General features: G+C 44.9%; 1 protein-coding gene and 1 pseudogene across 30 annotated transcripts; one reads left to right on the plus strand and one right to left on the minus strand.

Moving 5' to 3' along the window:
- Positions 1-32,380: 32,380 nt before the first annotated feature.
- Positions 32,381-36,723, plus strand: LOC123053505 (replication factor A protein 1-like; annotated as a pseudogene).
- A 538-nt stretch (positions 36,724-37,261) lies between these two features.
- Positions 37,262-43,928, minus strand: LOC123053506 (uncharacterized). Of its 30 annotated transcripts, XR_006425632.1 has the most exons (6): positions 43,556-43,928; positions 42,454-42,484; positions 42,272-42,347; positions 41,865-41,944; positions 40,599-41,151; positions 37,262-37,782 (listed from the first exon to the last, which is right to left on the minus strand). XR_006425632.1 is itself a non-coding variant. In XM_044476975.1 (5 exons), exons 1-5 carry the CDS (start codon positions 43,650-43,652, stop codon positions 41,103-41,105), a joined length of 333 nt encoding a protein of 110 aa, XP_044332910.1. In that variant the 5' UTR covers positions 43,653-43,928; the 3' UTR covers positions 37,818-41,102. The 30 variants fall into 30 exon arrangements, 2 of the variants coding, with proteins under 2 accessions (XP_044332910.1, XP_044332911.1); XR_006425655.1 differs by lacking the exon at positions 37,262-37,782 and having other exon boundaries at positions 37,818-41,151; positions 42,433-42,484; XM_044476975.1 differs by lacking the exon at positions 37,262-37,782 and having other exon boundaries at positions 37,818-41,151.
- Positions 43,929-68,351: the final 24,423 nt, after the last annotated feature.

Raw genomic sequence — 68,351 nt, forward strand, 5'->3', positions numbered from 1 at the left:
CAAGCCAAGATCTTTCCAGGAGGGCGACCTTGTGCTTCGGCTGATCCAGCGAACAGCCGGCCAGCACAAGCTCTCGGCCCCTTGGGAAGGCCCTTTCGTCATCAGCAAGGCACTAGGCAACGACTCCTACTACCTGATCGACGCGCAAAAATGTGACACCCAAGTTTTTATTTGGATTTTTCAAAAGGCTTTTATTTGACTTGAGGGGAGTGATCAAAATTTTTTCTTCAAGAGAACTCTCACTCTCAAATATTTTCTTTAAGGCAAAAGTTTTATTTGGATTCAACCAAGATCTGTCTTTGGTCTTGGAGGTTCTTGCTTTTCACTTGGACTCAAGACAAAATATTTTCACTTGGGAAATGACTTTTGAAAATCTCCTTGAAAATTTGCACTATGGCTTTTGGAAAATCCTTTGCCACTTTCAACAATTCCTTCTTGCCATGGCCCTAGTGCAAATCCTCTCCCCTAAGCCTTCCCTCACCTTTGGATCATGTTTTACACCTAAACCAGCAAGTTGAACCTCCCCATGTGATTATTTCCATTTAAATTCTATTCAAATAATTTTCTGCCTCCTTTTCTAGCACTTGGAGATTTGCAAAGGAACTCCACTTTCTGTCTTGATTTTTGCCCCCAAACCTTTTTTCCCTCCTAGTCCTTTGAACCCTCAACTTAGAACCATGAAGATCCACTGGTCTTCAGTTCAAAATTTTCAAACTACACCTGCTGCAAGTTTGGACCAGATTTGTCAAATTTGGTGAAATTCATTCAAAACCTCCTCCAAAAATTCCAAATAAAATCAGGCAGCCTCTGGGTGCATTGAGTGGTCACCTCACCAAGTTACAACTCCAGAAAAATTCATCTCATAGCCAAAACCTTCTGTCGAACACCTGCAATGCACTGTCTATGTCAAGTTCAGAAAGTTCAGAGAACATTGCAGTGGCCTGCTGTCATTTTCTTCAGAGAAGGACGTCGATCTCGCCAGTGCCACCGCGTCGCCTTGCTCCTCGTCCCCGCCCTCTTGTTCCTGCACCGCACGAACGCCTGGCGCCTTGCAGGCGTCGGCGACGAGCCGCAGAAGGTGCGCCGCCCCGTGACCGACGCCGGCGGCGGCTTTGCGGACGCCAGCGGGAGACACGGCGCCGACGACGCCACCCAGCGCCGCCCAAACCACAGGAGCCCGCCGCGTGGCCTTCCACTCCCCCGAATGCGCTGCCGCACTCGTCGTGAACCGCAGGGCACGGAGCGCGCTCTCTGCCGCCGTTGAGCCCGTGCGGTCACCTCACCGTGGACCGACGCCATTACGCCAAGATCGACCCCGTTTAGCTGTGAAACGACTCCAGTAACCTCCACTGATGTTGCCTGGCCGCTCAAACCTCCTGCCAATCCACTGCTCCGCCGTAATCGCTCGCCGGAGATTCTCCGTTCATGGCCACCCCGTCGATCTGCCTATAAATAGAGGCCCCGAGCTTCAACTCGAGCACCCACCATCCCTGCACTCCCCCTAGAGCAAGCCTAGCCACTGGTAGAGCCCCGAGGAAGTCTCCTTCCTCGACTCCGGCCGCCGCGACCCGCCACGGGATCCAGCCCGATTCACCCCCGTGTGTGCTCCTCCGCCTCCATTCTCTTGCCAGTAGCTTCACCTTGCATCCCTCGTTCTGACCCGCGCCTCAATTGGTAGCTTGCAGCCCTCCACCGGAGTTCCCCATCCTCACCCGAGCTGCCGTCCGCCGGATATAGTGTCGCCATCGACGTGGTGCTCCCCGTTGGACGAGTCCACCACCCACCGACGCGGAAGAAGACGCTGAAGCTCTTGGTACCCTCCGTTTCTGCTAACTCGCCGTGGTTCGACGCCGGCGTCCACCGCAGTCTTCGGGCGCGGGCGAGCTTTTTAAACCTGACAGGTGGACCCCGCCTGTCAGCCTCTATCCTTTTCTCCTTCGAACCATTTTCTATTGGCGCCTTCGGGCAAATACGTTTTCTCCTTTGCGCTTGCGCATTCCCAACCGAAGCGTTTTCTGTTTTCTCAGTTAAAACCCTGGAACTTTTCTGTTTCATTATAGATAAGTCCCTGGACAGAAACCTTTATAACTTTTTAATAAAAAGGTGTTTTTGAGTGATTCTTTTTTGACAATCTTCAAATTTTGTCTAGTTTTTTATGGTATTTATTTGAAAAATATTTGGAAAAGTTTCTGTGCAAGTGTTGGTTTTCACGTTAGTACCCGTTTCGTGATTGCCGTAGGTTCCGGAAGAGGTGAAGGAGCCGCGTACTTCGCCGAGCTAGACTCCGACTTCTCCGAACCAGGCAAGCATGTTTTGAACATTTGATATGACAGGTGTTTTGCATGTTCGCGTGAAAGTTTGTGCGTGGCATATGAGTATTGGTAAATACCTCGTTGCTTGTAAGGCAACAACCCGGTTGTTCCAAAGTCGCGATGATCTCTGATGAGAGATGGCCTAATCATGTGGTGACATGAAGGGCAGCAAGGTGGTACTGTTGTAGCATACCAGCCTTGCGTCATCCGACTTTCTCCGACGTTAACGTGGTTGGAGCCACGTTATCGTTCCTTTCCCGCATGTTCCAAAGTTGCGATGATCTCTGATGAGAGATGGCCTAATCATGTGGTGACATGAAGGGCAGCAAGGTGGTACTGTTGTAGCATACCAGCCTTGCGTCATCCGACTTTCTCCGACGTTAACGTGGTTGGAGCCACGTTACCGTTCTTTCCCCTTTCCGTGCTACCACATGTCTCATTGCCAGGATGCGGTTTAGTAAGTTGGTAACCTCTTTCCGTGTACACACCAAACAGAGAGGCCGGGATGATGGTACCTTGGCCCAGGATTAAAGCCAGTCATCCGGTCAGGGGGCATGGGTGTTTCCGGTTGGGACCGAGAGGGGGGGCACCCCCTTAGAGCGCGCGTATAAAAATTTGATCCCATGCTACGCGAGGTTGTAGCCTCCCCGTCTCAAGGTTTTTCTTGAATGTTGCCGAGGGTGATCCCTGGCTTCGGACGGTTGAATTGGGTGCGTACTGGTTAGACGTGTTTCTTCCAAAACACCGTAGACGGAACTAGTCCCTGTGACTACTGAAATCCGTTGGCTGTGGTTAAGTACAAACTCTGCAGAGTCAAGTCTCTCCAAATCATCGTATCCATGATCAAGTAGTGAAAACATTATATCCATATCTATCCGTGTGAAGAAAAAAAACTTGTCCCCGGTGAACAAGCTCAAGTGGTAAATCAAGTTTTATTGTTATTTCTGTGGATGGACTAACCTTATATTTGTCGCATGCTTGTGATAATTTATGTTCCCGAACGATTGTATTATTGAGCTGTGATATAAGCCCTTTATGTGACGTCGCGCAGACGTCCGACTGTGGCGTGTACTCGTTTCTCACTTTAAATATAAGCCCTTTATGTGATGTCGCTCAGACGTCCGACTGTGGCATGCACTGTCTTTATTTTCTGTTATAAGCCCTTTATGTGGTGTCACCCCGACGCCCGACTGTGGCATTATCATTTCGCATTTTCCGCTCGAGGAGTCTTTCAGACACTCGTTTGGCACCAGTATTATTATTCCGCATTTTCCGCTCGAGGAGTCTTTCAGACACTCGTTTGGCACCAGTATTATTATTCCGCATTTTCCGCTCGAGGAGTCTTTCAGACACTCGTTTGGCACCAGTATTATTATTCTGCATTTTCCGCTCGAGGAGTCTTTCAGACACTCGTTTGGCACCAGTATTATTATTCCGCATTTTCCGCTCGAGGAGTCTTTCAGACACTCGTTTGGCACCAGTATTATTATTCCGCATTTTCCGCTCGAGGAGTCTTTCAGACACTCGTTTGGCACCAGTATTATTATTCCGCATTTTCCGCTCGAGGAGTCTTTCAGACACTTGTTTGGCACCAGTATTACTATTCTACAGTTTCCGCTCGAGGCGTCATTCAGACCCTCGCTTGGCACCCAGTATTTATTATCTCTATGTCTGATCGCACTGGTTAACTTGTTCATGTGCTTCATGTTTACATTTGTTATACCTTATGTCCGAACTGTCTTGCGAGTACTTTCATAGTACTCACCTGGCTTGTTGATTTGGCCAGATGTTGACGAAGGCAATCTCTTGGATGAAGAGTTTGATAGCGCGTCCGATGCCTAGAGGAGTCCCAGTCAGTCCTGCGCGATCCCGGATATTGGTCACTTGTTTTGTATACGCTTCCGCCACCCACAATAAGTCTTCTCGAGCCTCACTCCGACGCTCGAAGAGTTGTAGTCTTCTGGAATCATATCACTCGCTTCGCGATGGTATTTCCACCACCGTTATTATCGTGAGTTAGTAGTTTGCCACCCTACTCGCCGTCTTGTTTTAGCGGCGTGCATGTAATAAATTGTTGGGCAGTCTCTGCTCAACCTTGTATTATATTTAGTACTCCTGGTATTTTTTCTTCTGTGACCAAGATATTGTCTACCAGTGAGAAGGAATTCTTCCTCGCTGGTCCGGAAAAGGGATTGGTCTCTCAATAATTTTTATTGAAAAACTGGTCATGACAAAAAACCAAGAGCATGCAAGAGGGATGATTCTGGCAAGGAGTCGGAGCGACCATGGAACGCGAACCTCCTGAGAAGATTTTACAGTTAAAAGCAGTATGTATCATGCTACCCTTTTGTATTAAGTACGAAAACAACAGGCCCCCCGAGGGGCACTCGGGGACTGCCCTCATTTATCTATGAGTGACGAGTGTCATATCCATGAATGTATTATTACATTTGATTTTCTGCCTGGCACCGGGTTCGACTAGTTGGCCCGGGGACTAGCCGCCTTAAGCTATATTAAAGTTCTACCTGAAGTCAGACAAGTAGTGTGCCGGCTCCCGAGTCCTCTCTTGTTGAAAGTTGCAGCTCGAAGAGCCGACTGTCCGACTAGCAAGAGCCAAAGCAGAAAGGATGCCCACACGGAAAATGGCTAAGGACTAATGAACTTGTATAGCGAAAAGACGGCCTCCAACCACGCTTGACGGCTGTCAGAACAGCCGGCTGGCCGGCTTCCCAAACACTTCGCTATAATCCAACAAAGCTAGAGTACTTGCCCTCCCAACTGGCCAAGCACTTCTCCAGCCACAGATTGCAGAGCAACTGTCCGACTGGGGAGGCGGCAACCAAGGGAGGGCGGCAAAGGAAACAGCAGAAGGATTAGAAGCGAAGAACAAGGAAAAGCCAAACACATGCATAGTCATATCTACATATAAAGCCCCCAACAGGCTGGCAATCAACATAGTTCGAATACACCCCCAGTGGGTGGAATTGTGCAAACTTAACAAAATATTGTTCCAAAAGTGACAAGACAGGAAAATAAAGATGGCAGACTAGACTAAAGGTGCGGTGTGTGAGCCGGGTTGGTCGGTGGAGACAGCGTCACCAGCTGAAGGAGTGGCCGGCTAGCGGGTCTCGGTTGATCATCGCCGGTGGCAGGCGGTGCACCCGCGCGTGCCGTGTTGCTGGAGGCACGGTCAAGCTGAGGCTGGCCGGCCGCTCCACCATCCGGCCTGGCGTCTTCACCCTCCTCCTCCTCCTCGCCCTCGTCGCTGGAATCGATCTCCTCCGCCGAGTCTTCGCCGTCTGCCGGGTTCAGCCCGAACCATTCCTCCGGCTGGGCAACACCGTTGTCGTCCACCTCAGGGGCGAAGGTGCTGGTGTCGGTGTAGTCGGCGATCGCTGAAGCCCGCCGGATGATAGCCGGCCGCGCCGGCTCCAGCTCCGTGTCGGCCTGCTGCCGCCAGGTAGCCAGCTGGTCCAGACTCAGCCCGGGATACCAGGCCTTGACGAACTCCAGCGCCCGCCTGGCGCCGGACCGAGCCGCCGAAGCCTTCCAGGCTTCAAAGCGGCCGACCGCCACCTCCAACCAGTCGGCAGTCCGACTGGGGGTGCGGGGAACTACTTTGCCAGGCCAGAGGGCGGCCAACATCTGCGCCCCGGCATGTTGAAGCCGGCGGAGCAGGCGGTGAGCCGGCTGGAGGCGGGCCTAGATCGCCAAGAGTTGCTCCTCCATCGACCGACGAGCGTTTGGCGCAATCTCGGCGCCAGCCTGCCTCTGGGCCTCGCGGCGGGCCTCGATGATCTGGTTGGCGGCGGTAGAGTAGCCAGAGAAGTACTCTGCGCAAGAAAGAAAGAGAAAGAAGAGAAAACACCAAGTCAGAAAACGAGCCAAAACGGCAAGCGGCAAGAAAGGACGAAGAAGAAGGCAGCTTACCGTCAACCAAATCTTCGATCTGGCCATAGCCATTGATCAGCGTCTGCTTCGCTTCGGCCCAGCTAGCCGCCTCTGTCTCATCCTCGGCCTGGAGGGCGGCCTCGCTGTCCTGCACCTCCTTCAGGGCCGCCTTGTGGCTCTCCTCCTGGTCGGCCAACCTCTTGGCCAGGCGGTCACACTTCTGCTCCAAGGCGGCAAACTCGGCCTCCTTAGCACGAAGGGCGGCCTGAGACCCTCCCAGCTGCTCCCTTAGACTGGCGTTGGCCGCTGCAGGGATGGCGGAGAAAGAAGAAGCAATAAGAAGAAGTCGTCAAGGAAGATCCGACCCGATTGCTCAGCAGTCGGCCCGAATCTCGGGGACTACACAGAGTGGGTGCGCTGACGCGCCCCCACATGAGATAAAGGACAAAGCACTTACCCCGGCTCTCAGATAGGTCAGCAGTCTTCTGGGTCAGTTCCCGAGCCTGGGAGTTGAAGGCAGCCGCGCGGAGGTTGTGGTAGTCATGCAAGTCAGGCAGGAAAGCGAATGAGAACAAGAATAGCAACACAAGGTCTGCTAGGAAGTTCCAAGCCGCCTGCTCAGCAGCCGACTCGGAACTCGGGGACTACACCCAGTGGGTGCGCTGACGCACCCCCACGGAAGAAACCAAGATCAAAAAGCAAGACAAGAAGACTAACCCGGATGGTCGCCCGCGTCGCAAGGAACTCGTCGTTGTACTTCTTCAGCGCCGTAGCCTGGGCTTGAAGCCGCGTCCGGACATCCTGCGTGGCCACATTCATCACGGCCGTCCCTTCGCCTAGCGTCCACCCCGAGCTGGCGCTGGCCGCCTCCATATCCTGGGCTGACGAGCTGGAGCCCGCGGCCAGTTGCGGCTCCGATGCAGCCTTCTGCGGCTCTGATGCGGCCTTCCCCGTGCGCTGGCGCGACGGCGTCCTGACCACCAGATCAGTCCTCGCGGCCGGCTCGCCCCCGGCCGATTGCACAGGCGGCAGGTCAGGCCGGCCGCCTTGAGTCGCCCCAGTCGGCGGGGCCGGTGCCGCCACCCTCTCCAGGATGACGACGTCGTCCTCCCTCTCCAGCCCCAGCTGGTCAGCGCCGGCTTCTTCTGGCGGGGGCTCTGGGGCCCCAGGCGCCGCAACACGCAGTGGGGTGACCAACAAGGCCCCCTCCGCCATCGCCGCAGCCGCAGCCTCTGCTTGGGCCTTGGTCGCGGCGTCAGCGCGCGCCTTCGCCGCCTCCTCCTCCTGCGCCGCCCTCAATGCCTCTGCCTCTGCCTCCCGCGCGTTCCGCTCGGTCGCCGCCTGAAGATCGGCACGGGGGTCCACGCGGCGAGTAGTGCTCCCAGATCCTCCCGGCGACCCAACGACGGAGGCGGCAGCAGCCCGCTCGAGTGACAATGGAGCCCTGGTTTTTTGGAGAAAGGACGAGGATTCAGGAACTACCAGAGAAAAGAAAAGAGAATACACGAAGGAGTATATACTTACGCCGACACCATCTGCGGCTGCTTCACCGCCTTGCAGAAGCGGGCCGCCTTCGCGGCCGCCTCCTCCCTCCTGGTCGCCGCTGCCCCGCCTCTGGGCTTCTTCGGCCGACTGCCGAACAAGCCCGGCGCGACACGACGCTTTTGCCCGCCGCCTCGAGCAGGCGGCGCGGCGGAGCAACCCGCGCCGTGGCCAGGCGCCGGCTGGCGACGTGGGACGACTTCCGCCTCGTCATCGTCCGGCCAGTCGTCGAAGCTGACTCCAAGCCCGGAGCCGCCTGCCTCGCCGCCGGCTTGGCCACCGCCCGCCTCGGTGTTGTCGTCCATGGCGGCCGCCCCCAACTTGGGGTCCTCCAGATCGTGCTCCACCCGGTCGGGGACGAATCGGCGCTCCGCGTCCGACCCTCCTGAAGGCCGAAGAAGAGGGCTCTGTCGAGGCAAGCCGACTAGTCAGAGTCGGCCAAAAGGAACTCGACGACAAAACTGAGAGAGGAGAAAGAGAAAAAGAGAACATACCGTGGGCGGCGGGTGAGCTCGGCAATATGGCTCCTTGCCAAACTGCCACTCTGCGGAGAGCTTGCAGTTCGCAAGGTAGTTCACCATATGGGCCACTTCGTCGTGCGGCATGTCTTTGGTGCACATCCGACTCGGATCGAGCTAGACGCTCATCTGACAGATCAGATGAGGGCGGCTCTGGAGCGGGAGCACCCGGCGCGTGACGAAGGCGGCTAGCAGGTCGGGCCCCGATAAGCCCTCTGACTGGATCATCACCCGCAGTCGGGCGACAGCTGCGGCTCCAGCCGGTGCCAGCGTCACGGCCCAATAGGACCACTGGGGCCGCCTGCCCGCCGGTGGGCCGGCTTCGTAAGCCGGCAAATTGACGTAGTCGCCCTGCGGGGCGACGTTCTTCACATAGAAGTACGACTTCTGCCATAGCTTCACCGACTGGATCAGCGTGATGACGGGGAAGGGGTTGTCGGCAGTCACCCTCCGCATCGCGATGAAGGCGCCACTCTGAGCCGACACGCCATGCATGCGCGTGCCCAGCTTGGACTGGAAGAACTCCCCCCAGAGCTCGAGGGTGGGGAGGACGCCGAGGTAGCCTTCGCACAAGGTGACGAAGGCGGACAGCACCACCACCGTGTTTGGGGTGAGGTGGTGCGGCTGGAGCTGGTAGAACTCGAGAAAGGAGCGGAAGAAGGCGCTCGCGGGCAAGCCGATGCCGCGCAAGAAATGCGAGCGGAAGACCACCCGCTCTCCTTCCTCCGGCTCCGGCGTGATCTCCTTCTCCAGCGCGAGACGGACCCGCACCTTGTCCGCGCCGGGCAGCCGGCGCGTCTTGCGAAGGAACTTAATGTGATCTTCGTGGACGTTGGAGCTGTCCCAATCCCCGCCGTACTGCATCGCGGCGTAGGGCTGGCGAGAATGAGCGCGGCAGCGGAGAATCGAGTGGAAGAACGGTGCGGCGGCAAGGCGCTGTTGCAAGAAAGAGCAGAAGGAAGAAGATGGCGGAGAGGGGCATGCGAGCGCCTGCCGCTTCCCCCCCTCCCCCTACTTATAGCTTCGCACGGTGAAGCCAAGGAGGCGAGGCATGGGGTGAGACGTGGGATTAACTACACCCACTCCCCCCACGCCCCGCGATTATTACGCCCTAAAGGCGTGCCGAAACCGCCGTAGGAAGACGTGCGGGCGGCTTTGGGCCACAGAGAATCCGCGCCTGGGCCCGGGCGTAGAAGTGGTGGGCCCCCGACCTGTGGTGACATCTCGTCGCGCGCGTGGGCTGGCAGGCTTTTCAGCCAAGGGATGCCACGTGTTTCACAGGCGGCAAGTGGCCGGCCCGCGGCCCGGTGCGCGCGCCAGCAGGCTCCCGCCCTCCGACTTCAAAAAAATTCGCCAAGACGGCGCGCTTAGCCGAAGCCGGCTCCCAGCTGCCGGCTTGACAAGATAGGAAGCTGACTGAGCTTCTCGACTCCCACCCCACCTCAAAGCTCAATCAGCTTCGGGGACTACTGTTGGAGTAAATAGCCACGGGTAGCCTAACTGACTCCCCCTGGCTTCTCAAGAAATTATCAGGCCATTTGAGCCTTCAAGCATTCGAAGCACAGGGCCGCCTTCCCCCGGCCGGCTATCCCAGGGGCCGACTCTTAGAAGGCGACCCATTCCCAGAAACCTCCCCCGAGATAGCTACGGGATGGCCGACTCCAGGAAGCCGGCTTCAAAAGGACCGACTGCCAAAAGCCGGCCATGAAGAACACCGACTCCCAAGAGTCGGCCATGAAGAACGCCGACTCCAAGAAGCCGGCCAAGACCGCACCCACCAAAACTATGCCCACATAACGGAGATAAGACGGGGCGTGGCCATACTACAGCCCACTACCCCCGAATCCCGAAGCAGGCATGGCCATAGGACGTCGTACGGGTCAGCCATCTCCCGTCCGGCGCGGCACTGTAGCCATGATGGCCTCGACATCATCCACGATGGACGCCAGTACGGCCCGTAGGCGGCGGGCCCCTTTAGCCAGAGAGACGCTCGAAGGCAGCCCGACCTCCCCTAGTCGGCCCGTGGCGTAGCCGGCCCCCAGAAGCCGGCTACCCCCCTCCCTCGAAACATGTGCCACATTAAGGAGACAAGACGAGGTAAGGCTGCAGTCAGATCCCACAAGGCGGCACACTGTAGCCACGCTTACCTCGACAAAGCCCTCGTCATCAGGGGCGAGGCAACAGTAACCAGCCGCCGACAGGACCCCCAAGCGGTGGGGCCGGCCTGTCGACCAAGAGGCCGGCAGCTGGCGTGACCCACCAGTCGGCGGGCCCCAATGGCCGGCGGAGAAGCCGGCGAACACAGACAGTGACGCCTGGGACCCGCGCCCAGCCGGATTACAATTGTACCCCCGGGAGGTAGGCCTATATAAACCCCCCGGGGCACCCATGCAAAGGGTTGGTCTGATAGAGTTACACACACACCATATAGAGAGGAAAGTGAGAGCTAGCCGTGCTCTTCTTCTCCCTCGAATCCGACAGCTCAAGGAGCACTTGTAGCTACACATTTTGATCTAGTGATCATGCGGAGACCCCGCAGAGTAGGACTAGGGGTGTTATCTCCACGAAGAGCCCCGAACCTGGGTAAGATTCGCCGGCATGCATGTCTTCGCCTCATCCCGTTTCCAGGCACCGGCGACGTTTTACTGGCTCCCACAATGATAAGCCACCCGTTGGCATATGTCGCACCTACCACTCGACATACAGACAGCCTTCGGTTCATTCAGCATCTTCTTCACAGCCTCAGTAACTTCCGCATCTGTAAGCTGAATATCAATGTGTCGTTGAGGATCCTTCAAACTCCCTGTGTATTCACACATCAAACCGGGGCACCGGCTTAAGGGCAGAATACTCCAGCTTATCCAACAACGAGCAAAGTCAACACCAGTTAAACCGTTCACCATGAAGGCTCTAAGCTTTGACAGTTGTGGGGCATAGTTGGACCTTTCCTTTGAAGTTAACCTCTGAGGAAAGGGATGTGTATTGCTAAGACGGTGAGGCCGGTAACCCGGGAAGGGGTTTTCGTCAGTTGGAGACGTGTCTTTTAAGTAAAACCAAGTTTGGTTCCACTCCTTGGGGTGACTGTGAAGCTTGGCGTGAGGGAAGCTGACTTCCTTCCTTTTTTGAACCGCCATTCCGCCAAGTTCAGTATTGGGTCCATCTGTGAACTCTGTGCGACGGTTTAAGTGGAAGAAATCTCTAAACAATTCAACTGTGGGCTCTTCTTGAAGGTAAGTCTCACAAAACACTTGGAAATGGCAGATGTTGGACACAGAGTTTGGACCGATGTCCTGAGGGTGAAGCTGGAAACTAGCAAGTACGTCTCAGAAGAATTTTGAACCGGGAGGGATAAAACCTTGACCCAGATGGTCAACAAAAACCACTACTTCTCTGTCCTTGGGTTCAGGAGGATGTTCTGGACCAGGGGCCCTCCAGTGGATGACCTCTTTCTTGGCTAAGGCACCAGTTGTGACACATCTGCTCAACTGTTCTTCAGTGACTCAAGAAGGAGCCCAGTTGCACTCATAGACTTGTTTGGCCATTTTAATGACAAGCTGAAACATAATTATTGCCGGTTTAAGATTCACAATTGCCAACTATAAAGCGATGCGAGGATGTATGCATATTGTTAAACCGGGGTTTGTTATTGGTAAACCGGAGTCTGACAATGGAGACAGTACAATGATGAATGCATTGGCGGTTCAACAGGGGACTAATGGTATCTACTGGGTCATCATTTTTCTACGGGATTAAACCGCCTAATCTGGTATTGAAGATACAAGTCTAAAGATGCGTAAGTGAAGGGAAAACAAGTTTTACAGCTTGGCATGGTAATTTCAGATCTGCCGTGCGTTGGAAAATCAAAATATATTCTGACCTAATTTCAAGTGCTCGAAGAGTTCAGCAAGTTCAGATGAGTTTTATATAAGGCAGATGCCCTAACAAGGAAAAAGGAGTTTAAACTACAAGGGCACTGGAAAATATCAGATCTAACTAGTCATTGGTATTACTGAAGAGGAACAAGGAAGAACAGCTTGAAGAACTACGAAGAACACTGAACCCTAATGGTGGATCTGGAGTGAGGAGAAGAGGAACTTACTGGTGCTGAGGAAGCAGCGGAGGATCGTCGCATTTCTCTGGTGCGGTCAGGTTCATGCAGCGGCCGTTGTTGAGGCAGAGGCGAAGGTCGACGGCGGTGGCAGAGCTCAAAGGTTGGTTGGCACGAGGAAGAAGAAGATGCGAAGAGGCACGGGGGGAAAAGTGAAAAGGACCCCTCGGCCTTATTTATAAGGTGAATGGATAAGTGGCAGGCACGAGAATCGAGGAGCCCAAAAAATGGGATGTGTGACAGCTCTATTGCCTCGATTGTTGGAGGCCCATTAATGAAGGTGGGTTATGCGCAGTTCTTAATAACAGAAGACGTCATGGCGATTTATCATGGTCCTGGAAAGTGACGTCATGGCGGTTTACAAGATTTCTGTGAAGATGATGATGCGTTGAGGATTGACATGAACCAGTTCAAATCAATCTGGGGCCTAATTTTGGGGATATTACTACTGGGCGTAAACCGGCCAGGAGAGGCCGGGTTTACCCCATAATGGTTTACTGTATCTAAAGCCCATGAAGACAAAGACGGTGACGCTTTATGAAGGCCCAGGGCCCAAAGCCGGTTTAAGGCCTGTAGACATAAACCGGCATTGATATGTAAACTTGTGTTATAAGATAGAAAGAGCAGAGACCGAGCCGGACACGTTTATGAGCCGGCCTCAGGATTCTGTATACTGACGGGCGTCAACCCGTGTATATAAGGGGACGACCCGGCGGCGGTTTAGGACAACAGACAACAACTCGAGACTCAGGCAAAGCGTATTCGCTCCCTGGTCATCAAAACCCTAGCAATTCCACAACAACTGGATTAGGCTTTTACCTTCACTGCAAGGGGCCGAACCAGTATAAACTCTCTGCGTCCCTTGTCTGCTTTAACCCCTTTAAGCTAACCCGTAGCGATGGCTCCATGACTAAGTCATTTTCTTAGGACATCTGTCGTGACAAAACCACGACAATACTTATGACACTTCTATGACGATAATTGTGACAAGACCCGGTATCATCATAGATGTGGTGGGGTCCTACTTCTATGACAGAAAATGCGCTTTTCGTCCTGGGCGGGCCGGAGACGCAGCTGCAGGACATTCTTTGGGTCGTCCATGACGGCAAAAACCATGGTAGAAGCAAGGGCGAGGAAAATATCGGGGTGTTCCCGGTTACGGTGGGTGGTCGGGGCCGAACGTTGCGCGTTTCTCTCGTACACGCATGTGCGTGGGTGCGAGGCGTTGGGCTCTAACTGAACCCGAGTGATTGCACTGCAGGTACGCGTTACTGAACCCGAGGGATCGATCGATGGCTGTTAACTAAACCCGATCGAGTGATTCCTTCGCTACTGCTGCTAACTGAAGCCGATCGATGCTGCCTCTGGATGAACAGTGAGCGTTGCTGGGGGGGTTCGGATGAACAGTTCCCGGTGGGGGTGGATGAACAGGACCCCGTGGTGTTGCCACTGGATGAACAGGACCCCGACCGATCGAGCCGGTTGGGGCTGGATGAACAGGACCACCCCATGGAGGGCTGGATGAACAGTAGACGGTGGAGGGCTTGATGAACAGTAGCCCGTGGAGGGGTGGTTGAACAGGAGCCCGTGGAGAGGGCTGGTTGAACAGTAGCCAGTGGAGTAGCGCGCGGTGGAGGCTGGATGAACAGGAGCCTGTGGATGAACAGTCGCAGGTGGAGGCTGGAGGAGGTCGACGGTGGATGAACAGTAGCCCGTGGAGGCTGGAGGGGGTCGACGGTGGAGATGAACAGTATCCCGTGGAGTCCCGTTTTGCGGTACGCCACACCCCTCCCGATGAACAGGACCCCCTATTTCGACCGTAGCGCTCCAACACAAGTCCGTTTCCTCCGTTTTGCGGTACGCCACACCCCTCCCGATCAACAGGACCCCCGTTTCGACCGTAGGAGGTCCGTTGCCTCCGTTTTGCGGTACGCCAGACCCCTCCCGATGATCAGGATCCCGTTTCGACCATGGCCGGTCGAACACAAGGTTGTTTCCTCTGTTCTGCGGTACGCCAGGCCTCGTGTCCATCGGCTGTTCCGTCCAAGCCGGTTGGCTCCCACGCGTTCCGTTGCCTCCCGATGAACACGACGCATTCCATTGCCTCCCCATGAACACGACGACGACACAGTTTCTCCGTTCCAACCCAGCCATGTACACGAGCCCTGGCCGTACGTACGCGTGAGTAGGCGTTCGAGACCCCGCCCGTATGTATGTACGTGGCCGTATCTACTTTCTTGCACCCTGGCCGCTGTACGTACATGTACATGCTACGTGTGCGCCTCTACTACGACACGTGCGCGCCTCTACATCGACCAGTATGTACATACACGTTTGCGACCAGAATGAGAACGCTACATATGCTTCGACCAGGTGGGTCCCGACTGTCAGGCACTTCCTTGCGTGCGAAGATGTAGCTGGTGGGTCCCAGCAGTCAGGGGGGCGAATCATTTTTTTTACCCGGACGCACTTCCTTGCGTGCGAAGATGTAGCTGGTAGGTCCCAGCAGTCAGGGGGGAAACGTTTTTTCGTGAAATACGATGGCCCATCCGGTGGGTCCCCGCTGTCAGGTGCAGGAATAATTATTTTCCGCGTAATAAGGCGGCACTTCCTTGCGGCTGCCGTGGACCCAGCTGTCAGCCTCTCCACGTACAGTACTCTTCCGATGGAAGTCGGTCGTTGACCACATTGACCACGCCGCGCCGAAAGCACCAAGGCGTTGGACGACGGCGAGGCCTAGGAAGGGGACGACGCGGAGCCAGGGAAGACGCGGCAATGGATCCCCACGCGGAGAGGAGTACGAGGGTTCACTGGTTCGGCTACGGTGTGAGGCTGCCGTCGCCGCAGAATAACAAGGGGTGTGGGTGAGTAGAGGGATGGCCTGGCCAGCAGTGGTAGTAGTAGGGGCCGGTGAGGCCTTCGCGACATCACAGCTGGCCACGAGAGGCAGGAGCATGCGGCCCGACCGGCGCTGCTTTGGGCGGCTGGAGCAAGAAGACCAGAGGTTGAAGAAGCACTACGGCCGTTGGATAGACATCGTACGGTCACTGGAGCTAGAATCGTTCATATTGACTAAGTTGACAAAGCACTCCGTCCCCGTCAACTTAGTAGGCCCACAAGTCAGCCTCCCACCAAGGTGGGTCCCAACTAGCAGGGGGAGTATTCTTTTTTTGTGCGTAATAAGGAGGCACTTCCGGTGGGTCCGAGCTGACAGCAGGGGGAACGTTTTTTTCGCGAAATATGGTGGCCCATACGGTGGGTCCCAGCAGTCAGGGGGGAAACATTTTTTCGCCAAATACGGTGGCCCGTCCGATGGGTCCCTGCTGTTAGGTGGAGGAATAATTATTTTCCGTGTAATAAGGAGGCACTTCCTTGCGGCTGCCGTGGACCCAGCTGTCAGCCTCTCCACGATAGTACTCTTCCGATGGAAGTCGTTCCTTGACCACGTTGACCGCGCCGCGCCGAGAGCACCAGGGCGGTGGACGACGGCGAGGCATAGGAAGGGGACGACGCGGAGCCGGGGAAGACGCGGCAGTGGATGCCCATGCAGAGAGGAGTACGAGGGTTCACTGGTTCGGCTGCGGTGTGAGGCTGCCGTCGTCGTAGAATAACAGGGGGTGTGGGTGAGTAGAGGGATGCCCTGGCCAGCGGTGGGAGTAGTAGGGGGCGGTGAGGCCTGCACGGGAGGCGGGAGCTGGCGGTCCCACCGGCGCTGGATTTGGCGGCTGGAGCAAGAAGATCAGAGATTGAAGAAACACGACGGCCGTTGGATTGACATCCAACGGTTACGTCTGCTAGAATCGTTTGTTGACGTATATAATAACTAAAAAATCTTGCATACGCGTCAACTTAATAGGCCCATAAATCAGACCATTCCCTCTTTTTTTAATAATTTATATATAGCTCATTGCGACTTCTTATGCAATTTATTGCAGTCCATTTTTTTGGTTGGCCAGGCCAATTTTCGCATATTTATGTGGGTTCCAAACTATTTTTAATACCGAAATGTCGAGCCAGATTTAAAATACTTTGAAGATATATTTAAATTAGGTTAATGCCCAGTGAAATAGGAATCTGAAAATGTGAAAAAATTCAGAAATTATAGAGTAATTGCCAATTTGTCATCTGTCTTTATATTTACAACCCATTTCATATTACTTTCAAGATTTGCAGGCGTCTTGAAAGAGTTGCAGCCCATCAGGGCATAGAAAAATAAATAGGCCTAGATTGGGTATTCTTCAGAAAAAATAAACTGGGCTCATTTTCACAAAGAAAAAATAGCTGGGCTGGTCACATGGTGAACATAAAATATAAGCCTGGGGTAGACGGGCCACAGCCGAGTTCAAACCCTGCTCCGTCTCAACAATAACAAAAAAAATACTGCTCGAGCAGCTACGTCCCAGGTGTCAGCCGATCTTGTGTTGTTCTCTTGTCTATTGACTATATACGCTCACAATGTCGTGGGTCCCAGATGTCAGGAAAACACTAGGAGGAAGCATTTTATTTTTCCATACGCTGACATGGTGGGCCCGTACTATCATCCTCTGCATGTACTTCTGCCGATTCCTGTTGTTTGTTGACCATGTTGACAACGCGAGAGGGCGGCGCCGCGGCGAGCGCACCAAAGCGCGCGGAGGACGACGACAAGGACTCGGACGTCGGCGTTAACGATTTAGGAGACGGTGGGGCAGCGATGCGTGCGCTGAGGCGTAGCCAGCCGTGGGAGGCGGAAGCAGGCGGCCCCGCCGGCGCTGGTTTGGTTTTGGCGGCTGGAGGAAGACAGGACTGAAGAAACACGACAGACTGTAAAAGCAGCAGGAGTACTTAACAACCTTAACTGAAACCAGCAGGGGCACTTAACAACCATAGCTGAAAGTAGTATGAGTACTTATACAGGTTCAACCGTACAAAGCACGCCTCGAACAGTGCTACTTTTCCTACAGTTAAGCAAGGGTGAGGCCGCCAAGCCCCAGGACAAGGCCCAGGCGCCACCCCGTGCATCCACAACCTTCTGAAAGCGGCTTCATCTCGCAATGTGGTCAATAAACAGGATATTCGCTTTAGAGCCATGGAAAAGCAGGAACATAATCTTCTGTCCTATTCTCCAAGATGGACGGGCCTTCATTATTTGAGACCACCCATGAATAAGTATCTTTTCACCTCCAAGGGGAATGGAGTAGGTCGACATAAACATCATGTTGTGACCAAGCGCAAGTCTGACCCGACCATGGTCAGGCATCTATATAGGAACAATAGAACTGGGCAGTTTCTGTTTGAAGAAGATCACTGCTGTAAAACAGTGTATAAGCAATAGTTTATGAACAACATATATAACAGAAAACAGCTCGTACCATAAGTTTCTCGACATTGTTGGACCTGTTCAACGAGTGCAGCAGTGGCACACATATCCCACGTGGCCTTCCACCATTGAAACGCCCCACAAGGACCTCAAGACGATCAATAAAGTGTAGGAACTTGTGGATGTCGTCCCAGTCAACTTCAGTGCCATCAGTAACAGTCGAGTTGTTACAGAATAACAAACGAGCAGCCTGCTTAACTCTGAAAAAACCTACACGTGCCACCAATTATAAGAAAATATTAGTTAGAAGTAGCATCTTCGTGAGAGATTCGTTGCTACTTCTAAAGTTAAATTGTGATTAGTTAGACAGAATAGGTGGATTAAGAAGTAATCGAGGCAACAAGCAAGAACCAGATACAAAACTAACATGGATGAACAATTGGAATGACATCGGGGTGGAAGATCGCAGTGAAGATGAGACCAGGTTCTGCTATTTCCATCAACATTCGTGCGCCAACTTTCAGTCTGTAACACTTGAGAAAGTTTATCCAAGTTCGGCCATAAAAAAAGCAGCAATCTTCTTGGTTCATGAACCCAACTCAGAACTTATAACCATGGCTTGTCTTCACTATGACCATTAAACTGGTGTATTCAGTTATGGCAAGGCCAAGCATCTTGAGTACATGTGTTCTGGCAGAGCAAATAATGCACTGCAGGAAAAATAATATGAGAACACAATGTATTCCCTATCCAAATCTAGAAATAACTTCCTCCTTCACGTCAGTGTTGACCATCGTACTGGTAGTACTTTTATCCAAATATAGCAATCCAAATTTCCAAATTAGTCGACAACATGTTCAAAAAAACCCCACCCTCCCGGATAGAAAAGAGGATTCTAGGAACATACTGTGCATGTTTTAAAATCCTGTGTTAGGATGAGAAGGAACAAGTGTGGCGTCTCGCCGAGGGCGTAGAAACCTGTAGGGTCCTCGCACTTTGGGCACTGCAAATGAAACACACTAGATTCAGTAGGAAGAAAAATGCATTAAAGGTGGCGGCTGCCATCCTAGGATTACCCGCGACCAAGGGACTTGGATTTATCGGGGATGGATGAAGAATTCGTACTTGGTTCTCCATGAGAAAACCCTATGCAATCGCCGAGAGGGGGTTTTCTCTGAACAAGCAGACGAGGGAGAAGGGGATTCAGGCCCAGTGAAATATTGCCGCTTTGTCCGTCCAGCTTACTGCTAAAGCTGGAAAGGGGGGTTTTGTGATTTGACGGCTCATTGGGTATAACTGCGGCGCTACGACCGGGGTGTGTCTACCATGCAGTTGTGCACTCTAATTTGTGCATATGGCAGGTGGACCCCGTTGCCAGATGCCCCACATATCAGCGAAAGGAAGTAGAAAGACAGGAGTAACTAGTTACACAAAAATATATTTTTGACCGAGAGATACTCCCTCTGTAAAGAAATATACAAATATCTTATATCACAACTTTATACATAAGAAAAATCAAGGGGAATATATATATAACATATATAATTATAAAAAAAACAGAGTTGTTTTTAACACAGTATAGACGAGTTGGTGATGATGGTGTGCCTGCCATCCTGCAATATAGGCCGTCCGATTTATATCTGACGGATAGGAAGAAAACTATGGCAATTTTGCAAAAAAGTACCCACACACCTCTCCACATTTGCAAATAAGGCCTTCCCTCGTTCATCCTTTTCTCTCACAAGATAAAATACTCATACACATGCATCTTGATGTGACGTGCAATGCACGGGCATTATGGGGGTTCAGCTGAGAATATAATACTCAGATAGGCTCACGGTTCTGGACTTTGGGCCGCAGGCCCACCCTACATGTTTGGGGGCCCATGTGTTCTACCTCAGCGCTTTTCATATTGCAAGCGATTGGTACGGCGCTGGTTTTAGATGTTGTCGCAAGGCGAATACACAAAATTGAATAAAGCACGGCAGCTGTTGGAATGAAATCGAACGACAGTTCCTAACCAACAATGAGAGTTGCAATTCTATCAACGATATACCATGTGATAAATAATACTGTCGTATTACTTATACACACAGGACACTTGTTTCACCATGCCAGATTATTACATATAAATCTCTCGTAGGATAGATCAGTTCGGCAGTTGCGTGCTGCTACTGAAGAATTTCAAAGTTGATTTGGGCCAGCTCTCCTTGCCGAGAAAGTTTGATTTTGAGATCATTCCCTACCGCAAGATATGATTTAGATTTGAACCTTGACCATCCTTTAGCATCAATCATCATGCGACCATCCTTTGTACTTACGGTATATTGAGCAGGTTAATTCACACCAAGGCTGCACATGGTAAGAGAAACTTGGCCGCTGTCGCCCGGATTGTTGAACGACTCCCTTGTTGCTCTAGGAATTCTCTGTTTGCAAACAAGAAGACATACCCAAACAGTTAGATCAACACAGTGAATCATGCGAAACAACATGGAAAGAAAAAAGAATGAAACACTTGGGCGGCCAATGCTTACCAAAAAGGTGGACATGTCGGTTTTTGTAAGGACTTTGGTATATGAAGTGCGAACTGCAGCCCAGTCTGTTGCCGGTGCAACTGCTCGTTCGGTTGCCGCTACACGGGCCAGAGTAGATGCAAGTGCAAGTGTTGGTGCAGGTGCCGAAGCCGCTACTGCTGCCGGAGATGGTGCTCCTTGTAGAGTTGGTGCCGGTGTCGGAGCAGGTGCCGGTGTCGATGCCCGATCGTCCGGTAGATCAGCCTGATCCGCTGACGCTGTCAGTGCTAGAGCAACTGCCGGTGCTCGATCCGTTGCTGAAGGTGGTACCGATGTGCAAGACAGCGGCGATCGTGTCTGGTCTGCTATGATCAGCTTTCTAACTTGACTAGGATTCGTGACCGTGATCCAGTTTCTTTCTTCATTTCTTTTAAACGCGAGAAGGACTAATTGTGGCGTTTTTGTTAAACCAAACTGCAGTTCATCATAGGGATTCAGCTTGTACTCAGACAACAGACTGATCCAATTTTTTCCAGTAATATAAGTGATGGACAGTGCCTTCGTTACTGACACGACATAAGAAGTGAAACCTGCAAAAATAGCCATCGTAGAGCAAACCAAATGGTTTATTCTGTGATGAATGTCACATGGCAAAACCTGCATCATAAAATTGCAGGAAAAGAAAGGAAACATGACATTAATTCAATAAGATTTAGAAAGTAAATCAATAAGATTTACTTCATGTGACACGAGTGAATCCTTACCAGGAAATCACTATGTTGAAGTACTAAACAGAAGATTGATCGTCCAACTACGGGTGGCATGCAGGGGCCCCGCCTACTCCCACAAGCAGGACAGTCCAAAGGTCATGACAAATCGTATGGACCGAACATCCATGGGACTGGAAATCCTGGTGGGTGCGATAAACCCTGCAATGCATACAGATATTGGAGTGTAACCATAATTGATAAACCGTCCTCACAAAAAAGATGATCTGGATACTTCAAAATATACAGACTGAATTGAGTGGACAGACATTAACATAGACCGTTCTCAGGACTGACCACACACCAAAAGCGGCAGTACTAATAAACAATACAGGGTTCACAAACACAAATCAAGTACTGAACAATAGTACTTACTACAGACAAGCAAAGTTGCACTAATTAAACTCTGCAGACTATTTCTTGCCACCGACCTACGGGATGAACCCCGCATAACTGACTAGGCCATCGATTTCGTGAGAGATGTCTACATGCACCATCACCATCTCATCAACCATGGAGAACCTAACAGAGTGGTCTTTCCACTCATAAAGATGATCAAGAAGACATGCCGCATCAGATTTGTTGGGAAGCTTTACAAGAACCACACCCTTCGTAATCGAAGGCACAGCCAGGAAATTGTTGTGGTCAAGTACAGCCTCGAGAACACGCCTGACAACAATGCTACAGGAACACACTAGTTCAGGACACGTGGCGACAAGGACACAACAGCTGGATAGTTTAGCAGTAGAACTCATCCTCAAGTCTTCCAGTTCACACGGCATGACTTTGAGAACTTCATCTCCACCGCGGACCTGGTTCTAATTCAAACAGAAACCATATTTTATTACTACCTCCGTTCAGAAATATAAGATGATTTTCGATATTATACTCCATATATGACTACATATACGCACAGAAATGAGTGAACAAAGACACTAGAACATGTCTTCAAAGGCATGAGAGCAGACGGATTACTTGCAATATCCATAACACAAGTTACTGCGGCAAATATACCCTCTTCAAAGGTAGCATTGATGTTCATAAAGTACTCCCTCCGTCCCAAAATTCTTGTCTTAGATTTGTCTAGATACGGATGTATCAAGTCACATTTTAGTATTAGATACATCCATATCTAGACAAATCTAAGACAAGAAATTTGGGACAGAGGGATTAGTTGAAAGTAATCTATAAGAAATCAGTGTCAACCTCTCGCATGTTTTGGTCAAAAGAGGAATTTAGAACCATCATTTGGCACACAAAAATCACATGCAAGATCACCCAGAAAGTTGTACTACTAGTACTAGTACTGCGTGTTAGATGAAAAAACACGATCAAGATCGAGAAAAAGATCGTCAAGAAGAGATATTACCTGGACTTGCTTAATGAGGGATCCCGGAGAGGGGGGCTTGGACAGGGCGATGGCTTTGAGCTTGTCTGCGGTAGTCTCGGCGGGGTGCTTGCGCTTCTTCGTACCATGAGCCTCGACGGTTTTGGCCAGAGCCATAGACATCACTTCGACCGGTGCTCCAGCGTCCATCAAGAAACTGTCAAATAGAAATAAAAGAAAAGAAACCATAATCACAAACCCAAAAGAAGAAAAGAGAGGGAGTTATAGAATCAGTCTCGGGGTTGCAAGACCGGGCCTTGGCCAGAATCAACACCATTGATGCGCTCACCTTTCCTTCTTTGGGAGAGAAGAACAATGGCAGAAGCATGTTGGGGTTTTCTTGAAGAAATGAGGAACAAGATGAGGGAGAAGCGAGTTGGGTAGAGAGGAAGCTGAGAGAGAAGAGTGAAATGATGGTTGCTTTGTCCGTCCAACTTACTGCTGGAAAAGAGGGGGTTTTGTGATTTGACGGCTCATTGGGCATTACTGCGGCGCTTCGATCGGGGTAGTCTACCGTCACTCTACTACGGAGTAATTTAGTGCATGGCTGGTAGACCCCGATGCTGGTTGTCCCACACATCGGCGAAAGTGAGTAATTTAGTGCATGGCTGGAGGAGGGTCCGCACGGTAGAGCGTGTCCATAGTTTTTTTGAAGGAAAAAATGATTACAGCAAGCGTTTCCACTCTTACGACGGAGGAGTGCGAAACACGGCAGCCACTTGAACATACACAATGCTCCTACTACTAGGCATGTGCAGTGGTTCATACGTCAGTACTACATAATCTTGTTGCTAGTGCAGTAAGATATGATGACAACAAATGATGTTGTGCGCATGTCAACTATATGAACAGTAATGTAGTAACATAGTACTGCTTTCTCGACTGTCCGTTCGAGAATGAACGGTGAGATCAATGTTAACAGAACTAGGTCTACAGCGCACGGAGAGTACGGTGCTACAGTACTCCACTAAACATGAACCATATGAAGCACGAATAGTGTTAGGCAGGGTGTATGAAGGGTGCACGGGATGGGAGCAAAAGTTCCCTTCTCGACCCACTTTTGGGTGTTTGGCAGAGTGCATGAAGGGTGCATGAGTCCACACTAGTAGGTTAACACAAATACACGAAGAGGAAACAACTACTCCCTCCGTCTAGGTGTGTAAGTCATCTTACGTTGTGCACTGCGACCAAGGCGGAGAGGAAAATGAGAAAACTTAATGTCTTTTTGCTAATTAATAGTATTGCATGCAATGAACTAACCACTGCATGTCATGTTTATTAGTCTCAAGTCATTGAAAGCATGCACGGCCCACGTCTCTTATTGGTTGATATGTCACAAAACAAGAAACGTGGAGGGAGTTAATGTACCATGCCTAAGTGTTTTGGGATTATTTTGTTTTCGTAAGGTGACTTACACACCTAGACGGAGGGAGCACGACGTTGGTGATGCAGGGGGCGAAACGACTGAAAGGCAATGCAATCTACAGGAAGGCGGAGGGAGCCAGCCGAGGAGCGGGGAATCTTTTAGTTTTCACCATGGTAAAACACCAGTCAACGACTTCTCACATCAGGGAGCAGTGGGTTTTACAGGTGGAGTCATCGTAACTAATTGCTGCCGCGCCTGCTCCCGTCAATCAAAAAATTAAAAATCCTGCCGCACTCAAACACCAGAGCAACGCCGCGGTGGATATTTAAATTTACCTGTCGGCAAGTAGATAAAAAAGGGGTGAAAAAAATGTGGCGGCGGCCTAGCTAATCGGTCGAACTAGCCCAACTAGCTAGCCACCGTGCTTCACTGATGTACTCGGCGGGAAAAGTGGTCTTTTGTGATTTGATGACTCATTTAGTTGCTTCGGTGAAAACGCGCGGTAGGGCGTCCCACGTCAGGAAGAATATATGCGTGCACCACCCGGGAGGACCCCGAAACCACGCGGTAGGGTGTGCCATGTCTCGGCACAGAGGACAAATGTGCGTGTAAAAATTTACTGTATCAGACGTAGTACCTATGGTTCGACCTCGGGACCCAGCCAGTCAGTAGAAAACACCCCACTAGCCAGCTTCATCATGCTAACATGGCACGGAGGATAGGTGTGGTTAGCTCCGTCTCGACCAGCCACAACGTCTCTTGTTCTAAGCGATTCTTCTATTTTCCAAGCTTTTTTTAGTTGTAATAACACCACGGCAAGCTAGCGCCGCTCTTCGTGTGTGCCCGTGCAAAGGTTAGATGATGGAGAGAAGAGAGAGATCGCAGACCTGGGACCCACCAGTAAGTGAGTCAACGGTCATGCACGTGTTGACGAGGCACTCCCTCTACTCTACTCAACGTAATATTGTATAAAATCAACTTATGGGACAAAGCCAACAACCGTTGTTGTTTCAGGCTATCGACTTACGCTTTGTAGTCCAGGTTGCCAGTTCGAATCTCGTCTTTCAGATTTGTTAGTTTTAGGTCCAAATTTGATTAATGACAAGTGGGACCCCCGTGTGTTGTTCCAATATTTCTGTGTATGATGGTTTTTTTGAGCAAACACTTTGCGCGGTTAGACAAGTAACGACACAAGTTACATGTATTTTGCAAGTTTACGAAAAAAATGACAGCGGCATAGAATATCACATCCACCCCGCAGCTTAGATGCTATGATGATACGAGTTTTTACACCGTTGGAAGTGAGATCCAATGGCTTGGGAGTAGTCTTTGTAATTATGCGCAATTTCCAAACTCTCCAAAGGTTTTTTTGCAAATAAAACATTGAGGCCTCGTGTGGGCCGCTGCATCTTGGATCCAACGGCTCCCCGTTGCTCATATTAGGTGCTCCCCGTAGCTTAATTACCCGCTACGGTGATATGAGCATCTAGGTCGTATCATCAGTGATCAGATGGCACATGCGTAGTACTTGTACTTTCTGCGCAATTCCCAAACTCTCTTAGCCATATATTGCAAAAACATTCAAACCTCCTACTGTGGGCCGTTAGATCTCCGTGAACTCGTATCACCATAGAATCTACGGTGCGGGAGCACCTCATATTCTCCCGTGCGAGAAAACATAAGGTGCTCTCGCAGCTTGGATGCTACGGTGTGATACGAGCTTCGAGGTCGTTTGATCGGAGATCCAATGGCATCTGAGCAGTCTTTGTGCTTGTAAGCAGTGGCCGAACTCTTTGGGGGCTTTTCTGCAAAAAAACATTCGATCCACCGAGGAGGTGTTGGGTCAAAAATCCAACGGCTCCGAAGAGCTTGTATCACCAAAGCATCTAAGGTGTGGTAGCACATGATATTCTTAGATACAGGAGAATATGATGTCCTCCTTCATCTTAGATGCTACGGTGATACGAGCTTCGAGGTCGTTGGATATGGGATCCAAGGGCATCTGAGTAGTTTTTGTACAAATTGTGTGCAATTCTCAAACTCATCAAGGCTTCCTATAAAAATATTAAGACATCATGTGAGCTGCTATATCTCAGATCTACAAGCTCCAAGCAATTCATATCGGCATATAGCATCTAAGGTATGGGGGCACATGATATTCTCCCGGGGAGGAGGGGTGGGGGTGCACAACCAATCGGTGGTTGGGAGGGTGGGGACAAATATAATCTAAACAACCCTAAACAGAGCTTCACAATTTTATCTAAGGTCGAGGGGGTGACCCCCGACAATCATAGTTCCGCCTAATTAAACACAACATTTGCATGTACTGTAGTACTAGACTTAATATTCATGTTTCAGTTTCATGTTCGTTTTAAATATTGAATTGAGGACCATGCATGTCTTACATTTTACTCCCTTCGTTCCTAAATATTAGTATTTTTAGAGACTTCAAGTGGCCTGGCACATACGGATGTATATAGACATATTTTAGAGTGTAGAATCACTCATTTTGCTCCGTATGTAGTCGCTTGTTGAAATCTCTAAAAGACTAATATTTAGGAACAGGAGGAGTATTTTTGAATTCGTGTCATACATGCATGGTTTGGAAAAATAGATGCACTATACTTATTGGATTGTTGTTGTGTTCGTGTGTGGGTGTCTCTCTCTCTGTGTGTGTGTGTGGTCATATGCTTGATACATACAAAGTTTTCTCACCTCCATATTGTTCATCTTTTAAATTTGAATTTGCATTGAAAAACTTACCAGGGATACCATGAAATGTGAAATCCACGTTGAGATCACTATATCACAAACTCACTCTAATTCAACAACTCGTCATAAATCAATTACCACGTTGAGATTAGTATTTGCAAGGAAAATACGGGCATTGCAATACACATAGATTCGTTCGGCAATTTAAAAGGTTCCTTTCGTATTCTTGAATGGTAGGACCCAACGACGTACCAGCCAGACCTTGGCTCATGTTGATCCTAAACTTGATAAAAAATAAAAAACCCAGGCTCGTGTCCTTCTGATGGTGTGCGTGGTACGCACATTAGGCAACCCCAACCAGTCGAGCCTCCACGTTTCGAGTCTAAATATCTGGCGGCCAGAATTCTAGCCCTAGGAAATTCCCCTCATGTCCCCGGTCCATAATGACTACCGATGAACAACGGAGGGATGCTTTAGTAACTAGACAACGTTACCTACCGTGCCGAGCACGGTTCTATTCCCTCGGTCGCCGCTCGCCAAGGTCACCCGTCAACTGCATTGCCTAGTACTACTACTATTACACCAGGATGAGCACAAAATTGAGCCTGTTTGTTCATGCCTAGTACTTGAGTTAATATATCAGGAATGCACTGGTACAGAGGGATTATCCTTTTGCTCTGCATATATAACTTGTCCGAAGTCTAACTAAGCAAAATGTTTGACCAAATCCTTTCTTAAGAAATACAACATGACAGATGTATGGCTTGAAAATTTATTGCATGATGCAGGTTATGATATTGTTTCGAATCCTGGATCTTAAATTTCAGAAAATCCAAAAGTGACCATAAATTCTTGAAACTGAGCATGGTCACGTGATATGGCACAAATATTACTTTGTAATTTTTTTCTTCAATTTGAGACAAGCTGCTTATGACAAGTTGCACAAATGAAGAGCCAAGGTATTTTGGAACAAAGACCTGTCACGTTAAGGCGAACGCTTTCACTATTGAAACCGTGGGCGTTTACGTGCCGCCACGAGTCCCGCTTCTCATCAGCAGGTGCCATCCGAGCAAGCGTGTGAGTCGACGGGAGGCGCGCGAGCAGACCGCTGCGCCGGCTGACAGGGAGGCGTGTGAGCAGACCGCTGTGCAGGCTCACCGGGAGGCGAGCCCTTTGACCAGGCTCCGCCGCCCACCTTCGTCCCAACTGCTCCCACTTTTAATGTCGCCGGTGCCGCAGTTTAAAATCAACCCCGCACTACCCGGTATCGCTACAATCTTCTCTCTTCCTCTCCGATTCTCCTGTCGTCTACCTCCAACCAGCCTGACCTAAACGTACGCCATGCCGCATCACGATGGTCTGCCCTTAGTCTTACAGTTTCCTGAGGAAGACACCCACCGGAGTCTCAAGAACATAAGGCGCCTTGGGACGAGCTTGAACTAGCCTTGCGGGAAGACGCCGCGCCTGTCCCCGCTCCCGTTCCAGCTCCCGTCGCCCCGACTGCGCCAGCGCCCATCCCTGTGGTATTGATGAGCTGGGAGCCGCACATTGTCGCTGAGCTTGATGCCACGGGGTTCCACGAGGTCCCCGCTGACTTTCACACGCCCGTGCACCTGCCAGCGCACGCCCGTGCCGGTGCCCGTGCACCTGCCAGCGCATGCGCCTGCGCGTGCACTGACGTGCGCGCCCGTGCCGGTGCCCGTGCACACGAATGTCTCCGCCACGCCGTTGACAGCGCCTGTCCCCGCGTGGGTGCCAGTGCCTCCCTCAGTGGCATGGATGGCCGCCGTCGACTGCTTCCTTGCACCAACGCCAGTCGCCTCCTCCTGCCAGTTGACTCGCTCCGAAGTCCAGAACATTTTGGCCTTCCTTGAAGCTAGGCCAACATCCAGGAGTACGCCAACAACGGCGCAAGGCACCGCCGTCGCCGTCGGTCAGTGGCCCGACGACACACAGAGCACGGCAGAGGAGCCGCTTCCCACCGCAAGACGCCCCCGCCGCCGCCGCGTAATCTAAATTTGCCATGAAAAACGTTCGGATTGCCATGCTTAAAATCCGAACGTTTATCATTTCCTTTTATTTTAGATCGATCGTCGTATAATTTAAAGTCGGAGTCAGACTGAACGAAATCTATGGTTTGATCGATTGAATGTTCTGCTAGAGCCGTATCAAATTAAATATAAAACGTCATCAAGCCACATGTATTCCTTGTCATCCAACGACCTAGACTGCTTTAATGTCGAGCGTACAACACGTTTAGCGTGTAGTTAATTTCATGCCAAAAATAGTGCTAATCACATAATAACACGCAAATAATATCCTACTTAATATCCACATGCACTTAATATACTTCCCAATTAACGTGCATTGCACGTACACACTGACTAGTGCTGCTAGCACGTGAAACTGGTGCCATAACTTGTGAACGCGTCCAGATATGGTCAATGGCAACATCGCCCACGAGTTCTTCGTGTTTGCCCGTGCGTCTAAACGCAGAAGGGGAGCAGAGAGAGAGCACACATGGAACCCACCAGTAAGTGAAGGCGAATAGTACTAAAAATAATATTACATGTTATCAATTAAATAGGCTGTGGTAATATAAAAACATTATGTGAACAAAGGGAGGTACAACAAACATTGCTGTTCTACGTATGTTGCCTATTGGCGTGTGGCTTGAAGGCCCTGGTCGCATGTTCGATCCTCGTCCTTTATTTTTTAATTTGTATATGGGTCCAAATTTGTTTCATGACATGTGGGCCCCTCGGTGTGTAGTTTGTAGCACTTTAATTTGTGGGTCGAAATTTGTTCCATTCCAAGTGGACTATCGGTGTGTAGTTTTGTAGCTTATTTATAATAATTAAAGAGAACAACAGAGTTTTTTGCAATAATACCATGGTGCGACGTTGAAGGCGAGAAAGGACGTGCGGGAGAGCGATGACCGAGCCAGAGGGAAATCAACTAGGGGAGTTGCGGGGGTTGCAACGGTGTTTCGAGTAGTTGTGGGCCGAATGCTACGAAAATATAATCTAAACCGACCGGAATAAATGCCTACACAAATTAATCCAAGGTTGGAGTGCCCCTCGCAATGTAAATAGCTCCGGCTTTGCGAGGGATGGAGAGGTAGCTTCAATGTGTGGAAGATACGGCGTGAGAAAGCGAGGTCAATCGAGAGACATATAGATAGAGAGACAAAGTGAGTGTGGTCCGACATTCATTGAACAAATATATATGCTCTGGAGAGATATTGTCCGATTGAGCTTTTGGCAAGGGTGAGGGCTGTAAGATAGAGCTTGAGAGATGATCCAGTCACAGACGTGTAGATATATTTTGTGCGTGGGAGGAAGCAAGGTCAATCGATCACATAGGGTCGTCGTGCGATCGAAAGAGTGAGACGGGTTGGAGAGAGTGACCTAGATAGACAATGTGCGTGAGAGAGTATACAATGTGAATAAGTCGAATTGGGCTCAAACATGGTGATATATCGTTTTTGTCCGAGAAAGAGAGAGGTCAATCGAGACATACAAAGAGAGAGAGAGAAAGGGAGAGAGAGAGAGAGAGCGTGGCCCGCCATGAGGTCGAAAGAGTGGGGGCGGCTTCAATGGACTGACCTAGATAGACAATCTGCGTGAGAGAGTATAGAGTGTGTCGATCGAGGCCCAAACAGGGAGATATATCATTTGTGTGTGAAAAAAAATGAGGTTAAACGAGACTCAGATCAATAGAGCAAGATTGAGCGAGTGTGGCCCGCCGTGCGGAAGAAAGAGTGAGACAGTCTCGAGGGAGTGACCTAGATAGACAACGTGCGTGTGTCCGCACGAGAGGTTGGGAGGCTAGATAGGCAATGCATGTATTTAGCGCGAGAGGGTGAGAGGGAGAGGGAGAGAGAGAGCTCGGCATGGGGTGCAATGGCGGGTGTGTGAGGTAAATACATTTCGTAACAGAGTGGGAAAAGGGGTTGTGTAGTTGAGAGAGTTAGAGATCGAAACATGGAGAGAAAGAATGGATGTGTGTTGGAAACCGATAGCTTCCTAAGGTGGTTAGGAGAGGAAGATTGACCGATACAGAAAGTATGTAGCATGTGTGCGGGGCGGGGGGGCTAAAAACAACATTTGAATGTAGATAGTTCGAGACTTAATATCGATGTTTCAATTCGGTGCACATTGTAAGATTTGAACTGAGGACCATGCATATGGGTAATTATTTCGAATTCGTGCCATACTAGGTTTCAAAAAGTTGACATTGACTCGATTTGTTGTGCTATTTTGTAGGTCATATGTTTGAATCCATCCAAAAGTTTTCTCACTACCATGGTGTTCATCATATACATATGAATTTGTATTAAAAAGTAGCATGGATACAGTGAAATGCGAAATCCACGTTAGAATTGGAGATCTTTATGTGACACACACTCTAATTCAAATAACTAATTATGTGACACACACTCTAATCCACGTTAGCATGGATACCGTGGATACCGTTTCGAATTTTTTTCAAATAACTCCTCATTAATTAATTTATAGTATCTCGTTTCGAATGACTAATTATTGCAATGAAAACACGGGCATGGTAATACATACAGATTCGTTTGCAAATGAAAGAAAATTCGTTTGCATTCTAAAATGTAGGCGCACCAGGCAAACCAGGGTCGTGTCGTGGTGGTCGCGTGTGTCGGACGGACGCTTAGCACCCAGCCACCCACCCCCTCCCTCCCTCCCCCCTCCCCCCAAAAAAAGGACGACGACAAAATAAGTTCGCGCTTCCACGTTTCGGATTGAAATATCTGGCGGCCCCAATTCCAGCCCTACAAAATCTCCCTTCTCCACCGTCCCCTTCCGCGCCCAGATTGCTCAAATCCCTAACTCGCCGCCAACCCAAGCAAAGTTCGAATCGCCCCTCGTCTCGTCTCTTTCCCCACCTCTGTGCCGGACGACGACGACGGTCGCGCTTCACCACCGCACCGGAGCTACCTCATCTACGCCCTCATCCACTGCACCGGGTGGTCCACCGACAACGTCGGCCGCCGCAACCGACGTGCCTCACAGACACCAACTTCTACCGCATCAGGTGTGCTTCACCGACGCCGTCTCCCAGCTCATTGGGGCTACTTCACCGAGCACATCGTCACGCCTCCACCCCCCGAGGCCGCTGGGGTTTCACCAACGGTCTCGTCCACCGCATCATAGCGCTCCGCTACCACTCAAGATCTGCATCCGTGCGCGGCCAGCCAACGCCAGCGCATCACCCTCAACGGCTCTGAAGTGACCCGCACTCTAGCTAGGCGAGCATGCCCAAGCGCCGGCCCGAACTAGGTATCCACACATCACTCTCTTGTGCACTGTTCCGATGATGTTTGGATATCCTTTAACTGCTCTCGTAGCTTACACGCCTATCCAACTCCGACTTTAACTCTTATTTCTTCTGGAGATATCATCTGAAACAAGCAAATCCATTTTTTAGCGAAGCATGACGGCGCTACGGGATCTGGTACACATCCTGCACACCCGTATAACATTGTAAGTAACTGTCCTCCGGTACAACAGCAAGGTCGATTCCTCTTATTTGATCAACCATTCGCCGTGTCAAAAATGCAGAGGGGGATGCAAGGAGCACAAGGCCTGCACATCCAAGCAAGTGGTAACATGGACTTGTACATGGAACATCCCAAGCGCAAGCAGAGCTGCGGTGAGCCTGTACAACGAGCTAGCGTAAGTCCCCGCATCTATACCTATACTAATTAGTGACTCCCAAGAAATTACCACGTTAATCAGTAATTAGGAACCGTTAATCTAGTGGGACCGAGTTATTACGGTGCAGATCAACCATATTTTTTTTAGATATAGATCAACCATTTTTTTAGTGGTACATCAACCATATAAATCTATTAGAAATCCCAACCGCATGCTATCACGATTGCACGATATATCTACTCCGTATATAGCCCTCAAAATTGTGAAAAAAATGCCCTCAAAATCCCTCAAAAAAGTCTATCTTCTCCACGTCTCTTACTCTCCCTGTAAAAAAACAATCGTGCGCCATAGTCTCTCCTCCTCCCCACGGTCTCCTCCTCACGTTCTCTCCTCCCCATGGTCTCCTCCTCCCCAGAGAAAGGAAATCAATCATATCTCACAAATTGGAGCAAGGAATTTAGGAAATTGATCTGGTGCGCTCACGCCATGGAATCTCTCCTCCTCCTCCCATGGAAAAAACAAACAAATCTCTCTCAAATTGGAGCAACCAAGATGGGGAATAGATCAGGTTCGTCATTTTTTTCATGATTTAACATTTGAATTGACCTTATCTTTTCAATTGCATTAGGATTCATGTTTTCTACTGCGTCCTTTGACAGTCCTAGGATTCAATCCTAGGTTTGCTGACGTACGCTCTTTGGGCACTTCGTGGAGATCGCGACGGGGCAGAACCAAGCCCATGCCCTCAAAATCCCTCAAAAAAGTCATCTTCTCCACGTCTCTTACTCTCCCTGTAAAAAAACAATCGTGCTCCATAGTCTCTCCTCCTCCCCACGTTCTCTCCTCCCCATGGTCTCCTCCTCCCCAGAGAAAGGAAATCAATCATATCTCTCAAATTGGAGCAAGGAAATTAGGAAATTGATCTGGTGCGCCCACGCCATGGAATCTCTCCTCCTCCTCCCATGGAAAAAACAAACAAATCTCTCTCAAATTGGAGCAACCAAGCTGGGGAATAGATCAGGTTCGTCATTTTTTTCCTGATTTAACATTTGAATCGACCTTATCTTTTCAATTGCATTAGGATTCATGTTTTCTACTGCGTCCTTTGACAGTCCTAGGATTCAATCCTAGGTTTGCTGACGTACGCTCTTTGGGCACTTCGTGGAGATCGCGACGGGGCAGAACCAAGCCCATGCCGCCATCTTATAAATTAACTGCAGCCTGAAACAAACTATCTACACATAAAGGAGGCTCCTGTCGGTCGTGAACATCGTCGCTGGTGAACCTTCTCCTGTTTGGTACGTAAGCTTCGTCGTTGCCCAGTTTTTCAGAGATTGTTTGTTTCGTTGGTTAATTCAAAATTTTCGCGACGGGGCAGAACCCAGCCCATGCCGCCATCTTATAAATTAATTGCAGCCTGAAACAAACTATCTACACATAAGGAGGCTCCTGTCGGTCGTGAACATCGTCGCTGGTGAACCTTCTCCTGTTTGGTACGTAAGCTTCGTCGTTGCCCAGTTTTTCAGAGATTGTTTGTTTCGTTGGTTAATTCAAAATTTTAGTCTATTTACTTCATATTGCTTATGAACTTCACAATGGGCAAGAGAAAATCTTTCTTCGCAAGTGAAGCCTTGGATTTGCCAGAGACTAAGAAATTACTAAGCAACAAAATTATGCTTGCTTACAATTCAAATTACTTTTTGTTGCTTTCTAGCCTATTTCTGAGAGAGATTATTTGTTTCGTTGGTTCAATCAAATTGTTAGGCTCTGGACTTCATACTACATGCAAATTGCATGACCACCAATATGTAATCTTCTGGAAATTGTGTTTTTATAGGTCAACTCCTTTTGTTTACCTTCAAAACAATGGCATACGATATGCTCCATGAGATTAGCAATCAGAAGGATTCCTGGAAAGTCAAGGTCAGAATAATTAGGCTATGGGATGCCATTAATCTCAACAACAATGAACTTATTAGCCTTGACATGATACTACTTGATGAAGAGGTTAGCTTAATGATGAAACTTTATGAATTTCCAACATAAATACACTATTGTGAGTTGTAGTAGTTACTATAATATTGATGCATCTTCTCGCTGCACTGTAATGTTTCAGGGTACTATGATACATGGCAAGGTAATGAAGCATATGGTTAACAAGTTCAGACCATTGATCCAAGAAGGTTTAGTCTACATGATAGCAAATTTTAAGGTTATGTGTGCAATGAATTTCCGTCCAGTTGAAAGCGAAAAGTTTCTAAATTTCTTGCACACGACAAAAATTCAAGAGATAAAAGGTCAAAAAAAATATCAAAATAGCAGAACAAAGCTTCACGTTTTGTACCGTTGAAGTTCTTTGCACAAGAGAAGGCCAAAAGATTTACTTATCTGGTATGATTATATTTGTTTCAATTATTAACTTTCATGTATTATGCATATTAATACCACTTTATTAGCAGATGTCATTGGCATAGCAAGTTACATAGGACATATTGAAGAAACACAGACAACCCACGGGATTTCAAAGATTCGAGATATTGTGCTTCGAATTGAGTGAGTACACTAAAAACAATTAGACAAGTACAATTATCGTGGGTGCTAATAGGTATTTCTCTTGGAATATACAGGGATCAAAAAATTAATATTAGACTATGGGGTAATAAGGTTAGTCAAATTGATGAAGATTCTTTGGGGCGTGTGGTCATAGTAACATCAACTACTGTTAGAAAACTGAAAGGTTTGTATTCGTATTAACAATGGGCAAGTATTTCTAGGCGTGTCTTTTTTATATACATAATCTAATATATCAAGGTGCATGCAGAGTACTCGCTGTCATCTACAGGTGCGACCAGAGTTTATATCGATTTGGATATCCCTGAAACAAATGAGCTTCAAACGAGGTGAAACAGATTTTCTGCAGTAATATGAAAAACATGTTCTACTACATACATGGATACTTATCTCATGCAAAACAGGTATTGCTTGCAAGATGATATGGTAGAAGAAATAGAGCCGGAAGCCCACTTGCAAGGCACTATTCAAGAACTAATGCTCTATAACAGAAGAACCCTAAAAGAAATAACTGAACTTATATATGAATCTGAAAAACAGGTATTTATAGTTAGTATTATATTCTTTTCTCATAAATTTTATGTGCTAATTTAACCTGTAATGGACAGGAAAAGTTCTATACTGCAGAAGCAATGATTAAGTCAATTAATACATCAGATGAGTGGTACTACATAGGATGCCGCAAATGCAACAAAAAAGTACAGAAACAAGGGAACCACTTCTACTGTCCGAAATGTCAAAAAGAACCTGAGAAGATATGTCCAAGGTGAATTTCATACTATCTCATTCTTTAGTTAGTAATTTATCCTGCACTAACCACATGTTCCATTTTATTACTAGGTACAAACTAAAACTAGAGATATGTGATCTGAGTGCAACAACAACTTGCACCATGTTTGAGGCAGAAGCAAAAAAATTGATTAAGCAATCTGCAAGTTTTTTGATAGAGAGGGATGATTGTGATATCCATGAACAGACAAAACAAATCCAGAAAATATGTGGGCAGAGATTGATTTTTCAATTCAGATTGAATGACTATAATTTGAAGTACGGTTATCAAGAATACACTGTTAATAGAATCTTTTTCATAGATTCTGAAAAAGATACATCAGTACATCATTCAAATGTTGAGCAGGTATCATCTATTTCTACTACAATGCTCTATATTATTTTGTATCTGCATGCCATATTTTATAATGATGAATGTTGATGGCACTTTACCCAAATTGAAATGTTTTGGTACAAGCCTCTTACTGACACACCCAATGTCTTGAATGGGCAGATGGAGGATGATAAACCCATTCTAACAGACATTAAAAAGACTAGGAGGACTAGGAACACACGTCATGTTGTACATTCTGATGAAGAATCAGAAAATCTGGATAGTCAAGAGAAAGATGAATCCATATCTGTTGTTGATAAGAAATCTAAGAAAAAGGGAATTCAAAAAGATAGCCATGTAAGTTTTTTGCTACATTTGCTTATTCTTTCATAGTTCTGCAAGTCACTAATTGTTCCAAATGTTTTGGCAGGAGCAAGCGGACAAGTTATCAGTTATGAAAACTATAAAGCAAGAACCAGAGGATGATGAACCCACTATTAACCGGACTAAAAGAGGTAGGAGAAGTAGCACAACTCATGTTGTACACCTTGATGAAGAACCAACAACTGAAGGTAGTCAGGAAATAATGAAATCAAAATCTATGGAAGCAGGCCCAAGAGGAAACGCGCCGTAACTCGCAAATGTGCTGCTATTGATAGCAAACAAGTAAACAATCACCATGAAAAAGAATCAGAACAGGCAGGTACTCAGGAGCACAATGATTCAAGGCCTAGGACAAGGCGTAGTTGTGCCAATAAAGAATTGATGAACAAAGACATTCAGAAGTGTGGTGTATCAAGAACTCGAAAGTCAAATCGTTGATTAGTGGAAATCCAATTATTTAGCATGTAATAGAACATATAGGAGCATCAGATTTGTACTTTATATGAACATCATTGTTTAAGATTGGTTTTAATAAATGTAAATGCGTACCTTCGTGTTAGTAAAGTCATTAGTGAAAAGCAGCCACATGGGGTGGTACATCAGTTTTACAAAAAAAACATTGTCATTTATTGTAAACATATTAGCGATTTTCACATGTTCATCCGCTACAGAATAGGCCTCTCGACGACATACAAATTTTCACATGTTGAGACACTACAGAGAAAGCATATGACAGCCAAACAATCAACGATGTGCACATCATCATCTGTTCTCGCCAAGAGCCCATTGTGCGTGGAACTAACGACCACTAAAACTGAAGTGCACCACTTAGTAATCTGCATTGCCAATCAATAGGTCATTCCATCTTGCCATCGAGACATATCATGCGTGACCAGCCATGACTCAGATTTTAATTGGAATTAAATAGGTTAAATATTAAAATTCTTTAGAGAAAAACAATTCTGTCGAGATAAGGAGTCATGTGTGTAACATACAATTCTCTGAAGAAAAACAATGGGTAGACAAGACGTGTAAGAAACAGAGACGTGCATATATTTTAGTATACATGGAAACTGACTTCAAGTAGGAGCCATCTATCAGGTGACACAAAATAATAACGGCTCAGATATTGTATAGGTTTAAAATGTACAGATGACAAACTCTAACCTACAAACTCTAGCCTTAACTACGCTTCTTTACAAATAAGAATTCTATATCGACTCAATTCGTACACATCAAGGCAAGACATCACCCCTGATCTCATCCTTCATCACATACATGCAATAATTAGTCCTCTCGCCAGCAACAAGGAGCAGACAGGTTGTGTGACAGTACTTGCAGGTAATGTTCATTATCTCCTTCCACAAATAATACATGCATGTCTCCTTGCAATGATTAATATATGCATTAACTCTCCGATCTCATTACACATGCTTTGTATTAACTTGAATTACAGAGAGAAAGCGCCGATAAACTTGGGATTCAGATCACCAATTACAGAGCATGCACATCCTGGCAAGACATTGCCCTCCTCTCGCAAGCAGCAAGGAGCAGACAGGTTGCGTGGCAGTACTTGCAGCCAATGTTCATTATCTCCTTCCACAAATAATATATGCATGTCTCCTGCAATGATTAATATATACATCAACTCTCCGATCTCATTACACATGCTTTGTATTAACTTGAATTACAGAGAGAAAGTGGCGATAAACTTGAGATTCAGATCACCAATTACAGAGCATATACGTCCTCTCATTGGAAGGTGACAACACAAGTATCCTTCTTTCACAATAGAATAATGATTTTAGACGATTTAAAAGCCTTTGTTGGAAAACAATCCATACGAAAAAGAATCTTATCAGGAAACTATCTGTTCCATACAAATACCTTCAGCATTCTTGCAAACAATGTGGTGCCTGACATGTTTACATTAAATTTATCATCAGCAATTCTGAATTTCTGGACAAATAAAATCAGTTACGTATAAGATGCCCTCACTTATATCTCAGAATAAAATCAGTTACACTTTTTACCTCATTATTTCAGGATTCACTAGCCGCAGTCAACATGCGTCGAACACACACTAGAGCAAATCAAAACAACGGAAGGTATTCATTACCACAGTACCAAAAATAATCATATAAATATTAATTTACCTGGATTATTAAAATGATAACAAAATAAAATGCAGGAATATGTGGCATCATCAAGGAATCCAAATACCTGAGCAAGCAGCCTCTAAACTAGCAACACTCGAATCTAATGATAGTCAATCAGACATCATTAGAGCAGCAGCAAAGGAAGCTAGGCGGAAAAGGAAAGAGATCCTCCAGCTGAAAAAGGCAAGCAAACGACTAAGGACAGAAAAGGGCAATGACTGTGAAGTATCTAATGTAGCGAAGGATGTCACTCAAGTTTCATATCTGGGAAAACCAAATTGTGTTTGTGAATTTTGCAATGCCATTATGTGGCATGGAGAGAGAAGCACAAGCACAGGTAACATCACAGTTCCAAAATTTGGTCTCTGCTGCAAGGAAGGGAAAGTTAAATTGCCACCACTGAAGCAAGCTCCGCTGTATCTCCGACAGCTACTACGTTACAATGAAAGAAGAGAATCATCAAATTTCCGCCAGAACATCAGGTTGTACAACTCGATGTTCGCATTCACTTCAATGGGAGGAAAGGTTGACTATGAAATTAATAAGCAGGCATCTGGACCGTATGTTTTCCGTTTGAATGGCCAGAATTACCATCAGATTGGCACTTTACTTCCTAAGGATGGCGTGACGAAACCAAAATTTGCCCAATTGTACATACATGACACATAAAATGAAGTGCGGAATAGGATTAATGCATCTGCTTCAACGGAGAGTAAGACACAACCAGATGAAAACATTGTCAAAGGACTACTGGAGATGCTTGATGAGCACAATGTTTTAGTCAAATCATTTCGTATGGCAAGGGACAGATTCCAAAACCGACGTATTAAAGATGTAAGACTAAGATTGATCAACAAAAGGTCGAAAGATGGACGGCAATACAACCTACCATCTGCCTCAGAAGTCGCAGCACTAATTATTGGGGAACAAGATGGAGAAAATAATGAATTTGATATAATAGTTGAGACCAAAGACAGAATGTTACAGAGGATTTCAGAGTTGCACCCAAGCTATATGTCAATGCAGTACCCCTTGCTTTTTCCATATGGAGAAGATGGTTTCAGACCAGAAATAGAGTATGAAAATAAAAGAGGCAACAAAGGTAAAAGAAAGTATGTAACAATGCTGGAGTTTTATGCGTATCGCATACAACAAGGTCTGAACCAAGCTTCAACATTGCAAATGAGTGGACGTTTGTTCCTGCAGTTCTTAGTTGATGCAGCAACGTGCATTGAACAATGGAGACTAAATTGGTACAGGACAAACCAAGGTAAGTTGAGGACAGAACTGTACAGAGGACTGCATGATGCAATAGAAAATGGAGATACACGAACCGAACAAGTTGGACAAAGAATCATACTACCCTCATCATATAATGGCAGTCCAAGAAATAAGCAGCAAAACTACCAAGATGCCATGGCGATTTGTCGTTGGGCTGGCTATCCTGATCTCTTCATTACTTTTACATGCAATCCAAAATGGCTGGAAATACAAGATATGTTGGATCTGATTCCAGGCCAGAAACCTGAAGATCGTCCAGATATCGTTGCCAGAGTATTCATGTTAAAACTGAAGGAACTTATGAATGACATAAAGAACGGAAAGTGTTTTGGACAAACAATTGCAAGTAAGTTTACCTAATAAGTACATATTCACTCTTTCCTAGATGATTGTCCTAACTCATTTCTTCTCAAATTTGTTTACTTTCATAAAGTTGTCTACACTATAGAGTTCCAGAAAAGAGGCCTCCCGCATGCACACATACTGGTGTTTCTACACCCAGATGATAAAGATCCAAGTCCTTCCCAGATCGACAAAATCATATCAGCCGAAATTCCTGATAAGAATAGTGATCCAGAAGGGTACGAAGCAGTGCAAAATTACATGATACATGGTCCATGTGGTCAAGCACACCCAAAATCACCATGCATTGTCGATAAAAGTTGTGCCAAACATTTCCCCAAGAATTTTTGCACTGAGACTACCATAGATGAAGATAACTATCCAGTACATAGAAGGCAAGATGATGGCAACACTGTGGACAAGAATGGAGTGAAGCTAGACAATAGATTTGTTGTGCCATACAATAGAAACCTACTGGTCAAGTATCAAGCCCACATAAATGTTGAGTGGTGCAGCAAATCAAGGTCTATAAAGTATTTATTCAAATACATCCACAAAGGAGAAGATCGAACAACCGTCTTGATAGAAGCGGAAGACCAACAAAGTGAAACAAGAGCTAGCAAATTAACAAACAGGGACGAAAAAATCAAGAGGTACCTTGATGCCCGGTACATATCTGGATGTGAAGCCGCATGGCGCATATTTCAGTTTCCTCTTTAGTACAGAGAGCCTGCGGTTGAAAGGTTACAATTTCACCTAGAAAATGAACATGTTGTGGTGTTCCCGGACTCAATGGATTTAGATCAAATTGTATCCCGGCCTAACATAGAAAAGACAATGTTCACAGAATGGATGACAGCCAACTAGTTGCATGAAGAAGCTCGCAGATTGACGTATGCATAGTTTCCAACCAAATGGACTTGGCATGCACAAGAGAAAGAATGGAGGAAAAGGCGTGGTGGAAAAAAACCATAGGCAGGATTTACTATGCACAACCAACGAGCGGTGAAAAATACTACTTGAGAATGCTGTTAAATACCGTCAAAGGATGCAGATCATATGAAGAAATTCGAACAGTTGATGGGGTTGTACATCCAACATTCAAATCCACATGTTATGCTCTTGGGCTACTTAATGATGACAAAGAGTGGGATGACTGCATCAAGGAAGCATCCCATTGGGCCTCCACTCCTCAAATGCGCCAACTTTTCTGCACAATACTTTTATTTTGTGAGGTGATGGATCCCGCAAAGTTGTGGCAAACAAATTGGGAGTTACTATATGAGGATATCCAACGTCGGCAAAGAAGAATATTCAATTTTCAGGCCCTGGAACTCAACTCGGCACAAATAAAGAGCCTGCTCCTGGCAGAGATAGAACAACTATTGACTAAAGGTAGTAAGTCCCTCAAAGATTTTCCAGGAATGCCACTACCAGATAGTTCAATTCTTCAAGATCTAAATAATAGATTAGTAAATGAGGAACTAAACTATGATAAAGATTCTTTAAGAATAGAACACATGAAGTTACTGCATAAGCTAAATCAGGATCAGAGGATGGCTTTTGACGTTATAATAGAATCAGTCAACGACAGTCTTGGAAAATTGATTTTTGTTGACGGATATGGTGGAACTGGAAAGACATTTCTGTGGAAAGCAGTCATGACAAAATTAAGATCTGAAGGAAAAATAGTTCTAGCAGTTGCTTCAAGTGGTATAGCAGCACTTCTTTTACAGGGTGGAAGAACAGCTCATTCAAGATTTCACATTCCCCTCAAGATCACTAACGAGTCCACATGCAACATCAAGCAAGGAACATTTCTTGCGGAGCTAATAAAGAAAACGTCACTGATAATATGGGATGAAGCACCTATGACACACAAGCACTGTTTTGAGGCACTAGATAAGAGTTTGAGAGACATACTTCGATTCACATATGAGGACGCAGAGCATAGACCATTTGGAGGAATGACAGTAGTCTTGGGAGGTGACTTCAGGCAAATCCTACCAGTTATACCAAAGGGGAAAAGGGAACATATCATTTCTGCATCAATAAAGAGATCCTACCTATGGAAGAACTTTGAGGAGTACCGACTCAAAGAAAATATGCGTCTGAATTCATCCGAAGGTAGTCCAGAAGAGAAAGCAAAAACAGCTGAATTCGCAAACTGGATACTAAACATAGGCGATGGCACAACGTCAACAATAGATGAAGAGGATTGGGTTAGCATCCCAGAGGACCTTATTTTACATGAAGGGGATGACCCGAAAGCATCTATTGTTAACACCACCTATCCTGACTTACACAGAAAATACACTGATAGAACATACCTTGAGGAAAGAGCGATCTTGTGCCCAAGAAACGAGACTGTTGACCAGATTAATGCCTACATCATGAGTCAAATCCCTGGAGAAGAGGTAACCTATTTCAGTTCAGATACAACATGCAAGGCAATGTCTACGGTGGAAGATGAAGATATGTTGTACCCAACTGAGTTTCTGAATAGTCTTACATTTTCTGGAATACCAGACCATGAACTGAGCCTGAAAGTAGGATTACCAATAATGCTTATGAGGAACATCAATCAAAGTGCAAGACTTTGCAATGGGACAAGACTAACAATAACACAGCTAGGAAAGCGTTTCATTGAAGGCCAGGTCATAACAGGTCCTAACGTTGGTGACAAAGTTTACATCCCACGAATTATCATGTCACCAAGTGATTCAAAATGGCCTTTCATTCTTAAAAGGAGACAATACCCAATATCAGTGTGCTTTGCTATGACTATAAACAAAAGCCAGGGGCAATCTCTCAAAAAAGTTCTACTCTACTTAGAAAGGCAAGTGTTCACACATGGACAACTCTATGTTGCAATGTCAAGGGTGACCAGCAGAAATGGATTGAAGATACTCATCTCAGATGAAATGTCCATCCGACAAGGTTGCAAAAAACATTGTTTACAAGGATATATTATAGATTTTGTTACAAGCATTCTGATATGACTAAATATAATGTGATGCAGACATAGCAGCCTTATTTGGTTTCAAATTGATATATCTGAAATATTTTAACAGAACAAAATTTATTTACTTTTGGGTATCTTATTATATTCGTATATAGTCTATAGTCATTATTTAATTTAGTCTGATTTTAGAATTTCTAGCAAACTCAATGTTTTGATGCATCCATTTAACAAACCCAAATATAGTGTTTGTGAGCTTGGGCCCTTGACTTTTTTATGGTGTTTCTCTGAAGATTGAACTATATTTAAGCTCTCTCTGACTGTAAGAGGACGGCCACTGTACTTTATTTTCAAAATAGTGGAAATACATTCATAAGACAATGTATTCACACAGATACCTGATGGAGGGCTCACAACTGATTTGACAGAAATCAATATCAGTTATGTATGCATCACGTATGTGCTTTTATCAATTACTATAACCTTTCTTTCTTCCCTAGCAATTCAGATCTGATTTAACAAATAATAGAAAATTCCAAGAGTCTAATTGCTAGATAAAATATTAGAAACAGTAATTTGATAACCGTGCTATGCATGCCTGAAATTTATTTCATAGAGAGAGGACATGGTAAGGCAAAGGAAAGATATGCACCTGTTCGTACAAACACAGGGTCAAACGAAAATGGGGATGGATAAGAGTCGCCGCCGCTTTTGCTGGATGCGGAAACTCCGCTCAACAACGCGGGCATCGGAGGAGATTGCAGATTCACCGGGGACGACCTACCACACGGCAAAGGGGAACGGCCGGATGGCTGCCGCTACAGCCGGCGTTGCGATGTGGTTCGCGAGGAACGACTTCCTGAGGTTACTGATGTACGTTGTCAACGAGAGCCACTGGCGCAGCCACTCTCATGGGGCCGATCAGGCGAGCAAACTAGACAGGACGCCAGCGCCGACCGCGGCCGGCGAACCCGCCGACGACCCAAGCAAAAAAATCTATCACTGATAAAAATGCGCACAGTAGTGTAAAGAGGAGTAATATGTTACTTCTTCTGTAAGAGCGTTTAGATTATTATTTTCTGAGCGAAGTTTACAGCATTTACATAGTGATCTAAACGCCTTTATATTTCTTTAGAGAGGAAGTACCAATTTAAATGCGGTAGCAAATTAAATTAGGTTTCATATATTAAAAAATTGTGTAATAAAATTATATGAGACCAATTTAAATTAACTTCGTACCAAATATGAGCAAAGAAAATGGGGATAATTATTTACCTTGCTTACAATTTAATCCAAATGAACATCACAATTCCCTTCAAATAAACTACTAGCTCTGTACAGTGATAAAATACAAGACGGGTTTAACAGAAAATACTACCAAAAAATACCAATCTAAATAATACACATGTAATGGCCTCCTAGAAAAGTAACTACAAATCATAGCGAAATCTAATTGTTGAATATCCAGAACAAATGTTAATTTACATAAAAGAAATTAAATATATCAAAAGATTTTTGTTTGTCAAAAGAATAAATTTAGCGCTCTTTAGATTCAACCATTCATCTATTCAGACCCAGATACTTTAACAAATGAACTAAATAGCTGCTATTTATTGTGATGGTTTTATCCAACACAATAAATATGCTAGCCCGTGCGAATGCACGGGTTGACGTCTAGTTTCATTTAATTAGTACTGGCATTCGCGTATGATTTGTGTGAAGTGGCGGATCCACGAATTCAAGTTACCAGAGGCGAACATTTAACTTCAAAAATACGAAGGCACTTGCACTCCGGAAATCAACATAACTTGAGAAATGTGAAGCTACATGCACTTTGAAAACTAGCTAATGATCCAAAGTAGTTCAGATTATAAACACTAAATGATGTAAGCACCAAAAAACACAAAATGCAACATGGTGTACAAGGACTACAAACATGGTTTGTACCTGCTTGAATTATTTGTTCTGTGGCTGAAAATATCGAAGTGTAATTGCACCTATAACCAGTGCGCAAACTGCATATCAATATATCTATCCTGCACAAGTATGCCAATAGTTTCAAACAACAGATTAGAAAAGTATTTATTCTACGTTGTCATGATACAGGGACTTTCTGGTAGATGGCCTCGATGTTTCCTCAAGCCATGAAAATGCACTATAATTTGCGTGTCATCAATGCCTGCAAATCTCTATGTCTCTCTCAACATAGCAGATCATCATTAGACACTAAATCCTTCAATGCGAGCTTGCAAAATGCTTGCATTAGATGCCTCATTAGACACTATATGCTCATCACCAGGAGCATGTAAAATGTTTGCATCAAATCCTTCAGTAGCAGTCTGTTCATTAGACACTTCAGGCTCAAAACAAGATGAGCTTGGATGTTTGCACCGGAAACTTGATTACATACATCAGATTCAGTCAGTTCAGTATTGATTGGGGGAGTTATAAAATAAGTAGAAATTGGTTTCATTTTCTCATAGATTCCCTACATACAAGCAGTTTTACAACACCGTCAGGTTTAACTATTGGCCAGAAATTGAAGAGTTGAATTAGATATAATCAGGGATGTGATGTACCTGCTCGTTGTGCATGCTACTCTTGCAAGTTGCGACTGTCCGTTTGCGCAAGCTCGATGCCATGCCCGTGCTGCCGTCGCTGCCTCCCACGCAGGCTACACCCAGGGTTGGATCTTCATCTTCTTGTCCTTCCGTTCGCTTGAAGCCTGGCGACCGTCCTCCAACGAGGGCGCGAGGAAGTGCTATGTCGGTCTGTCCAGCGGCGGCTAGGTTAGGAGCGAACCAGACTGGAGGCTGGAGCGGATGAATTGGGATTTTTCCTGCTGTCGATCGATATGGGAGGCGCTCGTTTGGGCTGCGAGCCTGCTATAGGGCCTGCCTTGCACTTATGTTATTGGCCTATCCAAATTGAAACATTTTTCTTCATTTTATACATTGCCTGCTCGTGCGTTGGGACGAACAAAACTAGCGTGGGCCAACCTGAACGACTCAAACTAGGTACACACTTTTGAGCCACCCGAGGCGGCCGCCCATACCAGCCCCTATGGTGGCGTCGCCCCTTTTTGCGTGTATGATAGGGGTAGTGAAAAATATTCCAGTGGCGCTTTTGATTTACCCACAGAATGGTTGAATTGCTTGTTTCTATGAACTGAGTTCGCCAATAATGTGAAGGATGCCAGTCTTTTCATCCTATTGTAGATTGCTTAGATCTCGATATGCCAAAAGTAATTGCATGAAATATACAGCAAAAGCCAGTGTGATGTGTGTGGCTACAACTAGTATGACTACACATCCTCATATAGCATATCAATGACACACCATCTTACCAGATTAACCATTCGATTTACCAATGCAGTGTGGGAAGAAAGAAGTATTGGGACTGCGTATCCAAGCAATTGATGCCATGGACTCCTTCGTACAACCTTGTAAGCGAAAAAGAAGTTGCAGTGTGCCTGTACAAAGAACTAGCGTAAGTTTAGTTACCTGCTTCTCGGAATTTTAGTTAGCCACTTATTGCAAAATTGTTCAATTACGTTGCTTGGCTTAATTTAGTTTGCTACCGATTACATAATGCCACAGCCTGTTAATCCTATTATAGACTGCGCCTATCTATGTGTTTGATACTTACTATTAAGAATTACCTATTTGCCTGAACTTAAATAGCTACTTGTTTGTTGAACTGCTTTGCTGCTGCAACAACGGGTTACAATAATGTTAATAACTACTTTTCAGCATCGAATTGAAACTCTTTAATTCCTTGTTTGTTTAACTGGTTTGCTGTTATAACTCCCAGTTGAGATGTTTTGCTAACTTCAACTTTTCTGAATCCAATCAAAACTTTAATGGCAAAATAGGTTAGCCCAAGATCAAAGAGCGAGGTCCCCATGGACGTTGTATCATCCCACAGCAGTGGCACCGGCCCAATCGTGCATTATGAATTGCCAACTGCTGATGCTCTAGAGGCTAAACTAGTGGTAGAAAGAGATTCTACTTCTGCACTTAGAGATGAAGTTGACATGTTGAGGAAGCAAACAACACAATCAGTAGCAGTACTCAAGACAACCATTAAATATTTGGTGGATTTCAAAACGAAGCAAGCTGAGACTGACCACATTGTTAAGGTCTTGAAGGAAAAAAGGAAATTAAATTCCCACTTGGTAAATCATAGGTGAAATGTTCTTTCCATCATTGAATAACCTTTGTGTTGTTTGTTCATGTAATCAATCAAACCATTTGTTTTAGAGATCATGTAATGATTGTTTTTTGTTTTTTGTTTTTTGGTTTGTAATTTTATTTGAGCACAAGTCTGTATTAATTGATAAGACTCGGAGACATTTCATTTTGATTGTTGTGCCAGACCTACAAATATGCCAATCGGGCTGAATGTGCATTCAGCAATAATAGTAGTATAGATGGACCATAAGTGGCACGCATCAAAAAGGGCCAAGATGTTGTAGTAGATTGGCTAAAAAAAGGATGTTGTTGTAGCAAAGAAAAGTACAGCGGCCTGGCTTATGTATGTTAGTTGATATTATTGATCCATATACTTTATAAGTGTTTATATGTCTGTTAGTTCCGTACATTCTTGGTTGATTAACTCGGTATTTCAATCTTGATACATCGCTTGTGTATATATCTAAATGGGAGTACACATTATGCTGCGTGTGACATTTGAGTTGGACATGAAGTGTTCCAAATATTCGAATTCACCTTAAACTGGATTCTAGCTTCTGAATTTGAGTATCGGCATTTGTAAACCATATTCATATATGACAGTGGAATACATCTTTGTCGTCCTTTTGAAGATATATAAAAACACATAGAATGATTTATAAAGATTCGTATAGGAATACAAAATGGATTCGAATTTAGTTGCCAGGGTAAACGTGGATGCTTATTGTCCCAAAATTCGAAAGAAGCGGCAAAATGTCCACTCCCACGTCGGCTGCCCGAAACCAAGTGTTTGGGAGATGGAAATTACTGTCTACCCATTACACGGACAATCCATCGGCCCGATTTCCACTGCTCTAAATAGGGGTAGGATAGTAACTTCAATTAGACATGACACGACCGCCTCTGAGCCCATTCCGACACGGTGGGCGCCAAACATGGGCGGCAAAACACATTTGGTTCAAGCTCGTCCGAAAGACCTCTGTTTCTCCCTCCATTTCCCCATTCATACACGGTGGGCAGCAAAACAAACTCGACTCGGCCGAAATCGATGTAGGCAAATATTTTCAATAGGGGCAGGTTTGTAACTTCACTCAGACGTGACACAATCGCCCTACCAGTCAGCCCCATTCATACACCGTGGGCACCAACCATGGGCGCCAACCACCCTCTCCTCGCCCGAAATCGCTTTGGGCAAATATTGGCGAGATGCGAGATTACTGTCGTATCCCCAACTGACGAGACGTCCAAATTTTAAGCGGGGGCTAAGTTCGTAACTTTCCCATATTTCAGACAGGCGCGTCCCAAAAACATGGTTCCCCGTACCTCTCCCTCCATTTTCCCATTCATACACCGTCCGCGCTAGAACACCATCCCCACACCAGCCTCCGTCCGCCACCCCATCCACCGCCGCCGTCCTCCACCACATCCATCGCCGCCGTCCTCCACCACATCCATCGCCACCGTCCTCCACCATGCCGGAGCGCCTACCAAGACCGCGTCGTCCACTGCTAGAGATGGATGTTTCTCATCCACGGCAACAGACCAAGAGCCTTGCATCACGTCCTCTCGCTTCATCGGCACCGTCGTCCTCTTTGCCGGGTCCGCTCACACGACCTTCTCTTCCACCGCAACAGGACTTATCCCCCGATGCACCCGTCTACCGTCGTAGATCTGCTTCAACGCCACCGACAGCCATCGCACCCCCGATGCCTACACGGCACCGCAAGAGAGGTGGTTCATATCTCCTCAACTTTTTGATCTCTACCAGAAAATAGATCTTAACTTGGTTACTCTACTTTCTTTTCAACTCTTAGAATTTAGTTCTTAGTTCGAAGCAAACAATGGCTGCTAAATATCATTTCTCCGGTTTCCCCCTTTTATGATCACTATACGATCAGAATACGTCCTTCGTGTCATAATAGCACTGCTCGACCCATCAAGCTAAACAAGCTTAGTTGTTCAAATACAAATATGATATTATTAAAATATATTCATTTAATTGGTCAGCTAAATGTTCCTAAATTAGTTTCACGGTGTGTATCTCTACAGGGTGCCCATGGTGGGCCGGACCACCCTGGGATTTTGGGTCGTCCCCGGCCCCGATTCCCCTCTGTTCTGTTGCGCGCTTCCGATCTCCACTCGCCCCCAGCCGCCTGCCTCGCCGGCGACTTGCCGTCCCCGGACGGCATGACTCTAGGAGGAGACGCCGGACTAACAGGAGGTCAGGAGCTGCTCGCCCAACAGCGTCACCGCTGCCCGGGCGCGCCGCCGTGCCTACCTTCCCAGTCCGTTCAGGGCTCAGGCGTGCAGCACCCACTAATCCAACCCGATTTATCCTGAGATAAGTCCTCAACACTCAGCAGCCACTCCTCATCACCCATTTTCTAATTGATTCATTACTCATTAGGCAGGACTGTCATTAGGGTTTGTTGTGTGCTCAGTGCTACCTACACTTAATGGTTGAGATGTATTTCGGTAATCTTTAGTACCTGTAAAGTTCACAGGGTTTTCAAAATTCCGGCCCTAGGAAAAGACACTAGTCATTTTGGATTGTTGGTCGTAGTGACATTGACCCAGATTACAACTGCAAGCCAGGTTTGTTGACATATTTACTTGTATTTCTTACTCATTCGATATAATATCCAATTATTCACGTCGATTAGTTGCAAACAATAAGTGCTAGACAAAATTCTTGATTCAGATTTTGGACGGTCTCTTACTGCAGTTACAATTCTGCATACTTGTCCTAGTAAGCTCACAAGTAAATGATTGATTCACTACATCTATGCTTGCCCTGTCATATTTGTTGTCAATATTCTTTTAGGGTGGACCACCCTGTTTCTAAATACTACAACCGTAGACATGAGTGAATAATATTTCTCTATGTGATCTCTTCCATCATGTCTGGGCAACGAACACTGCATTGTACAGAAAGAAAGTGTCATTTCCAGCTTTTACATAGGCTTCGATCTTTTACATGGAATACAATCTGCCTACTTGCTTTGTATCGCACTACCAACACTCCACCCTTGAAGCTAAACATTATGCCACTCATAATTCCTTAGTTTATTTGTTCAAATACGAATTTCATATGATTCTAATGTTCCTACTTCAGTTTTGAAATGTGTGTCTGCCTGTTATAGAGACATAAGGGGTTTGTATTTCTGTGTGTGGTCTGGTCAGCACGGTTGGGGGTGAACTTTGCATATGCAAGGGTTTATAGGGAGACACTCTTCGAGTTGAATCCGCAATGCATTCCATAGATAATCTGACTACTTTTTATGTTTTCATGAATCTCAGATTATGAACAGCATCATAACGATTATGAGCTTGCGCACATGAAAAGAATAAAGCAGAACAATGCCATGGCTGTCAAACTTGGCATTAAGGGACTGAAATCAAGTCTGGATGTAATGCAATGCAAACGCTCTCCACCTACAGATTCATGCTCAGAATATGATCCTAACAGTGATTCTGAGCTAGAGGGAGACCTAAGTCAATGTAGCTCCCTAGTGGAGGAGTCAGAGGAAGATGCCCTATCTTATTCACCCATCAAGGTGCTTGCTCTAACTTTCCAAGGTTATATTTGTCGCACATATCTTGCAACTGATGCTTTGCATTGCTTATACTTTGTTGAACTGCCATTAGCTTAGTTTACACATCATGTATGTGAATACGTCCTGCCTATCCATTTTCAGTACATATTCAGTCTGTCATCATACCATATTTATCCATTCAAATGTTGTTCTTGTGTATCAGACGTTCACAAGGAAGAGGGCGATTGCTGATCGTGGAGGAGCACAAGCAAAGTATTTGGAAAAGGTAGTGGCACCTGATAAATCAAATAGCCCATTAGGTGTAGTTGCAATATCACCTGACCCACAAAACACCCCAACTCTAGCAGACTCTAGCCCTACTACACTAGTCATTTCTGATTCCCCAACTCAGCAGACCCCAACTGCAGCAAACATTATGATTATGCCAGTTGACATAGCACTAGCTCTACGACGCAAAACCCCCATTCCAGCAAAGAGTACACCAAATCCAGTTGCTAAATCCCTTTTCGAACCAGAGAGAGCCCCAATTGCAGCAAATAGGACCACTGTTCCATTTCTTCCCAGTTTAGAAGACAAAGCTTATATTGTTGTCAGGAACTTTGTGCGCATCTTTCCTTCATGGAAAGATTATACCGCAGACACAGAACAATTTCCAGTCTTCCTCTGCAACTTACGCGTAAGTAATGTACTAATGTTATTCATGGTCATTACTGCATATGTTTCTGCTGACAGAAGACACAAGATTTCATTCTTTTAAATAGGCGAGGACCAAACTGGACTGTGAAGACAAGCAAGGGTTGGTTGCGCTTTTCAAGCACTCATTGATGAAGTATCGTTCCTACCTGAGGCAAGCGCACTTCGATGGCAAGCCTCTAAACGAAATTTCTGTAAAGTCTCCGGTGCTACATTTATCCGACGGTGACTGGAATAATCTTGTTACACATTGGTCTCCGCTGCAGCGTAAGGTACTATCTATGATATCACATCACAATATGAACTACATTTCTACATTTGCCTTAACGTCTCACTTGTACAAAAACTGATAGCAGAAGAACATTCATTCTCAAGGGACCACAGAATCTCGCAACTATACTGCACACTGCATTGCTCTTGTGAGTGCCTCTTGCCCTGTATGACCATACTTACTTTCGTAGATGTTTGATTATGTAGCATCACTGCACATGTTAGCCTCGTTATCGTCCATTTGGTGGACATTATAAGATCCGTATGGACTCTTAGATAAATTTAGAATCAACCCAATGCTTTTGAAGAGGTTTAGCTCTGCAGTCCTCTTGTAAGGACTGAACATCGTCTATCGCTGTACTTACATTAACAGCTACTCCCTCCGTCCCATAATATAAGAACGTTTTGTACAGTACACCAGTGTTCAAAACACTCTTGTATTATGGGAAGAGGGATTGGTTCATTGTGTATCATTCTGCATCTTATCTCCCTCGCCCACCATTTACTAAAAAAGATCAGATCTATATTTAATCTTACCAAAAAGTAGAATACACAGACAATGCCAGTGCAGAAGTGTAGCCCATTGCTCTTGTCAGTACATTTTGTCCTGTAATGCTTGTACTTCCAGGGATTGGTAGTTGATTATGTAGCATCAATCTGCATCTTATCTTCATTATCCTCTATCCCTTCCAGTATTATCATATCTATAATTACTCTCTACAAAATGTAGAGTACAGGCAATGCTTATGAAGAAGATTCTGTGCTGAAATTCTTGAGTTATCCTTCCCTTGACATGGAGAAGGGCATTATAAAGCCGGTGTTAACTGTTAATGTAAGTCAGTCCTTCTAAAGCCTTTATCCTCAACTGTTGTTTAATTTGCTCATACTCCCTATCGTTTACTGTTGTTTAGTTTGCTGTTTCTACCAAAATGCATGTTCGCAAGAACCGTAAGTTCTAAGTTTTACTTGTAAAACCAAATTCCTTATTCATACCATGCACATTACTCAATACTCCCTATATGTATGCTTGTTTTTATGGATCTATAATCTAGTGTGTGGTGAAGCAGCCCACGTTTGCACCTTGTCATCTCCTGTTTTATCTTACTGATGTGGCTGATGATATGAACAACATGCCATGCACATTAACCAAAATAGATACAATGATTTTCTTTGCCCTTCATCTATGCTTGTTATGTTGACATGGTAATCCAGTAGTGTGGTGAAGCTCCCCGTTTTATGAACAATGCCAAATTATGTTATTGATATTTTGAACTTACTCTTTATTTTCTAATTTGAAATTGGATGGAATTGACAGCACAGTTATCATCTTTGTTTATACACGTGCAAAACCTATCATCTCTCTGCTTTGTTTCAGGGTGATATGCCTGATGGCATGCACAAGTCTGCTGAAGGCTGTGACACAAACCCAACATATATTGCAGCAAAGAAGGCAAAACATCTTGAAGATAGCAAGACAACCCCAAAGTCTTGTCTTGATGCAGTGTTCAAGTTACTTGAGACTAGCAGTCAGACAAGCTCACAGAATTATTTGTCTGAATCAGTTCGACTTCTTCAGTCCCAAGTTCTAGCAGAAAGGCATTCTGCAACTCAACTTCGACTTGAAGTCCTATCTCTAAGAAAGATTGCAGAGAACACCAATGAGAACCTCATCGCTAAACAGCTACACCTGGAAGCTATGGCCGACATGCTAGGCCGGTCTCACAGCCTTGCTCAGCAGCTTGCGCAGCAGTTCCCGCACAAGGCTAACCTTTCTTGAACTGTCTTGGAAGTGGTCTCGGTTCAGTATTACTTTTTTACGCTGCAATGGTGCCCAGTTTTTGTAATCTGCTTCTTCGTTGCGCGTTATGATCACTGGTGGCGAACTTCGATGCTCAGTGGATGTAATATACCATAAATCCTTTATTGTATAGTGTAGGTTTATTCTTAGTTACTATGCCGTAATTTCTTTATTGTATAGAGTAGGTTTGTTTTTAATTCCTACTAGTTACTGCCATCATTCGCTATCTGAAAAAAATCAGATGTAGTCGATGATACGTCTCCAACGTATCTATAATTTTTGATTGTTCCATGCTATATTATATTCTGTTTTGGATGTTTAATGGGCTTTATTATACACTTTTATATTATTTTTGGGACTAACCTATTAACCGGAGGCCCAGCCCAAATTGCTGTTTTTTTGCCTATTTCAGTGTTTCGCAGAAAAAGAATATCAAACGGAGTCCAAACGGAATGAAACCTTCGGGAATGTGATTTTTCGGAACAAACATGATCCAGAGGACTTAGAGTCCACGTAAAGAAATCAACGAGGAGAGCACGAGGCAGGGGGCGCGCCTCCCCCCCCCCAGGCGCGCCCTCCACCCTCGTGGGGCCCATGTTGCTCCAGCGACGTACTTCTTCCTCCTATATATACCTACGTACCCCCAAACCATCAGGGGCATCCACGAAAACCTAATTTCACCGCCGCAACCTTCTGTACCCGTGAGATCCCATCTTGGGGCCTTTTCGGGCGCTCCGCCGGAGGGGGCATTGATCACGGAGGGCTTGTACATCAACACCGTAGCCTCTCCGATGATGTGTGAGTAGTTTACCTCAAACCTTCGGGTCCATAGTTATTAGCTAGATGGCTTCTTCTCTCTCTTTGGATCTCAATACAAAGTTCTCCTCGATTCTCTTGGAGATCTATTCGATGTAGTCTTCTTTTGCGGTGTGTTTGTCGAGACCGATGAATTGTGGGTTTATGATCAAGTTTATCTATGAACAATATTTGAATCTCCTCTGAATTCTTTTACGTATGATTGGTTATCTTTGCAAGTCCCTTCGAATTATCAGTTTGGTTTGGCCTACTAGATTGATCTTTCTCGCAATGGGAGAAGTGCTTAGCTTTGGGTTCAATCTTACGGTGTCCTTTACCAGTGATAGCAGGGGCAGCAAGGCACGTATTGTATTGTTGCCATCGAGGATAACAAGATGGGGTTTATGTCATATTGCATGAGTTTATCCCTCTACATCATGTCATCTTACTTAAAGCATTACTCTGTTCTTATGAACTTAATACTCTAGATGCATGCTGGATAGCGGTCGATGTGTGGAGTAATAGTAGTAGATGCAGAATCGTTTCGGTCTACTTGTCACGGACGTGATGCCTATATACATGATCATACCTAGATATTCTCATAACTATGCTCAATTCTATCAATTGCTCGACAGTAATTTGTTCACCCACCGTAATACTTATGCTCTTGAGAGAAGCCACTAGTGAAACCTATGGCCCCGGGGTCTATTTTCCATCATATTAATCTTCCAACACTTAGCTACTTCTATTGCCGTCTATTTTACTTTGCATCTTTATTTCTCTTTATCATAAAAATACCAAAAATATTATCTTATCATATCTATCAGATCTCACTCTCGTAAGTGACTGTGAAGGGATTGACAACCCCTTTATTGTGTTGGTTGTGAGTTTCTTATTTGTTTGTGTAGGTGTATGGGACTCGAGCATGGTCTCCTACTGGATTGATACCTTGGTTCTAAAAAGCTGAGGGAAATACTTACGCTACTTTACTGCATCACCCTTTCCTCTTCAGGGAAAACCAACGCAATGCTCAAGAGGTAGCAAGAAGGATTTCTAGCGCCGTTACCGGGGAGTCTACGCACAAGTCAAGACATACCAAGTACCCATCACAAACTCTTATCCCTCGCATTACATTATTTGCCATTTGCCTCTCGTTTTGCTCTCCCCCACTTCACCCTTGCCATTTTATTTTCCCTCTCTTTTCCGTTCGCTTTTTTTCTTCGCTTGCTTCTTGTTTGCTTGTGTGTGGATTGCTTGCTTGTCACGATGGCTCAAGATAATAGTAAATTGTGTGACTTTACCAATACCAACAACAATGATTTTCTTGGCACTCTGATTGCTCCTCTTACCGATGCTGAATCTTGTGAAATTAATGCTGCTTTGTTGAATCTTGTCATGAAAGATCAATTCGCCGGCCTTCCTAGTGAAGATGCCGCTACCCATCTGAATAGCTTCGTTGATTTGTGTGATATGCAAAAGAAGAAAGATGTGGATAATGATATTGTTAAATTGAAGCTATTTCCTTTTTCGCTTAGAGATCGTGCTAAAGCTTGGTTTTCGTCTTTGCCTAAAAATAGTATTGATTCATGGAATAAGTGCAAAGATGCTTTTATCTCTAAGTATTTTCCTCCCGCTAAAATTATCTCTCTTAGAAACGATATCATGAATTATAAGCAACTTGATCATGAACATGTTGCACAGGCTTGGGAGAGGATGAAATTAATGATACGTAATTGCCCTACACATGGTTTGAATCTTTGGATGATTATACAAATTTTTTCTGCCGAATTGAATTTTGCTTCTAGAAATCTTTTAGATTCGTCCACGGGAGGCATTTTAATGGAAATCACTTTAGGAGATGCTACTAAACTCCTAGATAATATTATGATTAATTATTCTCAATGGCACACCGAAAGATCTACTAATAAAAAAGTATGTGATAGAAGAAATTAATGTTTTGAGTGGAAAGATGGATGAACTTATGAAATTGTTTGCTACTAAAAGTGTTTCTTCTGATCCTAATGATATGCCTTTGTCTACTTTGATTGAGAATACTAACGAATCTATGGATGTGAATTTTGTTGGTAGGAATAATTTTGGTAACAACGCGTATAGAGGAAACTTTAATCCTTGGCCGTTCCCTAGTAATTCCTCTAATAATTATGGTAATTCTTACAAAAATTCTTATGGAAATTTTAATAAGATGCCCTCTGAATTTGAGACTAGTGTTAAGGAGTTTATGAATTCACAAAAGAATTTCAATGCTTTGCTTGAAGAAAAATTGCTCAAGGTTGATGAATTGGCTAGGAATGTTGATAGAATTTCTCTTGATGTTGATTCTTTGAAACTTAGATCTATTCCACCTAATCATGGTATCAATGAGTCTCTCAAAGCCATGAGAATTTCCATTTATGAGTGCAAAGAAAGAACCGCTAGGATGCGTGCTAAGAAAGATTGCTTTGTGAAAGCGTGTTCTTCTAGTTTTTGTGAGAACAAAGATGAAGATCTAAAAGTTATTGATGTGTCTCCTATTAAATCTTTGTTTTGCAATATGAATCTTGATAATGATGGGACTGGAGATGATTCACCTTTACCTAGAAGGCGTTCCAAAAATTCGGAGTTTTTAGATCTTGATGCGAAAATTGTTAAAAGTGGGATTGAAGAAGTCAAAACTCTAGATATTAATGAACCCAGTATTTTGGATTTAAAGGAATTTAATTATGATAATTGATTTTTCATAGATTTTATTTCCTTGTTGCAATCCGTGCTAAATTCTCCTCATGCTTATAGCCAAAATAAAGCTTTTACTAAACATATCGTTGATGCTTTGATGCAATCTTATGAAGAAAAACTTGAGTTGGAAGTTTCTATCCCTAGAAAAACTTTATGATGAGTGGGAACCTACTATTAAAATTAAAATTAAAGATCATGAATGCTATGCTTTGTGTGATTTGGGTGCTAGTGTTTCCACGATTCCAAAAACTTTGTGTGATTTGTTAGGTTTCCGTGAATTTGATGATTGTTCTTTAAACTTGCACCATGCGGATTCCACTATTAAGAAACCTATGGGAAGAATTAATGATGTTCTTATTGTTGCAAATAGGAACTATGTGCCCGTAGATTTCATCGTTCTTGACATATATTGCAATCCTTCATGTCCTATTATTCTTGGTAGACCTTTTCTTAGAACGATCGGTGCAATCATTGATATGAAGGCAGGGAATATTAGATTCCAATTTCCGTTAAGGAAAGGCATGGAACACTTCCATAGAAAGAAAATAAAATTACCATATGAATCTATTATGAGAGCTAATTATGGATTTCCTACCAAAGATGGCAATACCTAGATCTATTCTTGCTTTTATGCCTAGCTAGGGGCGTTAAACGATAGCGCTTGTTGGGAGTCAACCCAATTTTATTTTAGTTTTTTTTTGCTTTTTGCTTCTGTTTAGAAATAAATATTTGATCTAGCCTCTGGTTAGATTTATTTTTATGTTTTAATTAGTGTCTGTGCCAAGTTAAACCTATAGGATCTTCTTGGATGATAGTTATTTGATCTTGCTGAAAATTTCAGAAACTTTCTGTTCACAAAAACAATTGTTAAAAATCACCAGAACGTGATAAAATACTGATTCCAATTGCAGTAGATCAATAAACAAATTTTCTAGGTCTTCCTATTTTGGTAGGGTTTTTTGAGTTCCAGAAGTTTGCGTTAGTTACAGATTACTACAGACTGTTCTGTTTTTGACAGATTCTGTTTTTTGTGTGTTGTTTGCTTATTTTGATGAATCTATGGCTAGTAAAATAGTTTATAAACCATAGAGAAGTTGTAATACAGTAGGTTTAACACCAATATAAATAAAGAATGAGTTCAATACAGTACCTTGAAGTGGTGTTTTGTTTTCTTTCGCTAACGGAGCTCACGAGATTTTCTGCTAAGTTTTGTGTTGTGAAGTTTTCAAGTTTTGGGTAAAAGATTTGATGGATTATGGAACAAGGAGTGGAAAGAGCCTAAGTTTGGGGGTGCCCATGGCACCCCAATATAATCTAAGGACACCAAAAAGCCAAAGCTTGGGGATGCCCCGGAAGGCGTCCCCTCTTTCGTCTACTTCCATCGGTAACTTTACTTGGAGCTATATTTTTATTCACCACATGATATGCATTTTGCTTGGAGCGTCTTTTATGATTTGAGTCTTTGCTTTTTAGTTTACCACAATCATCCTTGCTGTACACACCTTTTGAGAGAGACACACATGAATCGGAATTTATTAGAATACTCTATGTGCTTCACTTATATTTTTTTGAGCTCTATAGTTTTTGCTCTAGTGCTTCACTTATATCTTTTAGAGCACGGTGGTGGATTTGTTTTATAGAAACTATTGATCTCTCATGCTTCACTTATATTATTTTGAGAGTCTTAAAACAGCATGGCAATTTGCTTTAATTATAATATCATGAGAAATTTGATGCTTGATAATTGTTTTGAGATATAAAGGTGGTAATATCATAGTTGTGCTAGTTGAGTAATTGTGAAATTGAGAAATACTTGTGTTGGAGTTTGTGATTCCCGTAGCATGCACGTATGGTGAACCGTTATGTAACGAAGTCGGAGCATGAGGTATTTATTGATTGTCATCCTTTGTGTGGCGGTCGAGATCGCGCGATGGTTAATTCCTACCAACCCTTCCCCTAGGAGCATGCGTAGTAGTACTTTGCTTCGAGGGCTAGTAAATTTTTGCAATAAGTATATGAGTTCTTTATGACTAATGTCAGTCCATGGATTATACACACACTTACCTTTCCGCAATTTTCTAGCCTCTTCGGTACCGTGCATTGCCCTTTCTCACCTTGAGAGTTGGTGCAAACTTCGCCGGTGCATCCAAATCCTGTGATATGATACGCTCTATCACACATAAAGCTCCTTATACCTTCCTCAAAACAGCCACCGTACCTACCTATTATGGCATTTCCATAGCCATTCCGAGATATATTGCCATGCAACTTTCCACCGTTTCGTTTATCATGACACGCTCCATCATTGTCATATTGCTTTGCATGATCATGTAGTTGACATCGTATTTGTGGCAAAGCCACCGTTCATAATTCTTTCATACATGTCGCTCTTGATTCATTGCATATCCCGGTACACCGCCGGAGGCATTCACATAGAGTCATATCTTGTTCTAAGTATCGAGTTGTAATTCATGAGTTGTAAGTAAATAAAAGTGTGATGATCATCATTATTAGAGCATTGTCCTAAGTGAGGAAAGGGTGATGGAGACTATGATTCCCCCACAAGTCGGGATGAGACACCGGACTAAAAAAAGAGGCCATGAAAAAAAAGGCCCAAAAAAAGAGAGAAAAAGAGAGAAGGGACAATGTTACTATCCTTTTTACCACACTTGTGCTTCAAAGTAGCACCATGATCTTCATCATAGAGAGTCTCTCATTTTGTCACTTTCATATACTAGTGGGAAATTTCATTATAGCACTTGGCTTGTATATTCCAATGATGGGCTTCCTCAAATGCCCGAGGTCTTCGTGAGCAAGCAAGTTGGATGCACACCCACTTAGTTTCTTTGTTTGAGCTTTCATACACTTATAGCTCTAGTGCATCCGTTCCATGGCAATCCCTACTCCTTGCATTGACATCAATTGATGGGCATCTCCATAGCCCGTTGATTAGCCTCGTCGATGTAAGACTTTCTCCTTTTTTGTCTTCCCACATAACCCTTATCATTATACCTTATTCCACCATAGTGCTATATCCATGGCTTGCGCTCATCTATTGCGTAAAAGTTGAAAAGGCTGAAGCGCGTTAAAAAGTATGAACCAATTGCTTGGCTAAAACCGGGGTTGTACATGATATGAATATTTTGTGTGGTGAAGATGGAGCATAGCCAGACTATATGATTTTGTAGGGATAACTTGCTTTGGCTATGTTATTTTGATAAGACATAATTGCTTGGTTAGCATGCTTTAAGTATTATTGTTTTTATGTCAACATTAAACTTTTATCTTGAATCATATCGAATCTGAACATCTGTGCCACAATAAGAAGAACTACATTGAAATTATGCTAAGTAGCATTCCACATCAAAAATTCTATTTTTATCATTTACCTACTCGAGGACAAGCAGGAATTAAGCTTGGGGATGCTTGATATGTCTCCAACGTATCTATAATTTTTTTATTGTTCCATGCTATATTATATTCTGTTTTGGATGTTTAATGGAATTTATTATACACTTTTATTTTATTTTTTGGGACTAACCTATTAACCGGAGGCCCAACCCAAATTGCTGTTTTTTGCCTATTTCAGTGTTTCACAGAAAAAGAATATCAAACGGAGTCCAAACGGAATGAAACCTTCAGGAACGTGATTTTTGGAACAAACATGATCCAGAGGACTTGGAGTCCACGTAAAGAAATCAACGAGGAGAGCACGAGGCAGGGGGCACACCTACCCCCCAGGTGCGCCCTCCAACCTCGTGGGGCCCATGTTGCTCCACCGACGTACTTCTTCCTCCTATATATACCTACGTACCCCCAAACCATCAGGGGCATCCACGAAAACCTAATTCCACCGCCGCAACCTTCTGTACTCGTGAGATCCCATCTTGGGGCCTTTTCTGGCGCTTCGCTGGAGGGGGCATTGATCACGGAGGGCTTCTACATCAACACCGTAGCCTCTCCGATGATGTGTGAGTAGTTTACCTCAGACCTTCGGGTCCATAGTTATTAGCTAGATGGCTTCTTCTCTCTCTTTGGATCTCAATACAAAGTTCTCCTCGATTCTCTTGGAGATCTATTCGATGTAGTCTTCTTTGCGGTGTGTTTGTCGAGACCGATGAATTGTGGGTTTATGATCAAGTTTATCTATGAACAATATTTGAATCTCCTCTGAATTCTTTTACGTATGATTGGTTATCTTTGCAAGTCTCTTCGAATTATCAGTTTGGTTTGGCCTACTAGATTGATCTTTCTTGCAATGGGAGAAGTGCTTAGCTTTGGGTTCAATCTTGCGGTGTCCTTTCCCAGTGACAACAGGGGCAACAAGGCACATATTGTATTGTTGCCATCGAGGATAACAAGATGGGGTTTATATCATATTGCATGAGTTTATCCCTCTACATCATGTCATCTTACTTAAAGCATTACTCTGTTCTTATGAACTTAATACTCTAGATGCATGTTGGATAGCGGTCGATGTGTGGAGTAATAGTAGTAGATGCAGAATCATTTCGGTCTACTTGTCACGGACGTGATGGCTATATACATGATCATACCTAGATATTCTCATAACTATGCTCAATTCTATCAATTGCTCGACAGTAATTTATTCACCCACCGTAATACTTATGCTCTTGAGAGAAGCCACTAGTGAAACCTATGGCCCACAGGTCTATTTTCCATCATATTAATCTTCCAACACTTAGCTACTTCTATTGCCGTTTATTTTACTTTGCATCTTTATTTCTCTTTATCATAAAAATACCAAAAATATTATCTTATCATACCTATCAGATCTCACTCTCGTAAGTGACCGTGAAGGGATTGACAACCCCTTTATCGCGTTGGTTGTGAGGTTCTTATTTGTTTGTGTAGGTGCGTGGGACTCGAGCGTGGTCTCCTACTGGATTGATACCTTGGTTCTCAAAAACTGAGGGAAATACTTACGCTACTTTACTGCATCACCCTTTCCTCTTCAAGGGAAAACCAACGCAGTGCTCAAGAGGTAGCAGTCGACCGGGCCAAAACATTCGCTTCTAACGGGCCTGGTTTTCAGCGGGCCACAATTGGGCCGGCCTGCATCTTTCTTGGGGCCGAATGGCCATTGGGGCCTTCACACTTTGCGTCAGGCCCACAACTTACTCCGGCCTATATTCGGCCCAAATTTTAGTTGGGCCTTTTGTGGACCCAGCACTTAGATTGGCCCAGGTAGCGTGGGCCATTAACAGGCTGAATATTCTACTGGCATGTTATGGCCCAGAAGAAACCATGGGCCTTTAGCAGGCCGAAATGCATGTTGGGCCTCAATTTTCACTAGTCGTCGACGGGCCTTCAGCAGGCTGAAATGTAGACCGGGCCTTTTTGTGCCCAGTTATATCACGGGCATTTACCAGGCCGAAACATATCTCGGGCCTTAGTTGGCCCACTGATATCATGGGCCTTTAAGAGGCTGAAAGCTTAGTACAGACATCAACGGGCCGCATTATGCGACAGGCCTTTAACAGGCCCAAAGTCACGTTGGGCTTAACTGTTGCCACCTTTATCACGAGCCGTTAGTGGGCCCGATATCCCGTCGGACCATATATGGCCCATGGGTAGCATGGGCCATTCCCAGGACGAAAGTCACACCGGGCTGAAATGGGCCCATGTCTACATCGGGCCTCTAACAGGCCGAAAGTCACTGGCTGTAATTGGGCCCAAATATTCGGCGGACAATTAACGGGCCAGATCTGGCTTCGGGCCGTAAATGGGCCCAAATATTTGGCGAACAATTAACTGGCCAGATCTGGCCTCGGACCGTAAATGGGCCTTTATTAAGCAGGCCGTTATTGGGCTGGCCCACTAGTACCTGAGTAAGTACTACGGGCCTTTGACTGGGCCGGCCTTTTTAACCTATATGGGCCTCTGTTGGGCCGTGCCACATGTCGATGTATCATAGGCGCTTTGGGTCCAATGAGTGGATGATATCTGTCCCAACGGTGAGCCGACACGTGTTTCCTCCAGCAAATGATGATTTTACATGTGGAAAATCCCCATTGGTCGGGGCTGTTAACGGGTTATCGGATCCAAAACCGGACCCGATAGCTTAACGGCGTTTCGTTACGGTGGATGCCATGTGTCGGTCACCCTTGACAAAAGCACTTCTGTGACGCGCGATTTATCGTCATGGAAGTGGACACTTCCGTGATGATAATTTTGGTAATGTCATGGAACACTTCTACGACAGCACAGGTATGACTATCTTGATTCTGTCATAAATTTGTCATGGATGTACATGCATGACAGAAAACATGACCTACTGTGACAAACACGTATCATCACGGAAGTGTATTTTTTTGTAGTGATGGTCAACCCTTTTTGGAGACTAATGCACTACTTTTGATGTGTCCGGTCTACTCGCAAACGAGGAGAAGCTTTGCTTACTACTAGTACGACCTCTCGCTCGCTCACGCACGCGCGGTGGCTCGCGGGACGAGGAAAAGCTTTTGCTTTACGATAGTGCGCTTAATACACGCGGTGGATGTGCAGCAGTTCATTCGGTGTCAGATTGCTAGAAGTATCTATGGGAATAAAGAGGACTTGATACTTAATGCTATGGTTGGGTTTCACGACCTTAATGATCTTTAGTAGTTGCGGATGCTTGCTAGAGTTCCAATCATAAGTGCATATGATCCAAGTAGAGAAAGTATGTTAGCTCATGCCTCTCCCTCATATAAAATTACAAGAATGATTACCAATACTTGTTATCGATTGCCTAGGGACAAATAACTTTCTTGTCGACACAAACCCTTTTACTAAACACCTAACTTTTATTATCTTGCAAAGTACTTCTAGTTTTATTCTTGCAAAGTAGTTCTAGCATCACTCCTACAAAATACTTTCATACTTGTTTCCGGTAAAGCAAACGTCAAGTGTGCGTAGAGTTGTATCGGTGGTCGATAGAACTTGAGGGAATATTTGTTCTACCTTTAGCTCCTCGTTGGGTCCGACACTCTTACTTATCGAAAGAGGCTACAATTGATCCCCTATAGTTGTGGGTTATCAAGACCTTTTTCTGGCGCCGTTGCCGGGGAGCAATAGCGTGGGGTGAATATTCTCGTGTGTGCTTGTTTGCTTTATCACCAAGTAGTTTTATTTCTTGTTCTAAGTTGTTCTGTATCTTTAGTTATGGATATGGAACACGAAACTCCAAAAAAAAATTGTGGTATTTGCTACTCATGGAGATGGGGAACCTCCTAAAACCCTTGATGCTCGTTATGTATAAGATATTATGCACTACTTTGATAATCCTGAGAAAACCCCATTCAACTATATAATGGGAGTAAAGTTGGATCAACGTGAATACTTCAGGGATTATCGCTTGACTCATAAAGGGAAATTGTTATGGGATCAAATTCATATGTTGCATTGGTATGCTTGGAATTTATGCCAGAGATATGATTATACTTGTTTCTCCAGGATGAATGCTCCACATCTTCCCTTTTCATGTGAATTTAATGATAATGAAACCTTAGCTTCTTATGCTAATGGTATATATGATTACTAAGATGTGGAACAGATAGAAGAATTTGTTGCTTTTAAGGGTGCATATGAAATTGAATCTTTGTTTGAAAAGTTTGAAGATTTTGATGATTCAGTTTATAGACCTGAAAATCTTGCTATCCTTAAATATTTCTATGATAATTATAAATACAATTATGATATTGATGTATTTATTGAGAATAACTCCGTTGTCCAAGAAAAGACTAATATTTTGCGGGAGTTTATGGTAGAAGAAATTGATGAAACTGTGAGCTCATTGGATGAAAAAGATGACGAGGAGAGCGAAGAACAAATGGAGGAAGAACGGATTGATCACCCGTGCCCACCTTCTAATGAGAGTAACTCTTCAACTCATACATTGTTCAATGTCCCTTCGTTCTTACCACATGATGAATGCCATGATAATTGCTATGATCCCGTTGATTCGTTTGAAATATCCCTTTTTGATGAACTTGATGCTTGTTATGCTTGTGGCCAAGATGCCAATATGAATTATGCTTATGGATATGAACTTGCTATAGTTCGTTATGTTAAGAATGAAATTGTTGCTATTGCACCCACACATGATAGTCCTATTATCTTTTTGAATTCTCCAAACTACACTATATCGGAGAAGTTTGCTCTTATTAAGGATTATGTTGATGGGTTGCATTTTGCTACTACATATGATGATTTTGATGAATATAATATGCATGTGCTTGCTGCTCCTACTTGCAATTATTATGAGAGAGGAACTAGGTCTCCGCCTCTTTATGTTTCCAACACGAAAAAGTTGCAAGAAACTACTTATGCTATGTATTGGCCTTTACTTGATGTGCATGAATTGTTCTTGTATGACATGTCGATGCATAGGAAGAGAGTTAGACTTCGTCATTGCTTGATATATGTTGCTTTGTGCTCACTACTAAATGCTAAATCATTGTTGATTCAAATTGGCTTTGATATACCTTGGGATCCGGGTGGATTCATTACTTGAGCACTTTATGCCTAGCTTAATGGTTTTAAAGAAAGCCCTGCCAGGGAGACAACCCAGAAGTTTTAGAGAGTCATTTATTTCTATTGAGTTCTTTTTATAAAGTTTAAAAACAAAAAAAATATCGAGGGGAACTTAAAAACTTTTTCACAAAAGAGAATCGATTGGAAGTTATGCATTGGAGAAGTGAGGGTCGACCTTGAACACTTGTGTTCATGCTCATGGAAACAATGTAGAATTTTTCATGAAGATTCTCACAAAATAATTATCCCCTTGTACAATTCCATTGTATTATAAAAATAATGTGCCAAGGTTTGCCTTTAGGATGTTTAGATTGCTTGTTGGTTTGTGCGGTGCAGAACAGAAACTTTGGCTGTAGTGCGCGATTTTACATTTTTTACTGAAACGTCAAACGGTTCTGAAACTTTTTGAAATGTCTTTATATACAAATTTTTTATTTTTTATTAATTTTTTCAGAATTTTTGGAGTATCATAAGTATGGTGAATGTTCAGATTACTACAGACTGTCCTGTTTAAGACAGATTCTGTTTTTGATGCATTGTTTGCTTGTTTTGATGAAACTATCGATTTCTATCAGTGGATTAAGCCATGGAAAAGTTATATTACAGTAGCTACAATGAAAAAAATATGAATTTGTTTGCAACAGTACTTAGAGTCGTGATTTGCTTTATTATACTAACGGATCTTACCGAACTTTCTGTTGAGTTTCGTGTGGATGAAGTGATCAAAGATCGAGGAGGTTTCGATATGGGGAGAAGGAGGAGAGGCAAGAGCTCAAGCTTGGGGATTCCCAAGGCACCCCGAGTAAATATTCGAGGATACTCAAGCATCTAAGCTTGGGATGCCCCAGAAGGCATCCCATCTTTCTTCAACAAGTATCGGTATGTTTTCGGTTTCGTTTCGTTCATGTGATATGTGCAAATCTTGGAGCGTCTTTTGCTTTTAGTTTTCATTTTTCTTTTATGAACCATGCTGGTATGAGATAGTCCATGGTTGATTTATAGAATGCTCATTGCACTTCACTTATATCTTTTGAGTATGGCCTTGTAGAATGCTTCATGTGCTTCACTTATATCATTTGAAGTTTGGATTGCCTGTTTCTCTTCACATAGAAAACCGTTGTTTGAAGAATGCTATTTTGCTTCACTTATATTTATTAGAGCATGATCTTTTGTAGAAAAAATTAAACTCTCATGCTTCACTTATATCTATTTAGAGAGTCAAAAGGAATTGGTCAATTGCATGGTTAGTCATAAAATCCTACATAAAACTTATGGATCACTGAATATGATATGTTTGATTCCTTGCAATAGTTTGACGATATAGAGATGGAATATGTGGAAGGTACTAGTAAATGGTTGGGTTTAGTAAGAATATTAGTGTTAAGGTTTGTGATTCCCGAAGCATGCACGTATAGTCTCTCGTTATGCTATGAAGTTGGAGCATGATTTATTATTGATTGTCCTCCTTATGAGTGGCGGTTGGGAACAAGCGATGGTCTTTTCCTACCAATCTATCCCCCTAGAGGCATGCATAGTAGTACTTTGCTTCGAGGGCTAACAAACTTTTGCAATAAGTATATGAGTTCTTTATGACTAATGTGAGTCCATGGATTATACGCACTCTTACCTTTCCGCAATTTGCTAGCCTCTACGGTAGTGTGCATTGCCCTTTCTCACATCGAGGCGTGGTGCAAACTTCGCAGGTGCATCCAAACCCCATGATATGATATGCTCTATCACACATAAGCCTTATTATATCTTCCTCAAAACAGCCACCATACCCACCTATTATGGCTTTTCCATGGCCATTCCGAGATATATTGCCATGCAACTTCCACCGCTTCCGTCTGATGACTTGAGCATTCATTGTCATATTGCTTTGCATGATCATATAGCTGACATAGTAGTTGTGCACAACCACCGTTCATCATTTTTCATACATGTTACGCTAGATCATTGCACATCCTAGTACATGCGAGAGGCATTCATATAGAGTCATATTTTGTCATAGGTATCGAGTTGTAATTTTTATTTCTTTTGAGTTATAAGTAAATAGAAGTGTGATGATCATCATTATTCATTTTTAGAGCAATGCCCCAGTGAGGAAAGGATGATGGAGACTATGATTCCCCCACAAGTCAGGATGAGACTCCGGACAATGAGAGAAAAAATATAAAAAAAGAAAAAAAGAAAAAAAAGAAAAAAATGGAAAAAGGAAATAAAATAAATAAACAACGAGAGAAGGGGCATTGTTAGTATCCTTTACCACACTTGTGCTTCAAAGTAGAACCATATTTTTCATATGGAGAGTCTCCTATGTTGTCACTTTCATATACTAGTGGGAATTTTTCATTATAGGATTACATGCACACCCACTTAGTTTTCATATTGAGCTTTCATACACTTATAGCTCTTAGTGCATTCATTGCATGGCAATCCCTACTCCTCACGTTGATATCAATTGATGGGCATCTCCATAGCCCGTTGGTTAGCCGCGTCGATGTGAGACTTTCTTACTTTTTTGTCTTCTTTATATTTACCCCTATACTCTATTCCACCTGTAGTGCTATATCCATGGCTTGCGCTCATGTATTGCGTGAGGATTGAAAAAGCCGAAGCGCGTTAAAAAGTATGAACCAATTGCTCGGCTTGTCATCGGGGTTGTGCATGATAAATACTTTGTGTTAAGAAGACACAGCATGACAAGACTATATGATTTTGTAGGGATAGCTTTCTTTAGCGTTGATATTTTGAAAGACATGATTGTTTGTTGGGATGCCTGAGTATTGATGTCTTTATGTCAAATTATAGACTATTGCTTTGAATCACTCGTGTCTCAATATTCGTGCCATTCGTAGTGCTATATCCATG

Source organism: Triticum aestivum, chromosome 2D, assembly GCF_018294505.1.
Source record: "Triticum aestivum cultivar Chinese Spring chromosome 2D, IWGSC CS RefSeq v2.1, whole genome shotgun sequence".
NCBI lineage: Eukaryota > Viridiplantae > Streptophyta > Magnoliopsida > Poales > Poaceae > Triticum > Triticum aestivum.

Coding starts and splice junctions, on each gene's coding strand:
- LOC123053506 (XM_044476975.1), bottom strand. CDS start 43,652: ATGCCCGCGTTGTTGAGCGGAGTTTCCGCATCCAGCAAAAGCGGCGGC. Junction 42,348..42,453: donor GGTCTGGTATTCCAGAAAAT/GTAAGACTATTC, acceptor CCTCTTCTCCAG/GGATTTGACTCATGATGTAG. Junction 41,152..41,864: donor GTCCTCATATGTGAATCGAA/GTATGTCTCTCA, acceptor AGTATTGTGCAG/AAAAGTTGGCGCATTTGAGG.